A 72,089-nucleotide genomic window follows, 5' to 3' on the forward strand; every position below is an offset into this window, starting at 1 on the left:
CAACCTTCACTCTGTCCTATTGTGCAATGTTAAAAAATGAGATAGGCAGGGCAGTGCAGATGAAATATGACCTATAACAAAACTTCTGAACTGAATAGCTTTTAAACAACGCTCAGTCCAGTTTAAATCAACTTTCCAGGTCCAAATCCAGGATTTACATATTGTCTTATCACTGCCTAACTAAAAAAAGATGACAAATACAGCGAAAGTTTTTGCCTAAAAGTTCACTTCCAGCTGAAAGTACATGACCTACACCCCTTTTGAGCCAAAGGTCATAACGGAATAAAAAACAATGTTATGATACAGCTTCTTTGCCATTTTCACAATAGGATTGGTATTCTTATTCTGGTATATGTAATCAATCCCCTCAGTAAAATGTGATCCTGCAGCAAAAGTCAGTCCAGGCTTTACCATGATCTGATCACTGCAGGGTAGGACTTAAGAATAATTGTTTATTAGTTCCTGATTGCAGGCCTGATTACAGTTCTTAAATCCATACTTTTTAAAATTTACAGAAATCCATGACTGTTTAATACTCCAGACGGCAGCTCTTGCCGACAACCTCTCCAGACGGCAGCTCTTGCCGACAACCTCTCCAGACGGCAGCTCTTGCCGACAACCTCTCCAGACGGCAGCTCTTGCCGACAACCTCTCCAGACGGCAGCTCTTGCCGACAACCTCTCCAGACGGCAGCTCTTGCCGACAACCTCTCCAGACGGCAGCTCTTGCCGACAACCTCTCCAGACGGCAGCTCTTGCCGACAACCTCTCCAGACGGCAGCTCTTGCCGACAACCTCTCCAGACGGCAGCTCTTGCCGACAACCTCTCCAGACGGCAGCTCTTGCCGACAACCTCTCCAGACGGCAGCTCTTGCCGACAACCTCTCCAGACGGCAGCTCTTGCCGACAACCTCTCCAGACGGCAGCTCTTGCCGACAACCTCTCCAGACGGCAGCTCTTGCCGACAACCTCTCCAGACGGCAGCTCTTGCCGACAACCTCTCCAGACGGCAGCTCTTGCCGACAACCTCTCCAGACGGCAGCTCTTGCCGACAACCTCTCCAGACGGCAGCTCTTGCCGACAACCTCTCCAGACGGCAGCTCTTGCCGACAACCTCTCCAGACGGCAGCTCTTGCCGACAACCTCTCCAGACGGCAGCTCTTGCCGACAACCTCTCCAGACGGCAGCTCTTGCCGACAACCTCTCCAGACGGCAGCTCTTGCCGACAACCTCTCCAGACGGCAGCTCTTGCCGACAACCTCTCCAGACGGCAGCTCTTGCCGACAACCTCTCCAGACGGCAGCTCTTGCCGACAACCTCTCCAGACGGCAGCTCTTGCCGACAACCTCTCCAGACGGCAGCTCTTGCCGACAACCTCTCCAGACGGCAGCTCTTGCCGACAACCTCTCCAGACGGCAGCTCTTGCCGACAACCTCTCCAGACGGCAGCTCTTGCCGACAACCTCTCCAGACGGCAGCTCTTGCCGACAACCTCTCCAGACGGCAGCTCTTGCCGACAACCTCTCCAGACGGCAGCTCTTGCCGACAACCTCTCCAGACGGCAGCTCTTGCCGACAACCTCTCCAGACGGCAGCTCTTGCCGACAACCTCTCCAGACGGCAGCTCTTGCCGACAACCTCTCCAGACGGCAGCTCTTGCCGACAACCTCTCCAGACGGCAGCTCTTGCCGACAACCTGTGGCAGGAAGTGTTTACAAGGGAACCAGAATTTGAGGAAGCCCTTCACCAGAATATTAAAATATCCTCTTGCTCCATCTCTTTCTCTAGCCTCATCAAGTCAGATGGTTCAGACTCATAAGAAAAAGCTGTTAATTTAGGAAAGACTGATTTTACCAGCCTTACTAAAATTTTATGCTGGGATTATATAGTCAATGTCAACCCAAACACTAAGATACAATAGTACCACTACTGCTGAGTCACAGGATTGCAATAAGATTAAGTGGGGTGGATTTCTTTGCCATTGGCAGAGTAAAAAAAAAAGTCTCTTCTCTAACAGGCTGGGATGAGAAAATGTGCAGGACAGAAAATCCTTTCTACAGTCTTAGTGTTTAAGTCTACTTTGACACACACACACACCCTCCCCACCCCCAGTCTATACTCCTGAGTGCCTCATACCTGCCTGCTAAACTCATAGGTTTTGATATGTTCTCAGCACACACGAGCTGTCACGTGAATCTGTCCTCAAGCACTCTCCTCGGTGGCGCTGTGTACCTCTCACACACTGCAGCGAGGCCCCCGCCGGTCTGGACCGCGGTGCCGACGTGCATGTTAATAAAAGGGCATCGCTCAGCAGCAGTTCTCTTGGTCTGGCAGCCTGGATCCCACAGGGTTCACAGGGACGAGGGAAGTGCCAAGGGAATGACAAAATAACAATGTGGCGCCTATGCCTGATAGGCTTCTGTGTGTCAAACTTAACAGCTGACCTTGCAAACTGCTGGTTCATCAGGTTACTTATAGAACAGGAGCTCTGGAGAATCAAAGTTTCCAGTCTTGAATACTTCTCTTCAACAGTCGTGAGGAAGTCGGGCACTACTGTTTGGCCACATGGCTAGGTAATTTGCCCAGAGCACATTATGAGCATTAATCCTAACGCCTGTCACAGCATCGCACAGTTGAACAGCAATATGTGTAGCAGGAACCAAGAATAGAGACAGCATCTGTGGAAAATGAACATCCCAGAGAAAGGAGGACAGGGCCACCCAGGCAGACCTTCACTTGCACATTAGACACATTTTCTGGCTGGAAGTTTGCAGGCAGCAGCAAAGGCCACTCCGGAGGTTGAAACTCCACTGCCACGTGGCTCCAAGCCCACGCCAGTGACACAGCCGCTAACAGCACCACAGCACCCGCTGTCACCGAGCCGGCACAGGAACCTGGGCTTTGTCTTCCTCACCCCTACTTCATCCTCTTTTTTTGTGAGCTGTGGGGCTTTGTTTTACCTGCAGGATTTGCTGACACACCTGTACAGACTGACAGCCCCACAGGCTTCTCCTCTCAGTTGCAGGAACACAAAGCAGCTGTGAAAAGCCCCACAAGCAGCCTTGCACAGTCACCTTCTTGCCCACCACAGGCACCCAGCAGGTCCCACTGCCACCTACCTGCCATTGTGGCATGCTGCCTTTCTCCCCCCCTCAAATCACTCCAACTTTAAATCTTTTAACTGGCCTTCAATGCTTCAGCCCCCTCAGCTCTACAAACTGACTGCCCTCCTCCCCCTTTACAGCTGTTTTGTGGGAAAAAAGCAAAAACTACATGAAATTAAGTGTCAACACTTTCTTTCTAGAGCCAGAGCACATAAAGCATTCGTTAATGGTGCATCATAGAGGGAGAGTAAGATGGGAAGATAGCGGAGGACCTAACTCAGACATTAATTATGCCTACATTGCTGTAGGAATGCACCTCCTCTGTTGCTCGAGGAAAAAAATTCTACTCCTGCCCTCTTTTAGCAAGCTCATTTGATCATCAGGGTCCATACAGTTACAGTAAAAACACCTGGTACTTGTTCAGCATTTGGACATGGTGAATAATAATATGCACCAACCCCTCAGGCTGAACAGAGCACAAATTAAGAGATAGTGCTTAAGACAGTGCAAGGCTGGACACAATGATCAAAAGCACTTTGAAGTGGCAGGTTTATCTCCTCCCCATGAGCACAGTGCAGCCCTGCAGGAGGATCTTCAAGAGCCCTGCACAGGTTCAGAGCATTAATAACCAGGGATGCCTCATTCTGCAACTTAATTTGAAACATCTGTCAATGGTCCTAAATTCCAGAAAGATAAGGTTAAGGTGTTTGATGCCACCTGAAATAAAAGGAAGCTCACAGCAAGCAGGCCTACCCTGTTAAATGCACAAGATGTTAACAATGTAAGTGCATTTCTTGAATTCCTATCCCATCTCCCTAACGCCTCTATATACTAATTCATTAGTCATAGTGTTTTACAATAAAGCAGTGTAACCCTTCTGAAACACTCCGTGAACGACAAACACCCACACACTTTCTTGAAAAGGATGTGCTAGTTACAAAGCACACGTGTGGAGTTTTACCACTCTGGTAATCATTGCAGAATGATACTGTTATCAGCAATATTAAACAGTTTGAATTTGCAGTTATCACACACACAGTAGCATCTTTCCCTCACCTCAATTTTACCCGCACCAGTCAGCACAGAACATCTTACAGTTTGGAACATCACAAGACAGATTAATTTATTAAAAACAAACAAGTTCAGAGAGGAAAAATAATTCTTTTCCATTCCTGAATAGTTGCTGCTCTGTTGGACTCGTGGACTTGGCAAGATTTTATTATAATTGACTGATTTAAGAATGACAATGACTGTTGGCAATACTAACGCATCAAAAAATAGAATACGTGCCAAATGAGCTGATTTTTGTATCCAAGTTCAGAAGCAAATCAGGATATTATATGCAGGTCATTACTCTATTTAACTTTTAGGGGAAAAAAGCTGTGTGAAGTACCACAGACAGGAATAGATTTTTTTCCTCTACAAGTTAAAATTGCTGTTTATTTTAGTCTACAGTTTAGCAGAGTCCAAAACATTCTCCATCTTAAATACATCTTTGCCTGGAGATAGCTTTCAGTAATATTAACACTATGAGATGGACTAAGGAAAGCCTTAGTGGTACACTTAACTATTAAGTTTCTCTCATCCTCAGTAGCTATTTACCATCCTGAAACACCAGATTATACTGAAGATTAATCCGGCTGGGTTGTTTCCTCTTTCAATGATCTCATTTTGAAATTGGGGTACCCAATTCTCCATAATCCAGATGATTTATAATCCAAGTCATTAACAGTCCAGTTTATACTTCCTGCAACTTACTATAAACCTTGAACAAATCTCCCTCCCCATTTACTGCAATAGCAATTGTTATTTCGACTGGGGGGGAAAGCAGCATCATATCAGGTTGCAGATAGTCTGTCACCCAGCGAAAGAACGGGCATTAAAAAAATTGAATGAGTGTAATAGGATCCAAAAAATAGGCATTGAAGCTGAATTGGAAACAAAGGGGTACTGAGTTGGCTTGTGCTATTCTAGAGCTTGAGGAGAACAGCCTCTGAAGCTAGAAGAGGCAGTTCCACTGAAAATTACAATACATGGGCCTTTATTCTTTCCCTGTGGAAACACCTCTTACCTAAAGCTGTATGTAAAATTAATCAAGAACACTATTTGGGTACTGGCAGAGGAAGAGAAGATTTGAATTTAAGTTTGGGGTTTGTGCTAACAATTCAAGATAATTTCTACTCCTTTACAAACTCATTGGACACCAGCACCCCATCCTTACTGCAACAAGGCAGTCTCCATAGCAATAGCCCACCTTTTAAAAACACTGTCATTAGAAGTGAACTCTATCTGTACACTGGAAGGAGTTTTTTTAATAAAATGATTTTAGTGTACGTAGTATGCATGTTTTATAAAACCATGCGCAATATGTTTGACTACAATAATTACTCCTGCATAAAATTCCTAAAGCAAACATTTAGCTGATCTTCCTTTCTTTGTAGTTGTGTTACATAAAACTCACTCTATTGCTGAAACAATCACATATTCTAAGTCTCAATTTAGAAATGTTGTGCAGCACAAACAACTAGAATAATCTTATCTTCTGATTTTATGATATACTTTCCATAAATTTAGCTGTGCAAAAATTAAACTGAAAAAACAATATAGGATGCTTTAGAGTTGTTCTAAATTTTACCTGCAAAGCACTGCAGAAAGCTATATAAAAATGCCATTTCTGCACGAACAGTTAGTCATGATGGGTCAAACGGCCACTCTTATAGAAGCTGTTGTCCCACAACAGCTTGCAAAGTTAAATAAAAACTTCCAAAACTTAAAAGGCAGAAGGCACCAAGTCATGTTTACAGATGAGAAAAAAGCCTGGAAAACAGATGAGGGTAAGAAAGAGATAATAGGAAGTTATTCCATTAGAGAAAAGCCAGCTCAAGCATAAACATCAGCAAGGTTGTATGAAAGACGACCAGATAACGGTTTATAAAAGGCATGTTAAACCTGGGGACACTATCATAGTTTAAACATACAAGTGTGTTCCACCTCCAAGAATATGTATTCATTCAGAAAACAGTATGTAGCCCAGACTTTAACCAAGAGCCATGAAAAGATGCTGAAGGAAAAGTACAAGACCCGAGCAAGTACAAAATGATTCCTTGCTTAGCACACCACTGCAATTCCCACAAACCAGTGGGAACCAGTAAGGGTTCTGCAGCCAGGACTTGCACCTGCCTTGTCACATTGATTAGCTCTTGAGAAATCTATTCTTCATGAACTTGCTATGGCTTTTTCTAACACATTGCATATGCTTAGAATCACCAATAACCTCCTGTAAGGAATTTCAGAATTATGCACTACAGAAAATTGCATCTCCTTGTTCTTGGAAAAAGCTGACTGCACATTTCTACTTCTTTTACTACTTCCAGCTAACTATGAATCTGTCTCTCTCACATAGATTTTCTTAGCAGAAAGAAAATATACTAGCTGGCAAACATAGTAACATAGCTGTAGAAGTGCCCAAGACCAGAAGACTCAAAATTTCTGCCCAGAAAGGGTAAATGAAAAGTCTTGCACTCTGAAGAAGCATACTCTGGTGGTATGTTATCAAAAGGTACAAGTAGTTTTAGACTAATGGCAAGGGTAAAAATACACTGCAAACCTTGCTGGAAGGTTTGAAGAAACAATAGGATGCAATGACTCGTTTACTAAACCCCTACACAAGTAGGATAGATCTTTTAGGTCTATATAAGAAGTTTTCTTTTTGAGTAGAGATCAATGGAGGTAAAGCAGTTTGGTCTACAGTAGACCAAACCTGAGCACAGTCCAGCTTCATAGAAACTTATGTGACCTTAGCAAACTGATTTCATTTCTTTTTGTCACAGCTCTATCTGAAAATAGAATTAAAAGAACTTTGTTGACTGAGGACAGAGTAAAACTACAGGTTACGAGATGTTCACACACAAGGCAAGATCTATGGCTATGCACCACATCCTGTCCACAGTCTATCCTCACTGTACTCACAAGTGCTCTGAATCTATAGCATGCACTATAACAGCATCAATAAGAAGCCAGAATCTGACTACAGAAGTAACATGCATATTGCTGTATTAGTGCATAGGCACTTAGTGTAAGAAATGACCAAGGGTTCATTTCAGACTTATACCAGCCAGGCACATGTTCATCACCTTACCACAACAGGCAGTAATTATGGGTGCGGAATGATGTAAACGAGTAGTATGGAGGACAATAAGAAAGCAATCTTCAATATATACAGTAGTTAAATATTACAAATATGCCAGGATTGTCTGCAAAAGGCAACTGAGGTAGAAATTTCTCTATTACTAATGAGACAGTGCAATTCTTTATAGTGTTTTTGCTTTAAAGAACATCTCCCTAGTTTGATTTTAATTAGTCTCAAAAGGAGATTTTCACTGCATAGGAAACTCAAACGACACAGCAGAAAATAGGGAAGTCAGCATAAGTGAAGTGAACTAGAACCAGCAGAGGAAGACAAGCTGAGTATCTACTGGACAGGTTTGCCAATATCTCAGCAATTCAGTGTCACTTAAAACAGAAGTATGCAGCAACTGTCTCATTAGATTATGGCACCTGTCTCCTTTGAAAGAGTTGCTGAGACTTGGTTTGCATATGAAGCAATAACGTTTTAGCAATTGCTGAAGGTTTTCTTGTAGGACACAATTTAGGATTCACACCACAGCAGGTAAAGATAAAAATATCACAATCCATTAAAGGAGGGGAGCCTGGAGGAGCATCTTTCTTTTTGCATTTTAGGAGAGGCAGAAGGTAAAAGGTAACTGTGTGAGAAAAACTGATTTTCCTATTCATTAACTAATTTTAATCTAACTAGAGTAGTTTTGCCCCTTGCAGATAAAATTCCTGGTTCAGTATGTAAAATAAATATATAGTATCAACTAAGTAAAGGCTGTTATTGGGAGGAAAAAGTTAAAGTAAGGACCAGAACTTTTGAGGAGAAAAGGATCTACCAGGCCTTCCTACAGGGGAAGAGACATATTATGGGCCAGCTTCCATTTAGAGGCCCTTCTAGAGCAGTGTGGTTTCTGCAATAAAAATGTCCAGCTAATGTAGGGTAAGAATTTATGCTCATTTATACAGTCTTAATTGGAGGTGGACACAACAGCATAGCCCATTTTGTATCCGTTTCAGCAGATTAGCTATTGATTCTTAAGGACTTGATAACCCAAATATCAAGTAATCTAGACAAGCAGAGCTGTGAGATAAGAGCCAAGAGAACAGAAACTCTATTAGTTACTTTAATTCTCAGGTATGATGCCCATAGGCCCTAAATCAGTCAAAACATCCCACACAGCTTTTCAGTCTTTCTGCCTAGAACCATGATTAAAGGAAACTGTAAAGGTCACTTAAAGGAAACCATATGTTTTATTGCTTTTAATATCCTTTTTTCATGGGCACCAACTGATAATCTGGGGATTAATCCAAGAGAAGACATTGAAGACTAAGAAGCTGACTACATCCTGTTACCTGTTCAAATAATCAAAAGGTAATGCAGCTGTAGTCAATGAGTTCCTTATACACATGTGTATGCATATATACATATACACACATTTTTATACTAATTACCTTAAACCCCATTATTGACCTTAGTCAGATAAGATTCCCACTGATTTAATACAGATTTGTCAAATAGACACTTCATTGCTCCATGTATTTTTTGTTCTTACACATTTTATGCTCTGTTGCATACTACGCTAGCTAAAAAATGTCATGACTAGTCATAACTCTGACAGAGACACACTTGGGAAAAAACCTTTTCTGTGAGTTAACTGTGGGATATATTATTTTTAAGCAAACAGCACCTACCTCCAAAGTGATACAGAAATACAGACAAGGTGGCAACAAGATTTGCTAGCAATCCAGTCACGACAAACAGTTTCGTGTTGATTTTTAAAAAGACCCGAAACAGCTTGGACTCAAGCAGCACAAGTACTTAATTGCAGTCATTTATATCCTGATACATGAAGTTTGGAAAAAACATTTTTGCATTTACAACTGGATACCTCACATATAACAGTGACAGTGGGAGAGTGTTAGAAAGCTGGTAGGAGGGCACTCTGAAAGCCTTTCCATTTCAGGACTCAATTCCTCTCTTCTGTCCAGCCGGAGATTAATATTGGTTAGTTTTCCAATCATATTGCAAAAGTCAATTGTCTGTCTTTCCTGCTTTTCAAGAACAACTTGGAAATATAGCTAAGACAGGGGTTCATTTATGCATATGCATTTCTGGGATAACCATTGACCATGCCTTAGTTGGATAGTTTTAGATAGCATTTAGAAAGTTACAGGAATAAATGGATTAGCAAAATAAGATTTAAAGTGTTGAAGAGGATATCTTGGAAATTGCTCTTATCAAGATGACTTCTGTTCTAGAATTCAGAATCAATCTAACACATTCATTATTAACACTGACTGACATAACTAATAAAATAAGCCTGCTGGATTATTTTTTTCAGCTTGTGAATGAAGGTGTATACAATAGGTTAGAGACTAGGAAAAATAAAGTTCTAATAGAAGCTTGAATAAACTGGAGCAAGAAGTGATCAAGGACAGGAGAGAAGATAATTGCATATGGTTATAGATTTTTCAGAGCCTCTTGCCCTGCTAATAAGAACAGCTGAGATGCCAAATTTACCTCCACAGAGAAAAGAAATGAATGACTCAGAATCAAACAGCTAGCTATCACAGAAGTATTGTTTGACATTGTCTGCAGGGTTCTTTGTAACAATCAGTGAAGCTTATCTTTCCAATCTTCATTTTCAGAAGATTCAAACCTTTTCTGAAAAACTCAAGGTGTTAATGCCAGTAATGATAGCATAGTTATCTCATTTTGCTTTACAACAAGCATAATTTACCTGTCTTAAAATCTTTTATTCTCCTCCTCCTTTTGGAACGCCAGGAAGACGACTTTGTACAGTTAAAAGAATCTGCAAAAATATTTAAAGACACAATAGACTACACAAACATAGGATGGCAGGAATCACTGTCAAAGAGGCAAAGACGCATGTCAAAGACGCACCGCTGAATGCTCTGAGTCTCAACCACAGCTAAGAATGATTTTCAAGAGCAACAACTAACATCCTTCATATATATATTCCTTAGACAACATGCTATATCCTATATATAAACCTCTTGAACTGCTGAATTCTGTGTTTGGAAAACAAATATTTGGTTTCAGTCAGGAACAATTAGGAAGAGCATGCACCTGTTCTTTCTGCTTTTTGTTCCTTAATTAGATTGGAGCTATTTGAGTTATTTACAACCTGTTCAATGCAGTAGAAAAAATACTTTATAAAACACAGCCATGCTTTCAAAAAAGAACATCCAGAATAGAAAAAATAAGGTAAGAGATAGATTTGAGAGGAGATACCAACTGGTTTTAATATCCATTTTCTCCCAATAGCAGAGAAGGGGATACCTTATCTAACAGCAATCCTTGCAGAGAGATACCCATTACTAGCAAGTGGTGTATGCATTTCCTTCACCTACCTCCTTTCGTTTTCCAGAAGCGCAAAGCTTATTATGATCTATTCTGAAGTGATCCCAGACAGTTTGCTGTAATAACTTGATATCAGATACCATATTTCAAGTGCTTATTTGATACTGGTTAAAAGTTTTTGTAGATCTTTTCCTTGATTGGTCATGAAAATTACGTTGAAACAAGAGGAAATTAGGTATCTATTGAAAAAGTGCCTTTTTAGGGGAACATTTTAACAAGCAAAATATTACATTTACATTTGGATTGATGTGGATAGAAGGTATGATTTTATTTTCTTATTTGAGTCATCAGAAACTGTAAAACTGCACTCAATTTTCATTCAAAATTCTGTGTTTTGTCTACCAATTCTAGTGTTATATTGTTATTTTTACATATTAAGTTAATTCCAATTTCTTGTTTCAGTCAAGAAACTACTTATGACCTAGAACATTATTAAAGTTTAGACACTGCAAGGCACACGGTAGCAAGGATTTGTGACATATGTAATATTTCCTAACCAGCATAAATCTTAATATATGCAAAGTCATACTTGCTTTTGCCACTATTCAAACAGGTAAGCTTAGAATGCTATTATTCTAATAAGACTTAACCAAAGTTTCATAAATAACTCAGATATGGTCTAGTGGATACTGTCTATTTTCCCTTCAGAGTAACTTCTTATGAACAGGTGGACCAGTTCAAAACCAAATATATTCCTTTTTACCATCTACAGGTTATTAAAATAATTTTTTTAGAACTAGTTTTTATTTTGGCTTAAAAGATTTGTATTAGATTTATTTTCTACTCACTGTACAATTGGGTCATTAAATTTGTGTTTTGCTATGGTATGTAGGTCAGTTCCTTTTACTTTGAAGTACTTGATAAGCACAATAGCTAACTGAAACTTTTATACGTTCTCATTCATCTTTGTGGTATTATAGTCCTTTTGAGGGGCTTTAAAGTCAATGCTCTCATAACATGTAAATTAAAAAAGAATGAAGACTGATTTAAACTGAGTGATTTCATGTGTAGAAGCTTGTAAAATATTTGTGTTGGGTCATACCTTATATATCTCCAGAAGCTGATGACAGCATGGTTGCCAAAATAGAATAACAGCTGTATCCATCTATAAAATATGAGAAATAGAAGAGCAAAGTGACCATATTTGAAATTACTTTACCAAACTTGCTCATGTTTTTCCCTACTGGGGAAAAATTATACTCTATATAGAGCATATCTTAAAAGTAAATATTTAATTCACAAATGAAATAATGATCACTTGCCTAGTGATTCTATGATTGCCATTTAAAAAAAACATTGATTATCCTGACACTAGAAACAATAATAGCTATCTTCAATTAACTCACATGAAGCAGCTTGACTTTCAGAAAAAAGGAAGAAAGAATATTTTCCTCTCTTATGCCCTTAGTTTTTAAGGGTCCCCAGAAGGTTTTAAAAACAGTCAGACATACATTAATTAATTTTTCACTTCTAAAAGTAAAAAGTAGCAATACTCAGACAGCAGAAGTCATTAGATATTTTCCCCACAGGTTTCTTATGAAGAATAACCTACTAATCTTAACAACCAAGCATTACAGATCTTGTATGTTGTAAAAACAGACTTAACTGTAAAGGCATTCTCTATTCTTAAACAGGCTTCATAGTTCTGAACTGAACAAAGCTGAAAAAAAGCCTACTTTCCCCACAAGACAATAGAGAAGGGCCACTAGACTTGATAGCGTATCATGCTGAACCAAAGCAAATTTCACATCAGGAAGCTATACACAACAGAAACCATTGCTTCCATTCTGACTTGCCATCTTAAGGGTTAATAGTCTTCTACCAGGAGACTAATGTTAGTTTATTTTTGCTTCTCAGTTTTCAGACTTGGAACCTTGAAACCTATCCGTTTGGCAAAACACTTTGCTTTTCAGAGAGCAGACAATTTCTTACTTCTTTTCTTTGCTGGTACTAAGATGGCTTATAGCAAATTTGTAAGGTAAAAAACATTTCTATTGGATAAGAAATAAAACAAAGAAAAAAGCTGAAACACTACTGGCTAACTAGATCTTTCTTATTTTCCTTCTCATTCTTAGTGATAAAGAGCCTTTACCTTCTTTCCTTCCTGCAAACTCAGCCTTAATCTAACACTCAATAAAGTTCTCTCAAAAGGATCCTTTTGCCACTCTTTCCTTTTTATATAAATCAAAGCAATTACTGCCAAATTGCACCTTGAACATAATTAGTTTTCATTTATTATCTGTTACACTTTCAGCTGTGTCACTCACCAAACCCAAACCCTTCCACTTTGCTAAATTGCCATGTTCTCAGTAGCCCTGACTCTTACAGAGAGAGGAAACAATCTGTGCCCTAGAAACAGGGTTTTAAATGGGACTTATGCAAAATATGGGTAGTAAGTCTAATATTGCAATCCAAAAAAGGCCCACACAGCTGCTGCCCAGCACAGGCACCATCAAACTTCCCTTTATGGCAGTAAAGCTCCTTAAGAGCCTAGTATTGCACTTGGAACAGAGTAAGGTCACTATTATTTGACCTGTTTGGCATCTAGGTTGCATATCAGAGCCTTAAGCAGAAAATGAGAGACTTGCTTTCAGCAGTTCTCCTTCGCCTCAGATACTTAGGGTCAGACTCAGCACAATGTCCTAACCTAAATATCACAGCCTATTGTTGATGAGATGGCAGTGATGAAAGAGGAAATCTTCTATTGAAAGAGTGCATCATTTTGAAATAATTCAGGACAGACTGGGCTTGAGATAGAAACTGCACAAAGGAACAAAATTGTAGGTTATAAATGCCAAGGCATTTACCCAAAAAATGGGGAGTTTACAGTGCTACTGTCTTATCCTGTCTTCCTCCTCAAAACAGTTCCTATTTTTATCTAATGTCCTTTTAATCCTAAATAGAAAGAACTGTAGGAAGCAGCATCTTCTGTTTAGGACTCATCACTCCTGGATGAACGTTCTAACCAGGGATTTTTTTATTCTGCTGTGACCCAGTAAATTTTACAATCTCTTTTGCACAGATGAACTTGAGCAGAAGTAGAGAAACCACCTGTGGCCTAAAGGCCAGACTCAATAAGGTATTTCAGTTCCAAGCTCCCATTTAGGTATTCCAACGAGGAAGAACATTCCACAATATTTCATTGAGAAATCAGGTGTTCAAATAGGTAGTAGAACGTCATGCACACAGCCCTAAGTCCTTGTTTACCTATGAGACTTTTAGACCACTAAATACTTAAAACAGTCTTATCCCTGAGACTGTCATAGGGCTGGACAAGAACATCTCCTGCTCTTCCCTTTGTGGCGCACGCTCATAAATAGCTGTTTGAACAGCTAAAGCACTGGAATGGAGTACAGGACAAATGAGTTGTTTGCCAGTCGGTTTCCCAAACTGTTTTTTGATTTACTTGCTTCACCTTTCCATACTTCCAAGCTTTTCTCATCTTCTGTATTTAAGATGTAGTGATGAAAAGTGTGCTGTGAGAGCTAATGATCTGATAAAACACCTGGGTAGACAGACATTGTCTAAGGTAACTAGACTGATGGTTAACATAGATTTTTAATTGGAAAATGCCATGTGGAAATCTGCGAGTTTTATCCACAGCAAGTAGGGTTAGCAATTCTTGTTTTTTCCTTTATTGATTCAGTCTGAAAGTTAAACAGTCAAGCAATTTCCATTCTGAATAATGGCCCAAATCCAATCAAAATTTTTCCCATGATTTATGAATTTCACTGAAGTTCATATCTTCCATCTGTGAGGTCTACCTTCAAGTTGTGCCTGTTGAGATAATTTTTCCGGCCTTGCTTCTAACTTTCAGTAGTATTAGATTAAGAACATGGCAGAAAAAATTTTAGGAATTAACAGCTTCTGAAATGTCATGTTTCCATATGATAAGAAAAAGCACCTAATGGCTGAGGATGACTTTAATTGCAATATCATGTAATAGCGACAATGATAATCTTTCATATTCATGATTTAACGTTGTAGTGCTCATTTGAAACAGAGGTCCAAAGTAAAGTTCATTTAATATAAATGACTGAACATCTTAGGGTCAGGAAGACTAACAAGGAAAGAGATTTAAAAAAAAAAGTATCCCACCTGCATTAAATCTTTTTAGACAAGAGTGAAGGTTTTTCTTCACCCTTTATACACAACAACGTCTCTATGATGTTCATAAAAGGAGTTTAAATACTTTGAGCTTTTACAACATAGCACCTAAAACAGGGTATAAACTGGATTTCAAAACCACTCTTGCATTGTACTGTGTCACACAGTAATGAAAATCAGATGGACTTAATAAACAGCATAGGACAATAATGGGCTGCCTAAGGCTTTGATTCCACTCTCCTGCTGATACAGGCAATATTGTCATATAACCCCTCCTTAACAGAGTGCAAAATTCCTGTCAGTAAAAACAGCAGCTGTACTGAACTTGTCCTTTTTACCAGTAGTGGATTTTTTTTTTCAAATGAGGTTCCATTTTTGCTGCGTTCTGGCCATTTATAAAATGTTCTACTGGAGACGTGCAATGTCATATAACTATTTAGACCTGAACACTGAGAGGAAAAGGACCTAGTTCTAAGAAAATTCAATATTTGCATGCCTTTATTAAATACAGATAACACATTTGTCCAACATGTTTAATATATGCACTATCACCGCCAAGAAAATATTTTATTTAGTCACCAATGTACACAGTCATATTATAAACTGATGTGTATAGCAATGTAGATTTTACATAAATTTCAGTCGAAGGTTTGGCAAAGTTTTAACACTGTTCTTTGGCAAATTTTCCTGTATAGCAGCTGCATACAGAAGTAACATTGCAGAAGAAAACTGGTCATTTCCAGCACAGTGATTACACTAATATAGTACAGAGCAGGTAAGAATCAGGTTGCTTCTCCCGTTCCTCGTCTACTTACAAAAATAAATAAAAGTCTCAGTTAGATGTGCACAAATAAAAATGCTTCATTTCCTCTCCTCCTGTTCTGCATTGCTCTGCAAAACTGTACTGAGGCCTGCATTCAGGTGAAGACTGCATTCTGCCAAGCTTCTCACACGTAAAGATTTTGTGCACGGCCATACACTTACTGCTTGTGGAGTTAGTCGAGGGTGCAGAAGTTTTCCATGGGAAACAGTTTAGAGGATGGGGCCAAGAAAATCATTGCAGTTGCGTCATAAGCTATGAAATGTTCATAATTTTTCTGATCAAACACATCTTCAGTTCTTCTCTCAGCCCCATCATCTTGCTGGACTTTAGACAATGAAAAGACTTTGAGTGATGAAGAGCACTGCTACCAAGATATCGCTTCTACAGGTATGTTGCCTCTGCAAAACACAAAACAAAACAAAACAAAAATAACAACAACAACAACAGCCTGGTTTTGCCACTCAGATGTTATTTCTTTGGTAGCACGTTCTGGAGCTGTACATGATCTTTGTGGTTAACTTGCATAGTATCTTTCTGAAAATTCATACCTTGGCACTAACTAAAGTGGATTAAAAGCAAAAACACTCCCTCAGCACTCAGCTGTAAAGACATGACAATGAATACATTAGAATATTTGTCTTTTTTTTCCGTTACTTGGAAATGACAGTATTTACGTATGGTTGCTCGATAATGATTGTGTTGTATATTTAGTTACATTAAGGGCAATGATCTAGAAAAGCACTGTTTATAACTGGGTTTTCCCTACAAGAAGCCATTGCTGCAAAATAGGCAATTAATCTTCAAATAGACCATGTATAAAGCAGGTGTTCAGCCACATAGGGCTTGATGGCATCAGTATTACACAGTCTTGTTTCACAGCATGTTGGTACCGGTATGGAGAAAAGATAATGTGTTTGGAGTTTTCCATCAGAAGCATACTGATGTCCTTATAAATAACTTTTGCCTCTCAAGACAACTCTTCACGTATCATGAATATTCTAACATTAGAATCTGTTAATCTGAATGGAAATGCTGCCTAAAATTAGTTACAACCATCTGCATCTGTGAGCTCAGTCATACACAAGTTTGAAATCCGAATTCATACTTTTATGTCTGAAATAGAATAAAAGAACATCATCTTCATAAATGAAATTTGTGTTAAATTATTCAAGAAGTTAACTTGCTGCTCATGCTACATGCTGCTATTAAAGGCCTAACTTTATTTTCTCTGGGTAGTTTTGTTTTCCAAATAATCACTTATTTTCACTTATTTAGATAAAAAGCAAACATAACATGCAAATATGAATAGGTTCATGTTTCTGACTGAAAAATTAGATTATCGCATTGGTACATGTATAACTACTGCCGAGAAAGTTAGTATGTAAATCAATATAACTTCACTAGACTAATGGCTGAACAATTTAATATATTAAATTATTATAACCAATTCCTCTAGCGTTAGCTTTATCTCGGAATTTGTCTCAGTCCAGGTTGACTGTTTCCTAGATGCAGAGAGCCAAAGCCTATTACAATCCATAGAAAAAAATAACCCAGTTGCCTAAGAAGGAATAAAATCATCAAGTCCTGAATATGAACCCCAATATAAACTACTACTTAGTTGTGTGTCTTTCAATATGAAAGAAGTCATTGTATACTTAGGCATGTTAAGGAATCTCCCTATGCTCAGGGAGAGCCTTAAATTGATGATTCATTGTATTCCATTGCCAAGCTAGATTTGCAGCTGATAAAAAACTGGCATAGCCCCTTCCAGGTTGGGAAAGCTGTACCAGTATGCAGCAACAAGGAGTAGCTTTGTACATTTTAGTACAACAATTATCTTCTTCTTTCTTTACGATTACTATTAGTTATGCTAAAGGATATGCTGTTTCTTTTAGGCAGACAGGGCGGAATTTGGCTCTTTCAGAATAGGAAACTTGCCCCCTTAAATTATTTAATGCTCTACATTCTTTTCTATAACCTAAGTGCATTTTCCTCTGTTGGAAGGGGTCAACAGATGTCAAAGCAGCAGGTGGAGGGTCGGATGGCCTTTTGCAAATTTCAGAATGTTATTAAAATTTATTTTTAAAAGGTTAAGAATTTTCTTCCTCTTTCCCTTTCTAAATAACGGAATAGGCTGAAATGCCACTCTCTCCTGGAGATGTTGCCAAGTTCACAGCGTTAGAGCACAAACTGTCTGAGGTTTGAAGTCTAATCAACATCATTCATACACTTAAATGTAAAGAAGGAACAACAGATTTTAAGAATTCAACTCTCCTCTGGGCGTATGTGCAGATTATACTTTTGTCAATCTTAGAAGTTACCCTCGTGATAAAAAGGAGTAGCTCTAGCTCTTAAAACGCTTGACGCTGGCTGGAGGCTTTTGAAAATACATATTTATCAGCGGTCCTACTTTCTAAAATCATTCTGTGAACTGTTCGCTATTTAGAAAGAACAGCTTGATCGAAATTAAATTTATGCTGACCCTTTAAATGATGGATGTTGAAACAGATTTGCACATTGCGGTAACTGTGTTCACACAAACGCTCTGTCAGTTCAAGACTTCAGTCTGAGTGATTTCCAATGCAATCCGTTCCAGACCAAGGAGTTTAAGGCTAGAAGCAAATGTCTTTTAAATTTCAGCTGATTAATGTCATTTTCAAAAGCATTTGTCACCTGTACAGACATCCACATGCTCCTCTTGTAGGCAAACTTATTCTGCAGTGCCTTTGGAATGGAGTTATCCCAATAAAGCTTTTTTCAGTGCATGCTGTTAGATGTTAATAAGCTTCCTATTTACTAATCATGTTTCTCTGATTGAATTTCAATGTCAAACTTCAGACCTAGGTTTATGGTCCAAATTAAACTTCAAAGCAGCAGGGCTGTATTAAGCAAACTTTCCAGGCCAAAAATTCCAGTTTTCATTCTAATGAGGTATCAACAAGCTTTGCTCCCAAGAATATTTACTGTATTTTTTCAAAATCACTTTACAGAGCTCAGAGATGAATAAAAATTGTTCCCTTAATGTTTATGGGTTAACATTAGAAGATTGTATGTGGAAATTTTCACAACAAGCAAAAATAAAATCATCCATATACAATTTGATTTCCCCAAAACTTGTGATAACAACAAGAAAAAAAGTGTTTATGTCTCCAAAAGTGTATAATACGACAGAATGAAGAAGTAATAACCAATACCTCTCAATATCGTGAAAAACAAATCAACAAATATTGCCAAAAACTGATCATTCAGAAAGAACAACCAAAACAATGCCAAAAATCAAGAACGTAAGGTAAACTTACAAGAAATAATGGCAGAAAGAGAGAGGGAATATTTACTTAGGTACAAATACATATTATACATATCAGAATACATTGAAATACATAAAAAATCAGTATCAAAACTATGCACTATCTTCCCTTGTAATAAGCATTGCTCAGCTATGATCTTAGATTCAGGATACTAAAACCCATTACGTTTCCTTAAACAGGAAACTATTACGTTTCCTTAAACAGGCACCTCTCTGACATCGCCTCACATTCACCACCGCGCCACTCCTGCAGCGGCAGGCCCCTACTGAATATGTTCCGTTCCGGTGGGACGTTACGCTGGAAGCCCTTTTTATCCGAGGTGTCATGTACTCAGCCATCTCGTCGCCTGCACGGCCTTTGTTCGCCTCACGGCTCACCTCAGGCCTCCCCCCAGGAGAGGGTAACCTCACGGGGAAGCGGCGCCCGGTGCGGGCGCGAGCCTGGCGCTGCGGGAGGAGCTGCGAGCTGCCTTCCAGCAGCTCCGCGCTCGCCCCCGGCCCTCCCCACCAGCAGCGACCCGAAAACGGGACAATCGCGGTAACAGTCTGCGGAAAAAATCTGCCAATGAAATGCCTGTAGTCCCGAGGGGCTCAGAGTATAAAGACCAGGTGTTCTCCCCACTCTGGGGGGTCTTGGTGGTATCTTAGGGGCTGAAACCACCGAAGACCAGTGCTAGGGGAGAAGGAGCCCAGCAGGGAAGCACTGCTGATAAATCATCACCATGCCGCCCAGTCCGGGACGCTGGGCTAGACCTCGCAGATCTGCCTCGCTACTGCACCGCTTAGTGACTTCGACTCCATGGTGCATAAGCAACTGGACCCAAGGGGGGCAGCCCACCCGCCGGCACGGCTCGCTCAGGCCATAACTGCCGTGCCAGCCGATGCGGTCAGTTATCAGGGAGCGGCACACTGTCTAGTGTGACCTGCTCGATACGGGGGTCATTGAAACTGGGGATCAGCACCTTCTGGGGTGTCCCAGCCACTGAACCCTTCTGCCAGGCCTCTGCCAGGAACCGGGAATGCCCACTGGCACGGCCCAGCCGCCTCCTGCCTTCCTACCGCCTGGTTGCTCACACCGATGGTGACCTTGCGACCACCATGGGGTGAGCGCGTGCACATTCTTGTTTATATACTCTGATTTGTCCTGTAATCCTTTATGCTCTGGTTTATTCTGTAATCCTTCATTCCCTCCCCTCCCCCCTTTTGGAAGCTTCTGTGCATAACTGTAAATAGATCATTGTGTTGTTATTGCATTACATTGTTCGTGTTGTTACTGTTGCTATATAGTAGTGTTGTTACTATTACTTAACTTCATTACTGCATAAGCAAAGTTAACTATTTGTTCAGCTAGTGTTTGTGAATTCATAATCAAAAGGCAACTTCTCACCACCAACCCAAAAGAATCTGATGAAGTCCAGAGCCTCTGCTTGGTATACTAGAATTGGGACCCCAAAATGCCACTATTTGGCCGAGCGGCATCTGTTATGAGAGGGCCGAGAGACCTCTCATAACAACACTCCACAGAGGAAAAACCATTTTTTAAGTTCACTCATACTGCTGTGCTCTCAGAGAGGTCAGACATTGCCCTGGGAAGCATCCTGGGTAAAAAACAGTTCCAGATGGAACGATACCGAGTAGGAACAAGCTGCCCTCAGCACCCACAGCTTCCTGGCTAGGACCTAATATTTGCCTTTATAAGGCAAACTTCATGCCTCCTAACCCTGACCCTACTCCTTCAGGAACTCAACCCTGCTCTAAGGACCAAAACCTTGAAAGACTTCAGTGGAAGCAGGATCAGACTCTCTGCTTTAAAGTGATCAGGATTTCTGACTTCCACTGAAAGGTGTACAGGTGATTTATACAATGTGACTGTAGTGAGATAGAGTAGTTGGTATCGTCCCTCTGGAGGGAAGGTATGGCACGCTGTCCTCATCATCCAGAGCTCTGAGAGCTGCAGGGCATTCCAGGCACAACTTCAGAAAAGAAAAATCACTTTTCACTGCTCAGATAAATTGATCATATCTGCTTCGCCCTGGAATTGTTTTTTTTCCCCACTTCATTTTTTAATTCAAGATGTGTTGATGATTGTTGGAATTGGATGGGTTTTTTGTGCCTGCTACTCACTAAACTGCATCATTTGCAGAGTCTTGTGATAGAGACAGCATGACTGACCTTGTAGAAAATCAACAAAACTCAAGGGAGATACTCTTATTGCACAAATCCCCTTACCTTTGCTGGCGTCAAAAAAAAATCAGCGCATCTGCTATGTTTTTCCAATACATCAAGGTGTTTGGGGTTTGATCCCTGTAATATGCCACAGTACATGCTAAATCTAAATGCAATATTTTTAAGTGAAAGCCTGGATGTCAGGCCTAAAGGAAGTTCTAAGATAACTTTTGTGCCACTGTCTACTCCACCTCCTTCTTCAGTCTTCTCAAGAGCCAGAAAATGTTTAACCTAAATTCAGTACGTGGCCTAAAACCTGAATAGTTGTAGGTCATAAGAGTACTCTGGAGGCCTGTAGTCCAATCTCCTGCCTGAAGCAGGGCAAGTTAGTTCAGACTCCTCAGGGCCATGTACAGTGAAGTTATGAATATCTCCAAGGACGGATTCCACAACCTCTCTCAGCCCGTTCCAATAATTTACCATCCTTATGGTAAAAAGTTCATATATCTGATTGCAATTTGCCATTTTCCAACTTGTGTCCAATACCTCTTGTCCCGTTCCTGTGCCCCTTCAAGAAGAGTCTGGCTTCATCTACTCTCTGGCCTCCCGGAAGGTAGTTGTGTATCTCAGTTGTCAGAAACATCATGATCCAAGAAAAGGTTTTCACCATGAGCCTTTTGGATTTTCAGAGTTTCGATACAGTCATAACAATTTATTGCAATATCATTGAAAATTCATTTCTGAAGTTAGTGGGTGACTGCAAAGTTTGAAAAGAACTGTAAATAAAAAAGAACATGTTGGTCTCCTTTCCTATATCATTTGGGATTTAGAGTGGGTGTCCTGCTGCCACCTGCTTATCATTCTGCCAAAGTCCAATTTGCTACTTGTTTCAGAAACACACAGAATTCTGTCTTGAGTGCCAGCCCCATGCCTATTTCTGGAAAATGAAAATATAATCTCTCAGGCTGCCTTTGCAAGTGTCTCTTCCTAACTCACTAGAACTTTAAGAATTTAGAAACATTCAGCTATCTTTCCATTTGTTGAAAGATAAAATTAAGCATAAGAAAAAAGAATCCATCCTGGATATTAAACTATGAGAATATGAGATATGCAGCATTAGAATAATCATTTGACTTTTTTAGGAGCAGAAAATGTCTTATTCTATAAGGTTACCCAGATACTTAAAGTCAGTCAAAGGGCGTGCAATGGTGGCTTTGTTCTAGTACAAACAAAGTCACTCCATTAGTTCTACTGTTTTATGTAACCACTTGATCCTCTTCAGTGGTTGTAATGGTCTGATGGGACAAGGCTCTGTGAAGTAGCTTAGTGATCCCATTATTTTGTCAAGTCGCTCTGCAGCTAGCTGCCTGTATCACTTCAGTCCCGGGCAGGCTTCAGAGCACCGTCTGTTCTGCAGAACTAATCTAGCCCACTCACACAGATTCAGTCAAACATGGTGTAAAACATCTAGTAACAGAGTCAGGAGAATTCAAGACCTTTTAAAAGATGCCCTATTCTTGAAACTGAATGTCTTTCTACGGAGCAAATCATTTCCCCTCCAGCCTTACGGATACTGAATGTAATGACATCTATGTCCACATCCACACAACTGTGTGCTGACTCCAAGGCATACAATGCTCAAACCTTGTGACCTTTAGTTAGTACAGCAACCTGTTATAGCTTATATAATCAAAACATAGTTTCTAATTGAAGACATACATACACATTAGAGGGAGAAGCTAAAGATTGTAGAAATGATGAGGCTGTCTTTTCCCTTTCTTTTTTGCGGAAAGAGCTGAGATTTTCTGCTAGGGATTTATTAAGATCCCTGAAGTTACACATTAAAGGCTAGACTTTTAAAGGACTTTTAAAGCATTTGAAGATACAGATAAATGCTATATAAGCACATCTGAAAATCACACTGAAAGCCTACCTGCACATTCAGGTGTTTAAGTTCTTTTAATATACTAGCCCTTTTCATTATATTTAAGCAATAAATAAAAGTATTTGATTTTCAGATATGTTAATCAATTACAGTTCCTACTGATCACAGTTTAGTATTTAAAATAACATACCGATAATACAGATTTAGTACTGCAAGTGCTGCCCTTTATTGGTCCATATTGATCCCCTTTATAGCTCTATAGGCTTGAGTGGAATGACAGTTTTGACCTTGTACTAAACTGTATAATAGCCATACAAGAGTTTTACTATGTGAAAGTCCTAATCGTTTAGCATACTCATCTACTGATCCCTCTTTTATTTACTTGTAGAAACTAGACTGGAAGCAGGTAGAATGACTTGCAAAAATGTAATTTTGTTTTCTTCCTTTTGCTGAAAATTCTGTGCCTCCCCAGCTTTTCACTGTGACTTTCACACCTGAGACAGGAAGAACTGGAATTATTTGCTGCCTCATGTCTTCTGTTATGTTTTCCTACTTAAAGTAGAAGTAGAATTCTCAACAGGATTTTCAGTATCTTACCAGGCCCTTACTGTGGTAGGACATATACAAGGAGAGGACTATCATTTTTTTCTAGTGAAAAAACTATGCATTAACATGCCAAGATCTTGACAAGATGAGGTTTTCATGAACAGTGCTTGCCCTCTGAAAATTGTGCTTTTTTGAGAAAAAAAACCTAAAACACTCAGCCAGCAAATTCTAGTCTGAAATATCTAATAGTTTTGAACTGAAAGCCAACAATTTTCAGTTCAACATTGCCTTTATGGAATTCAGTTATACTATTCAATAAAGTTGTAGTGAGACTGCTGTACGTGCTTGTTCACTTCTGAAGATTGAGTTGTGAGTTTAGGTGCTCAGCTAGCAAGGAGATTCCATTACACAAATATTCTGATACACTGCACAATTGCAAAAGTATCTATAAGTTTGCAATAAAATGGATGATGATGAAACAAGAACTAGGTCTAAAGTTTCCTAAAATGACTTGGTAAAAGGACTAAAAGGTGAGAATTTATATTATTCCCAAGTTGTGCTTTTCTCAACAAAAGATAATTTTAGTGGTGTGAACGCTACCTTAGAGATGAGGGGAGGGAAGAAACAACAGGAAAAAAGCAATTTCAGGCAAAAACAAAAGGTGCATTATTTTAGTGCTGTGCCTCCTTATGTTTTAAACTATTATTTCGTATTTGCCAGCATATGCTACAGGAATGTGTATGAGTGTACATACAAGGTCCCTGTTGGTTATTGTATAGTCATTTGAAGGAAGAACAAACTCCACTGTTTGATACTGAGAGCACTCTCTCAGAAGAGAGACTCTCCCAGGCAAGCACTGCCCAAATTTCGCACACTGCCACATGGTGCTGTGAGAAGAAAGAGAACAATTTCAGTTGTTTTAATCTCGCAGTGTTCCAAGCCTTTTGATCTTCCCTTTGTTCCCTCTTTGGGAAGCATAACTTACACTAGCAGCAATTTATTTAGTTCACAGTTTGCTTATCTCTGCTGAGCAATAGCACAGCATAGTGTGAAGTTCCCCTGAAACTATCAGACTATGATTTGTCTTCTTTTTAAAGATGGCATCTGTGTTTCCATTGTAATGTCTGAATGTCAAATCACCTGTTTGTTGTTTTTTTACAGTCAACATCTGAACCTCTAATTGCAGAGTGTTTGTTTAGTGACTAGAACACACTTTGCAGCTAACCTCTGATTTATTTCCCCTCAGACTTCATCTAGAGGCTGTGAAAGACACGATTTCACAGCATATGCTGTGACTTTTGATGGGGATTTTCATACAGTTTACATACCAATTAATTAAGAAGTAGGCAGTTCTCACAGAAACTGCTCATTATCAAAACTCCCAGTGGGATTTATTTTTTTATAAAAGCAGGCATGTATTTTTGCATTAAGCAATTTTCTTGTCTTTTTAATCTAGTTTTATGTTAACCAGCTGCATATCTGACATGGAAAGAATATCACAGGACCTGGTGTCCAGCTATTGGAGAAGCAGGCTCTTGCCTGTAAAGATGCTTGTTCATTAGAGTGAATTTAACTTCTGCACACACTGGAGCAACAAAAGGGATTGTGATGATTTCAATACAAAGCAGATATTTTCCACGACTCTGAGAAATAAGACGTGAGATGGAGTAAGTACTGCCATCATCAGTTTGTACCCTCAGAAAAGCAAAAACAGACAGAGGCCCTGCTGGAAGCAATAAGCAAAGAACTGATAAGACCAGAAGAGTAATTGGCATCGAAGTGTCTCTCTTTGGAGGGCAGACAAGACAGTGGAGGTCATCAATGGCACCTGATGAATTGGACCTGATGAACTGAGCTGTTTTTCAGGGAAAGATAACAGAAGCTATTTAGCTACCAGCCTAAATCTCAGAAACCTGTTTCAGTATGGAGAAGGTCTGTAACTAAAAAGGTCTATTTGATCAGGTATGGAGTGGAGAAACAGGTGGATATAGCCAACATCCACTTATAACAAGGGGAGGCAGCTAACAGGTTTTTGCTTTTCTCTGTCTGTAGGCAGCCATCCAGGAAGTTTGTCTAAAAAGTCTCAAAAGCCTCATATGTAGTTCTCGAAGCCAGTCATTTTCTGAAGAAACTGAACCCCCCGGAGTAATCTATAGCCCACTGAGGGTTTTCAGGCAATCGTGTTTCAACTCCAGTGTCACTGTTTTTGTATGGCACAATATAGCAAAGGAAGGTGTAGTATGAGAAGGTAGAATTTGAACACAAGCTAATGAAGATAATGTAGCGAAGTATTCGGTCAAACATTAACGCAATACAGAAGCAGTTCCAGAGAATGCTGATGTTAACATATGTGGATTCTGACTAGATCCTTTGAAAATGTGAATTTTTGTGCTAAGAATCATTGCACACATGGGACACCAAAGAGACCAAACAGCTTGGTGTTTTCCTGCTTTTCAGAGTAAGGAGAGGGGAGACAATGAAAAAATGACCATCAATAAGATGAAGATATCACATGGGAAAACTCACAGGGCCTTAGGAAGAGATACACAGCAATCATCAACAGGAGATGTGTGATATGAGATTAACATGTTTGAACAGAAAAGGAAGTGATGGAAGTGATACACTCAATGACTTAAGAAAGGCTTAGTCCTGTTGTTTAAGAGTGACATTTTGTTTCAGCATAATGTTTTCTGCCTTATTTTTTAATTAACTAATTTAAAAAAAAATACAATCCATGGTTTATTCTTTCATATCATTTGTTGGCTACTTTGCACTAGCCAGAAGGCAGTCACATGTGGCTAGCTGAAAATTGCGTGGGTGATCAAAATGCTCAGCTGATAGAGAATTGACTATAACAGGCTTCCACCAGCCTTAGCTGAGTAAATAAGGTGTTAGGAAAAAGATGTTTCAGAGGTGTTGTTTCAGAACTGTAGGGAACGCCCTCCAAAATGTTCCAAGTGAGACTAGAAGTCGCTCTAACCTGTGCAATAGACAATACAGAGAAGATCAGAGCACTCATCTACCCTAAACTATCTCATCTCCTCATTTTTCGTACCGATAAAACCTCATCAGAAGCACAGTACTGAACTTAAACCTGCCTCATTTGAAATACATCTTTTGCTATTTTATAGATTTAATTAAACCTATTTGATCATAACTAAGTCTCTGAGATTCATAATAATTAAATCTTAAACTCCAAATCTTTACTGGAATAGTAACTGAAAATTCGGAATATAGCATGCAAATAAAAAGATTGTCATATGCATTCAAACACAGCCTTGCAGCTTGTAACTGCTAAGAATGTAGGAACGGGTTCTCAGAAACGCAGCCCCTTTATGCATTGCTTGCATGTATGAAGTTTCTGAAAGGCAATATAAAGGAGTCTCACAAAGATCAATACCCTAGGCTTATGGTATAAACCTTAAGACAACTTGATACATTTATCTTCATTTATGCATATACATGTTTCGAATTTTCACTTTGAATTTTCATGTTAAAATTCCAGTTGCACTTTTGAGCTGAGAACACCTTTACTATCTGACTAGATCCATTCTTGATCTTGTCACAAATTTGATGCTGTGAAAAGGCAGCATTATGCAGAGGACATATGGAGGTTAAGCAAACAGGGAATCAGAACAGCAAATTTAGCCTCTAAGAATTCAGAGACTTCTCCATCTGGATGCTGGTGAGTACCTAAAGCATTTAGAAATTCAACAGCAGTGAAGGGGAAGCACACCAGTGAAATCAAAATATGCTCCTGCTAGTTCATAAAGTCTTCTAGTCATGTATCAAGGGTGAAAAGACTAATCCATTATGTTAGTCATTCATTTAGAGGTAGGTAATAGGAAAAGATCCTTAGGGACCAGCAGACATTTTCTAATGGTGACTTGCTGCTGTTTAGTAAGCTCAGTCCCACAGGACACCTAGTTCTAAAGTCTCAAAACATTTCCCCAAGCGCCATGAAATGAAATAACAAAAAAAGCCTTATATAATTCCTGTCCCCACGGCTTAAAAAGAGCAATTCAAATCCATGCAGCCATGAAAGAACAAAACATGTAAAACAGAAGTGTTTGTAACCAATGTATAAAAAGCCAAATATAGGTTTAACTTACAGATATGTATTTTCTTAGCGGTCAGGTCATAAAAAATGAAGTTTCTATTAGGACAGAAGGCCAAAATTTGAGACCATATGCCCTTCTTCAAATCTGGCGTTCTGCCTCCTTGTGAAGTGGCACAGGGAGAACTAATATATGAATACTTTGCAACTATACAGCAGTTTTTACCCAAGAATTAAAATTATTTAGTTGTTTTTGATTTGCAGTGATTTACAGTTCTATGGGAATTTTTAAATTGAACACTTTGAACATCAGGTGAACAGGTATGAAAAGTTCCATTCAAGGTGATGACAGAAGAAAGTACAATAGAAGGACAAAGATTTCTGAGAAGTATTACTGCAAATCCCAATTCTAATATTAAATCCTAAATTTTAGGAACCTAAAGAAAACTACTGGAGACTAAAGATAAGATTCACAATAGCATTTTGACCATGAAATTAAAGTTTGAAAGTTAGGAAGATGCCCAACAGAACCCAAAGATGCAAAGTGAGAAGAGCACCTTCAGGAATGTAGGTGTCAATTTATGATCCACATAGTGTCAAATTAAGCCATATTAGGTATTTGGGATGTCAACGCTAGGCTCTTGGGAAACATCTAAAATGTCTTTGTGAATCATTTCTGTCAGAACAACTCAAACCACCTAACTTCTTGGAGCATTTGGCAAAAGACTCTTGTAAAAGACCGATATTATTTATCTCAGCTTGCCTGGTCATCAGGCCTTTCTCATTGGGATTTTTGCTGGGTGCTGAAATAATTGATGAAATGACTGACTGCCAGCACTGACTTTTTCAGCTTGATATTGAGATCAGAATAGCTTCAGTGACTGGAGGTTTAAGTGCATCCATAGCTGCCACTTCCCAAACACAGACCCGGGTTCTACAGAGCTCTTTCGGAGTTCTCTTTTTAGGAATCTATGGCATGTTGCTTAAATACACTCTTGCAAAACCTTTTTGCTTCTTAATAGCAGAAAGCCAGACCATTTCCATAATTTATAACAGTAACACCTTTTACACAAAACACAACTAGTATTACTCCAGCTTTCAGTAACAGGCCATTATCCTCATAATTATTCAAATTATTAAATATTAATCGTTAGAAGTCTAACTAACACAGAAATATTAGAGTGTATTCATGCACTTCATGGAATCAACTCTGATTTCAAGGCTTAGCCTTGACACAATATTCTCTTTCGAAAACATACTGGCAATTTCACAAAATAAATGCAGGCAAGATCTAAACATAATGCAAAAATCAGCACAAAAATGAAAAAAGAACCAGAGCAGAAGTACTTTTTGTATTTGTTTGTTCTCCTGTTAAAGTTCATAAAGATAACTTGACTTATGGGCCAAGTTGATTCAGTTGAAGTTCTAGCTTCACATGAATTCCTTACTATTTTCTTATTAATTTTTGTCCAAACCAGCTCGCTCTGAGAGCAATTTGTGTAACTTATTAAATTTTCTGTAAGCCAGTATTATTGCCAGGGCTAAGTTTTTTCTACTAGGCCTCTGTAAAGATTTTCTTTCATTTAAGTCAATGTAGCTGAGTCTTTTTTGCAAGTTTCAAATTACTGTATCTTAATTATATTTGTCAATGCTGGTTATTCAGGTGCTATCTACAGTTCTTTGTAAACTCAATACTTCAGAAAGGTTTGTTATTGAAATTCAATGATTTGGACATCAATAAAAGATAATGAACCTCAGAATCTTTTCAAATTATACCTTTTTAGCTACTTCATTAGGACAAATCCAGAATTAAACATTTCAGCCAGCACAGCTAGAAACAAAACTTATGGAAAAAGCTCAAAATAAAATGAATCTTCATGAGATTTTTTAGTTCTCCATTAAATTCTTAATGCTCTTGGATAATCAGCATAACCATCTATAATTCAGGGGATTTTTATCCAGTAAGTGCAGCTTTTCTCTCCTTATAGTTCATGTATTTACTATTCAACTTAACCATCTCTAGGTAACTTTACATACAACAACTTTACTACAACAGCAATCTCCTTCAGCTCCCCAGAACTACAGAGAATGCTTACTTCACACATGTATAAGGGTTGCATCTTTCTACTATTCCCAGCCCAGCAGTACCTCTGATTGCATCCAGCCTGATAGAGCAATGTTTCTTTTACAGAAATGAATTCTGGCAACACAAAAAGGAGTTTCGTTTAATCCCTCATGGTACAAAGATATTTCTTGGCTGGAAGAAGTGAGTATCCCACTGTGTTTTCATGTCAATGTTTTATGCATGGTCATCAGGAAGTGCTGATAAAGCATTCCTTTGCATTCAGAAGAAAAAAGCACTCAAACGTGTATTTCTATAGCTCTTTAAAAATGCATCATAGTGGAACTGCATGTGAGTTTCAACCATAACAAATAAGGGCAACGTTTGTTCAGTTTATTTTCCTTGCATCTAATTTATTCTTGAAATGTATGGAATTTTAATACTAATGAAACAGATAGATTTACTCTAGTTGTAAGGCCAGATAAAGACCAGGCAAATACCATACTATTCTTCATATTTCAGAGCTTTTCTGGTATGCTTTTAGCCTTCCTATTAATTTTCCATAGCCTTTTCCTGAATAAAAGCTGTCAGACAAGACAGCCTGTGTCATAGCTTTTTGAGGTATAGTCTTTTGGATCCAGCAACATTGTCCTAATCCTGAAGGAGCCACCCAGCTTTCCCTACCTGTCTCTTCAACAAGTTAGACCTCATAAAAAACTATGCACTAAATAATGTTTTCAGAATGCCTTTTATGTATAATGACTTTGATGTTCTAATAAAATCAGATACTTGCAAAGGACACAGCACTGTCAAATTCATATGTATCCAATAAATGCAAACATTCTATTGATTTATTTATTTATTTCTGAGTGAATGAGTATCCTGCATTAGCCTGCAACTGTTAGGAGCCTCAGTTTGAACTGATGGAATCAAAGAGAACTAAAGCAACATCCCAATACAGAGCAACACGGTACCGTGTCAGACAGCTCTCTCCAGCTCTAGGTGAGATCGCAGCTTGAGTTCTCAAAGCAGAACAGTTGTGTTGACCGATGTGATAAACAGCATCCATGCTGACTAAAAGTGAGAGATGCAAGCTAGATTTGAGCTATTGATCTGAACAGTTATCTGTCCACCTGGTTTGCACAGGCAAATTAAAAATAGGACTAAATTAGGTAGGGTGCAAGCTAATATCCGAGCCAAGTTACCCTAGACTCCCTCTACCATCAGTGAAGACGACTGGCTCCCCAAGAGGGGAAGCCCAGCCGAGACCTGAATATAGAAATGCCTCTCATTTTTCACTTATAACAGAGAAAACATGCAGGGTAGTTTCCTAAATTATAGGCCTTCTGAACATTAATTGTTAACAATCCTGAAATGAAGAGGCTGGAGTTCAGAACCTAAACTCCACTTTTATATCTTGAGTTGACTTTTAATAAAAAATAGAGGTTTTTGTCACACTTGCAAGCATCCCAAAAATTTTGTCTCCCAGACATGTTCTGGTCTCTGTTCTAGAAAAATGCAGAACAATGTTATGTGAGCTCCTTACGTTAATGAAATTTAGCACAGTGCATCTATTTGTCTTTATATATTTCAGATATGTGATACTTTCTATCCTGCGTGTGCATTCCTCTGTATCTGGCTAAACCTGCTGTAAGTATAGTATTGCACCGTCATCAACCAGGAGGACAAATACTGCGTGCAAAAAGGTCACGAGGCCATCATGGAAAAGATACGTGAGAACAAAACAAGACGGAAAAATTTTGAATAGAAATTTGAAGTTATTCTTGGAGTTTACTGTAGAGTAGACTGTTCTCTGGAGAAGCATTAGATCAAATAAATATTTCATGAAAGATGCTAAAAAGACAACACACCATACTATGAACCAAGGAGTGAAAGAATGCTATAACCATACCTGCTCTGCCTGAACATACCTGTTCACTGATCTGTTCAGCGTTATCTTCTGCAGTGACGCAGCTCTGCAGAAGTGCTTTTTCTTTCTATAGGCAAAGATTCAGAAACACTTCCATAAATAAAAGATTAGATTCAAAGTTTGCATTGACCAGTCAATATCTCTACACATATAAGCAGCTATAATTAGCATATGATTCATTACATCATTTAGGAATCGATCTCTTCATCACTTTACTATAATTCAGCTTACTTACCATCTTGAATTCTCTGTGCTGTTGTTCGGGTAGAAGACTTCAATTAATATTTCAAAGTTCATGAAAAAGCATGAAAAAGCATGATCCGTATGAAGCATATAGCAAGCATACAAAGACTGTGCCCGATAAAAATTGATATATCAGTTCAGAAGACTATTCACCTTCTGCTCTCATAATATAAGATTTAAAGAATTGTTTTTTACTGAAATACTGATTGATTAAATTTCTTTGGTAAAGTTTTTCACATAAATGATTGGGAAAATATGTGGGTTCTAATACTTACTTTTCAAAACTACTGGAATATTCCTTTTTTATTATACATTTTATATTATCTATAAAATCCATTTGAAATTGAAATAAAAATAATTCATCAAATATATGCTATTTTGTAGTGTCTGTGGATTGCCTGTTCAAGTTCATAAAAATTTATGGATTATTAACTGAGACCTATATTTATAATTTTGCTTTTTATTACCTATTCTCAGCCCTAGCATCTTTTAAATTGGTGTAATTTCATTGATTAAAGCTCAATTTAAGACAAATATTGGCCCATTCACACAACCGTACAAAACAACTCCTTCAGTGTTATTGACTTCCTCATACATTATCTGGGATTCACTTATAATTAGATATATATTTCATTTTCAAAGGATAGTATGAATACAACAGTTTTTTAACTACAAAAATACAGAAGACTTTAGTGGTGATGTAGATCCCATATCAACACAGATTTACAGAGGAAAATTAACTACAAGCTCCATGGTCTGATCCTCAAGGAATATTAATGCTCATACCAAGATGAGTGAAACTTTATGAAGTGTGTCACAAAAAATGACATAGAGTTTTGTCATAATGATAACAATACTTACAACTCTCCCCTGGTTATCAGATGTTTGTGAGAAAAGTATCAAAGATTTGGCCGTTACTAAGCAAGATTTTCAGAGAATGCAGGCTGTGAAGGAAAAAATGAGATTACTAAATATTATACAGGATTTGGAGGAAACACCTTGGGATTACCAAGATCATCATTAGACAAATAAGCTTAAAAGAAAACTAAATAGGACAATCATGATTAAGTAGAAAATAATTGGTGGTATAAAGATTAACAAGGAAAGATTTAGTTTGATTCAGGGCTAGAAATGTTGTAGAAGCTCTTTCTATAGATAAGTTATTTGTATTCTTGTTCTAGGCAGCTATTTCTTTTTAAAAATAGATAGTAATAACATCTGATACTGTCGTAGCCCCCTTTATTCATATATCTCAAAGCACTTTACAACAGATATCATTATCATTTCGTTCTTATGACAAATGGAGTCACAGAGGCAGAAGGGAAAGATTATCTGCAATCATAAGAATACTGTATTGATCCCAGCCAAGCAAGAATCTTGTTTCTGCTAGAAGAGATGAGTAAATAGAAAGAGTATAATAAGTGCATGTTTTCTTGGCTTTCAATAGTTTGCATGAAACCTGAAGGCTGGTTAAAGAGATGGGGATAGATATGAGGTTTCCTGACTTCAAGTCCAGCCTATTAAGAAAAAATATAGTTTATAAGAGAAGAAGACAAAAGAGATCTACCCTGAGACAGGTAAGAAACTATGTTTATAGAAGGCATGCACAGATTCTTTCTTGAGGTACGATACCCAGATTGTAAGCTTTTATATCCATGCTTCATTTTTGGTAACATATTGGTTAAAAAAAAATATGCAGAATTGCTCTTGTATTTACATTTTTTTCTAATATCCCTGTCATAGACTTGTATTTTAGCAATTACTTTTATTAAGAGTTAGTAATCATTTTAATCATTGTGTTAATTTGGAAAATGAATGAATTTTTTGTTCATTTCTCAACAAAATCCAAGAGAGTTACCTGCTGCAAGTAAATTCAGATTGAGTGATAAACACAAGAGGACATAGAAGAGCTCAGTCTTTTAAAGGATGACAAAATGTGGCATAAAGAATATAAAATCTCAATTTTTCACAGATTTTAAGCAAAGAATACATCATTTCTTGTTAGATATAGAAAACTTGGGAAATTAATTCACATTCTTACATTTTTTTTCTTATATCTAAGAGTTTTCTGCTGTTTCACCATTGTAAAGAAAATAATTTAAATATTAGTACTTTTCTGAGTTAAGCATATTGATTTCTGGAAGCAAAGCATCAGATTGTCAATTATTTTGTCAAAAAAGAAAAAAATATTGAATGAACTGGACTAACTTTTCCAAAAGAGATTCAGTAACTTCAAAAAACTCCTTTCCCTGGTCTTTCAAGCCAGGGATCCTTGCAACTCATGATACAGTTGAAAAGAACACCAGCACGCCTGATCAAATTTGGGACAAAAGAGAAAACAAAAGCAACACATCATACTTGTATCAGCCAAATTCAAACACCTCCCATGACCATGTAGGAGAAGTGGTCACTAAGTCTACATCTTGAAAATGAGTATAAATCCCATTGATTTAGAGGAGCCAGTCTGGTTCTTATTGCAGCAATGCTGCTGTGCGCTGCCCTTTCTGCAGGCTACAGGCCAGGACAGTGGCACCGAGAGGTCGACGCTGGCATCCCGTGCAATAGTTTACTGTGAAGAGACCTGGTGGAACAGATCTGCTTGACTGCTCTCAAATCACTGTTTACTGGGCATGTCTCCATGGGGCTTTAGCTGAAGCAAAAGTACCAGATTTAGGCTCAAAGGAGACTAGGTATTAGTGTCTTTCTCCACCTGAATTAATAAGTTTTGACTCTCATGGACTCTCCTCAGCACAAGTATGGCCCCCCACTAGTGCAGGTGGAAGCGGTGGTTTTTACAGAGTATGGATAAGTCCATACTCTCCATACTAGTCCCCGAACAAAACTGTTGGAAAAGCAAGGTATATATCTTACAGCAAACAGCCATGGAACTGAAACAATAAAACTGATAAAATGTGACTTTCATGACACCCATTACAACAGCTTGAAAATGAGGTCACTCATAATGAATACACTGCATTTGTGAGTTACCCACTGGCTTCATCTGACTCGCACATAATTTTTCATTGAAGAACTATAAACAGTTTGAGAGCTTTTAATGTAGAGGGTAAAGAAAGCTAGCCAAATTTTGCCTAATAAATCATTTATGTTGAATTATTTGGCTTCTCTAGCACTAAACAATTGTAAGCAAGAAAAGGACTCATTCATGGTTTGATAAAAGAAAAAATACACATTCTGCACCTGGTTGAAAAAATCAAACGAAAACAACAATAAAAACCCTGAGATAAGAACCCTCCAAACTTTGATTCATAAAGAATCATGAAAAGGTCACTAAGAAAAAGCTTGAATTAAAACAGAGTACAGTAAATTGAGTTTTATAGCCCTCAATAAGAAATTAGCAGCTATTGTAGCAACTGTCAAGTCCATGATGAGCTTTGTACCGCTGAGCACCGTCTTAAACCTGCAGAGTGGAAATACATATTTGGCCGATTTCTTCCTGCTCAGCCTTTAGCTCTAGAGTCTTTCTCACTTCTAGAAACTGGAAAATTAAAGCACTCCTCTGTCTCTGGGCTCCATACGCACACCCTTAAGGTGAAGCGTCTCTACTCAGTATAACAGTTTTAGACCTGACATTCGGGACTTACGTTTCTGCCCTATAAATTCTTAGCTCTTGGTCTCCCAAAGACTTTACACAAGAATTCTAGTCTTTTATTCTTTGGGACACACATTATATATAATATAATGTATATATATAATATAATATATATCATTCCAGACATAATATATATGTCTGGAACATATTTAGTGTTTCCAGAAAGCAAAGGAGCCAGCATGGGTAAAGAAAAATAATCTAAATAGGTACTTTAACAGTTCTTTAAAAGTACACACAGATATGATTATGTGCAAGAGTTGACCATTTTGATTATTATGCAGTTATTCTGAACTTCCTGAGTAGCTCCCATGGAGGACAAATCAGACTCATTACTCTAGAATAAATTTTAGGAAAATATTTAGAGATGAGATACAAACAAAGGAAGACACTTTTTCTGTGGATTAAATTTCTGTTGTAGGAAAGATTTAAAACCTGCTGATAGAAAAGTGGGTTAAAAAACCCACAATATTTATTTATAAATCTCTACAGGGAAGGAGAATGGAGGATTCACCTTTTATTTCTTTCTTACTCAAGGTGACTCACTAAGGCGTCAAAGGAAATTTCCCCAACTCTAGTTTGTTCTAAAAGAAGGGAAGACATCCACCTATCAAAACAGCTGAATAAATACAATCCAGATTCTCAGATTTATGTAGATTGCCTTATATTCCAAAAATAAAAAGGCTAGTCTAATTTCATGCAAATTATATTACTTATTTCTTTCTCATACATGCATTTTAGAATATTGAATTACAAAGTAATTGTTCCTAGCATAGAGATTACTTTGAGATTGTAAGAGCAGGCCAGTGATTTCCTTACTATTTTATAATTTGCTCTAGCAAAATCTTTACGGTACCGCTGAAACATTAATCTTAGAGCATCATATCTTCTGCCACAGGCAATTCTCAGAAAAAGAGATACAATCAGGAAATAAAAATAAAGGTGCTAGCTAAAGGGATGTTTATCCTATTGATTTTCTATTTAATCCCTTAAAGTGCCTCCCTTCCAACACTGGAAGCCTTTCAAAAGAAAGCTCAAAGTGATATTACCTAGTCTAAGGATACTTTGGAACATGGCAGCAATAACTTCAGAGGTTAAAATTTATGGAAATGTTACTAATATTGCTGTCCATCACAGCTGAAAGGTTTAAAAAGAAAAGATCAACAAAGTATGCATGAAATAAATGGGTTGGGAAAAGAAGAAATGTGCATTTTCAACTGAGCAGAATTGGTTGTAAAAGTTTAATTAAATGACAGAGAAAATGGGTCATGGGTATGTCTTGATTTCAAATACATTTTTTAATAGGAAGAGATTTTCTAACATTTTCTAGCCTGACACTTAGGGTACTAAAAATTCTCAAAATATCAAAGGTTTCCGCAGAACAGAACTAGCTAGTGATCTTGCCTACAGTACTTGCAAGCCAAGACATCTTCTAAGCTGTTCTCTTTCTACTCCATCCAGCTCATCAGTAATTTGTCCTTCAGGGGTAAAAAATGAAAATAAATCACAAAATACAGAGGGTAAAGGAATTAAAACAAAAAAAAAAAAAAGAAAAAAGAGTAATAACATTAAAAGGGAAATGTGGTCTTAAATCATTGCTTGGCTCTCCTAGTTCACTGCTGTTTGCAGAACCAATGCTACCATGATGAAACGGCTTTGAGGATGCAAGCTGTAATGCCCTGCCTGGTGGGCAGCCTTCTTGGCTAAGCTGGGGGAGAGGGAGCAACAAGGCACATTGCTAGGGCAGACAAGGCTCATAAAGCCAATGCTTGTTCCGTATGCTGAGACTTCTACAGGGGCACGGACACTCAAGTAATTAGGATTTGAGGAGACGAAGGCAAACATTTGCTGTTTCTTACAGCAGGTACGTATGAGCATTTGGATTTTGGAAGTGATGGTGAAATTAGCATATTACCATTGGTGTAAGCGTAAGGCAAAGGTGTATGTTTTCGTTAATGGATTAAGTAGTATGTTAGGTGTTAGAGCTTAGAAGCTAGTAAACCAGGTAAAAGGTTGTTTTAGCAACAACCATCCTTTTAAGATTTCAACAAAGTCAAGCAGTGTTTTCCAAGACCTTTCAAGGTCAGTGTTTGAAGAAATGCTGTGGTGGGTGACTACAACATGCCAGCAGTGCACTCAGGAGTAACCCATGGAGCAAAGGTATATCAAGTGGTTCTAAGGCACATAGACAAAGGACACAGGTTATAAATGCACATGTAAACTTCATGGCTTCAGGATAAAAAAATTATGCTTAGGAGCTTATTTGGAGAACTCATCTTTCCAAAAAGATCCCTCTGGTATTCACTGCATATGTGACTATAACAAATTGTTAGCTACAAGAATTCTTGCACAGTATTGGAATTAGGGTGTGTTAAATTGATAACTTAATTCGTACTACGCTAGTACTAACTTATAGAACTTTTATCTGAAAGTTTAGGAGAAAACACATTGAAGAACAAGTATTTAGCTGGCCTATCTTTACCTAGTTGTCAATGTTGCAATTGCATGGGAATACTCCCCAGTGAGTTATACCATCGGCTGCTGATATCACTTGCCCATATCCAAATACCAGGTGGAAGCACCTCAGGAAAATTAAACCCTGGCTTTTTACTTACAAGATGAGAAGGACCAGATTCAGTGGTAATCAATACATCCAGGGATTTGATTTTGGGGAAATTGCAAAGCTCTTGTTAGTGGAAATGTACTGACAGCAACTTTCCTACTCTGGGCAAATGAAATCTAAAATACATATCCTTTTGGTATCTAAGCTTTTGAAGGTCAGATCTGAAATTAATCTCAAAACAGCGAGAGAGAGAAGAGTGGAAAAAGTCACTTTCATTTTTCTTTTCTTCATGTGCAGTCAGACTGCTTTCACCAGCAGCTCTCTCAGGCGTGTCCGTGGGCACGGAGCACACCAGCTGGTAGAGCACAGTCTCAGAGCCCCTTCTCTAGTGAGGGTGGGGAAGTATGTTCACACTGCAGCAGCGGTACAGAAATATAATACGAGACAAGAGATGCATTTCATTCCAAGTTGTTTCTGCAAGTGGAATCAGAAAACAGCATGCTGGGCTGAAGAACTAAGACAGCCATTCAGTACCTGCTACAGTACTAGGCGTTCATGGTTGTTTTTCCCTTTAATTTAATGGCACAAAAGGCTCATTTTTTAACTGCAAAGCAAATAAAAAGATCAAATTTTAAGTAACATGTACTAAAAACCTGTAAGATAGTAGAACTGAGTATTACCTTTTTCTCAGCCTTTCTTATTATTTTTCTTAGCTTATATGGATTCCTGGCGATCCCTCTGTTATCACATGTAATACTGAATCCTCCAGCAAGGCTAAACATATTAAAGATGACCCATGACCAGTAATTCCTGTATGCGTTTCCCTCTGCAACGGTAGGTCTCCAGATTTATTCAGTCCAGAGGAAGTCAGAGAGTTTTCATCACAGTTGCTCGTTATCATGGAAAAAGGATCAATCTTCCTCGGCACTACGGAATAATTTTTTCCCGTTTTTGTTTTTTCTGCTTCTCTTTGGGTAAAATATCAACTGACCTGCTTTACTTGACTTACAGACACTGATACAGGAGCTGATAGGGATGAATCAACTGTGAAACTTAGCACCATTGAACTTTAAGATTGTTGCAAGATTTTCAAAAGATTTACTTTCTCAAAAATCAGGGAGCATTTATGCTTTGGACATAAGCCAAATTTGAATTTGGGGGAAGCAAAGGAGAAAGAACACCTCCATGGCATGTTAACATATAATTATCCAGTACAAGGGCTTTGAGTAGAGCGAATGACGGACAATGACATCAGACTGCAATGAATCTTGGTGAATTTTTCAAGGCTTTTCCTTTTTCAAAGTTCTAAATTAATATATGCCAAAATGTTTAACAGCCAGCAGTTGAGGCATGTGTTCTGAGATGAAAAAATAGGAAAGCATTGAGATCGCTGAAAAGTATATGAAATGAAGTAGAAAGATGAAGTATCCCAAACCAACAAGCATATGGGTTGAACTAATTGTACTTAAAGGCACCATCAGCCACATCCTGATAATTCTATTGATTGAAAATAGTAAATTAAATACTTCATGCAAATTTGTCTGGAAATGATTCTGATCTCTGCAAGTCTGTCAGATTCCTGCCAGCAATACAGATGGAAAATAACCTCTTCCAATACGGTTTTTAAAAGAAATGAAAAGACAGTTCTTTCAGAACAAGACAGGATCGAGTAAGCTACAATTAGTCCATGTTTTGGGTTTTTTTTCCACCTAAGGCAGTTCTTGATAAGTATGTATTTGACTGCATTCCCAATGAAAACAGGTTTTATTTATTTAGAGAACTGAATGCAAGTGAGTCTCTCAGGCTACAGAGAATGCTAAGAGTTGAACAGACAGCAAATTCTGATGAATTATTTTTCCAGAAAATTGATGACTTTTTTAGAACTGTACTATTTAAAGACTTTTATGGACTATATTTGCCAGAAATTTTCTGTAGCATAAAGATCTAAAGCCGTAACTTTAATTTAGCTTTCTGAAAATTGTATGTGATCTGGATAGGCAGGTTGTTTGCTTTGTGTTCCCAGAGCAGCTGTTTTCCCATGGCAGGTGTGGGAGGTACACTGCATGTTGCTTCAGATGTGAACAGCAGAGCACAGGCACATTTAATTTTTTAAAAAGCACCTATTTATGAACCTTGATAGCAAGCAATAGAGTCTTCAAGATTTTAATGATTTCAGTAGGAACTAACCATCAGCTCACAAAACAGATGGCAGTATTACTGCCCACCAGACTTAAAAATATCCCAGGAGAATTTAAAACCCACAGTAAGTCTTCTGTAATTAATCCAGAAACTAAAGACTGTACTCTGGGTGTCAATTAACAGCCTCACTTTGAATTAGTCGAGTTACAAAGAAAGAAAAGGAGAGAGAAAGCAGGAGAAGAAAATGTAAGTTTGTAATTTCTTTTTTTTTCCCCCGTTGTAATAAGGAACTTAGCATGAAGATTCTCCGAAGAAACCTGTGGATTTCTTTTTACCTTCTAATCCTGCTAACTATTTTTAATCATTAATGAGTTCAATGAATCCTCACCAACATTTTCTATTGTGATTTTTGTGGGCAGTAAGCAAAGATTTAGATCTCGTACAGACATAGTAAGCATATCAGAAACTGCTTTACAAATGTAAAAGTACATTCCAACAAATATTTCCCCTGAAATGCATAACGAACAATTTTTCCTGGATTATTATATAGATTTAACTGTATCCCCTCCTAATGTATATGGAGTAAATTAGATCAGTATTTAGCTGACTGGTTTTATCCGATTGCAAATTGATTATTAAATATAAATAGCATGTTATTTTTCTTTATACTAGTAAATGGCTTCTATAATAGAAAATATTTGCTTCAAAATATTTTCAAAGCACATGAAAAATTGCTCTTCTCTTCTGCTTAATTAATATCTAAGTGTGTGTTAGAAAAGATAATGCAGGCTCTGTGGTAGCCCATCAGTCTTTCAAAGAGTCTAGTAAAGCCAAGAGAAAAAGCCACCATTGCCATGAACAGCTGAGAGTTCCAGATCAGGCTCATGAAGTAGACTAGAAGGCTTAAACATTATCATTATTATTGTTTTTATTGTACTCTGTTAGTTTCACTAATTTTTTTTCAATCTAATGATAAATTATCCCAGGTAGACATAGCAAGTAAAACAGGATTTGTTCAGAACGCTGTGTTTATAATAATAGTTAAGTACAGCACCGCTCAACGAAAAGCTCTTCCACAACAAAATCTTCCACGCACGGCTGTGCAGAGCAGGGCTAGATGGTACGACGTGGAAAGGGGTACCAACAGAGAGCGTCTGCCTGTGAGTGCTCCTCATGCTACCACAGGGTCTAACAGGAATTGAAAGAAGCAATGAAAGGTGCAGAGGCTTACAGGCACAGTCAGGTCTGAAATGCTCCTTTTTGTAGTTCACCTTGGAATTCTGAATGTTTTTAATATGTTTAAAGAAATCTGTAGAAGATGGTTCTTCATCTGGTTTTGGGAATCCAAGTATCTAAAGGGTTCAGTTCAGCTCATTATGTCTATCATATGCAGGTCTTTAACAGCAGGATTACCTGAGCAGACTCTAGATGGACATTCTGAACTGTCGTTCTTAAATGGATCAAATATCGTTGCATTTAACACAAGATACGTTTATATTCACCTAAAAAGCCAGAAGAATCACAATTACAAAATTAAGGGTGTGAAGTAAAAGCATTTTTTAACATCACCAAACTGAACGGGTAAGAGAGCGGCATGGTATCATTCTTCTGTTTTTAAGTTTCCTTAGAATGAATGTCAAGAATATGAACGATCAAATGTAGGAGATGAATTTATATGATACTTTTAAGGTTTTTGCAATGAAAACTTAACTCCCAATGGCTGGAAGTCTCGAACTTTAAGAAATCTTGCTTTTTACCTTCTACAACCAGGCTACAAGAATTTTCCGTAATCTATACTGTCAGAGCACTTAAACATATGTTTATATGCAAGGAAAGACATACCTAAGAAAATGTATTAAATAGAGCTGAACTGATAAGAGCACAGCACCAAGAAGAAAAGCGGTAATAAAAGTCCATAACATACTGAGATTGTGTAAGGAGGAAATGATAGGGATTTCATCCTGTAGCATGCCTTGGAATTTAAGATATATTTGAAACTTAAATACATTCATATGTATGCTATTTATATTCCAGCGTAGGCCTAGTGTTTTGTCTGGAAACTAATGAAAAAATATGAATGATCATACTGATGTGAAGATTATATGATGAGAATATCTAAGTGGATATAAGCCTAATGTGGATACCGTAGTCAAAATAAGTGGTATCAAGTGATAAAACAAGTATGGGATGTTGTTCTTTGATGCAGTGAAGGATTCTATGAATTGATATTACAATAGCTGGTTTAGATACTACTTCATTATAAAAAGATACTAATAATATAAACTCCTATTTTATATTTACAAATCATGTGTTTGCCTTAAAAAAAAAAAAAAAACTCACAGCACTATGCAGCTCCTGACTCTAAATTTCTTGTTTTTATTCTATCTATACAGGCATTTGGGAAAACCAGCTACATTCCAAATTATGAAATGTGTGTATGGCATAAAGTAAATTTCTACCTGTTCTTACATTCTTCTAATTCTTCAAATTCAATAAATTTTCTGAAAGATTTGGGTAAATATATGAGCATGTGGGAGGCTACCAGAAAATTTTAATAGATCTGTCTAAAACTTATAAATCACAGTTTGGCTTAGTTTGAAGGCAATTATAAAAAAATTGAACTGGAAGGTACTTCAGGAGATCATCTTATCCATCCTCCCACTGCCAAATCTACTGACTCTGATTTTTGTATCCCTCCGAAGCTAATTAATTTCAACAGATCTATTTCTCTTAATATTTTCAGTACTTGGAAAAAGGAAACTAGGATTAGGGAAACAGTCTGAAAGAATGTTTTTTACTTCTTATGTAAAATGCTTTGAAAATCTGCCCAGGTTCAGGAAAGTTCTGACCTCTTCTTCCCCAGACACTAGAGAATCCAAAACAAAAAGGGAGCGACTCTGTACTAACAAGAGAACTTTTTTTAAAGATTGCAGAGCTCAATTTTTCATAGAGAACATCAACTTAAAAATGTTAGAATCTCAAGTAAGAAACTTCTACAAACCCCTATGCCTTTCAACAAATGATCTTGGAGTTTGATTTTTAACATGAGTTGGTGAAGGCGTATTTTGTTCAATGGCTTTTCTGTGATTGAGGCTGTTCATTATTTTAATGGACATAGCAGCAATCAGCAGTATTTTTTGGTAGGTCTATTTAAGATAACTTGTAAAAAGCTATTATCTTATTTTCTACTGGAGGTGAAGCGTCTGTCATTTTATTATCCTTAGTGCAGACTACAAAAAAATCTTAAGGCGTAGAACAAAAAAGAAGTCTTTAGATGAAGAAAGCTATTGAAATTTTCATTGATTTTATTATAGGTAGTGGAAAGATTGTGGAAAATAGGGAAAAGAAAGGGGCAAGTATTGAAAAGGTTTGATTAGATCAAATGAAAAGGGAAAAAGAGAAGTATTAAAATCTGTTATGTAAACATAGAAAGAGAGTATCAGATTGAGAACCGAAGTACCTAAACCTCAAGATTAAACAAAATATTTCTACAGCGTGGTCTATAGGGACAGTACAGTTCTTCAGTAACGCTGCCATTGGCTAACGGGGCAAACAAAACCCAGGCTGTTCTGAGTTTACATGGAAGACTCTCGCATTTTACCTAACTGCTAACTGAGCATGGATTGACTAAAATCATTCTGGTATGAAATGTGCATTATTTGGATAAGAGAGGAGGAAAGGTCTTCTGTAGGAGTTAATGAAAGCTTTGGGAAAGAAAGGTAGTACCAAACTATGGAAAAGACCCAGCTGGCTCCTGGCATTCCTTTCTGTTCCCACAGACTTAATGCAGCCTTTATTTCCACCCTGTTACAGTGGGCTTATACGCAGTGATCTATAATGAATCTCTACTGTAATCAAGTTTTCTCTCACCCTTCCTCCAAGTCCTCCTCCACCTCAGTTAGGTACAGCATTCCCAGTAAGATCATGCTGCAAGACTTGCAAAGAGCAATGCAGCTGAAGAGTTTAAAAATATTTAATCAGAATGAAACAGAGTTCAATTTTCTCAGTGAATTCTTTTTTATAATTTCAAAACAGCTTGAAGTAAAAGCATTATTTTGTGTCAATGACAAAAGGATTTATTGTTGACTTGCGACACGCAAATTTTTGACAAACAATTCTTTTTTTTCAGGAAGTGGTTTCTATTAAGAGAAAAAATATTAGATGTCATTTGTTCAACACTGTCTAACAGGGAAAATAAATTCCCTGGATTTTGCCAAAACATAGCCACAGCTTTCTTGTTTTCTTGTAGTTCTGGCCTTTCTTACTTTTGGACAAGGAGGGGATTTCTGTCTGAGCAGTGGCAAGATGAGACAGGTAATGACATACCACGCAGGAAGGGGAAATTTAGCAATTCAAGTTGGTTTACTTTTTCCAAGAATAAATCAGCATTGCAGCCCAGGTATTCAAACCTTCAGAGGTAAAGCACAAAATGTAATCTTAGCCTTTCTCCCAAGATCTATGTGGAAAAAAATTTTTAAGGAAGGTAGATTGACCGAACTTCACAGATTTTGCCGTGAAAAATGCATCCCTCTGTCTAATATCTTTTAAAACTCTTAGACTATAAAGTGCTTTTGTTCTTCACAACTAATTCCTAATCCTCTTCTGGAAAGCAAAGATAATCAATCTACTTTTCTCAGCCAGCAATAGGAGACAGTGCTCTTTAATCACAGCAAGTGTCTTCTCCTCCAGAGACTTTGAGCAGAGTGTCTAATTATTGGGGTCCCCTGAAGTCAATGAACTATGATAATTTACATCAGCTGAGAACTGTCCTATTATTTTACATTATAATAAGGTGGCACACCAGGAATCAGTTTAGCTGTGCTGGATGGATAAATATATAGAAGGAAATAGAAGATAAAAGATGAAAGTCTTAGCCTTGATGTACATGTTCTTGGCTAACGATGCGCTACTGCATATTTACCAAATAGACAGAGGTTAACGTGAAAGAGAACAATATGGCACAGGAACAATATGACAACATGAAGGGAGAGGATGAGCGCTTTCATATTATCTACCGCACAACAAAATTTCCAAAGCGTTAGCTAACATTGCCCACTCACATATTTAAATCCAGGACATTAACTCCATAAAATCCAGCACCACCATTACAGCAGTCTTTAGGCTAAGCGTGTGCTTCCAAGAATTGTACAGCTTCACTCTGTGGGCTGGAGAAACAGTCACCAAAACCAGCAAGGGCAGATAATTATCTACGACTGAGCAAGAACAGAGTTCCCTGCGATGCTTAGCTGGTAGGAATGATAACCTAGGGGCAATCACATGACAGAAAGCACTGATCAGATCATAGCAGGACTGCACAAAAGAAAAAAAAATCACTCCTGATTGAGCAGCAGCAGAAGCAGACAATAGGGATGATTAAACTAATGGTGGCAGACATGGGGCTGCAGGAATAGCAGCTCACATCAAACGTCTGACTAGCAGACGCTGTGAAAGTAAAAATAGATGCTAAAGAGCAGCTGATAAGAAATCAGAAAGGAAAGAAGAATCTGTTGGATAAATGAAGTGTGACCAGGGCACACTGACATCAAACAGAAGAAAGCCAAGAAAGGAGAGAGATAAAGATATTCAGATCTTTGGAACAATCTGAACATAAAGTGTTAACCAGATGACATATGAAACATCTAATTACACAACCAGAAGATCTGGGCAAAGAGAACTGATCCTACAGTGACTGAGCCAGACAATAGGATTAGACCATGGAAAGGATATCACGGAAGAAATAGCTGATCACCCAGCAGCACAGCTGGCACTTAGAAACAGCAGGTCATACAGCTGTTTGCTTAGACAGTAAGACAGTAAGGACTCAGCAAGTGTAACTGTGGGACAGCTGCAGCATTAGACAACATTGAAATTAGGCAGCAAAAAATTATATGAAAGCCCCAGGACCAGGCAATAAGAACAGAAAATGCCATATCCTAAACAGAATGGAAAAGAAAACAAATTGATTATAGAAGCAACAGGATCTGACAGCAGCAGGGCTGGACAGTGTGGGCTCAGACAGCAGGAGTAGCTGACTGGACAGGGCTGGGATCAGACAGCATATGCAGCTTATCAGGCACGAAAAGGATCCAAAACCAGGAACAATTCTTTGGCAAGAAGCACAATAACCCAACAGAAGCAATTAATCAGATTTGACAAGATGAGTGGAGTCTCCTGCACTAAAAATGCTCTGGAAATGCATTCCACTGTGGAGCAGAGCAAGCATCCCCATTTAGTGCTAAGTAGCACTAATATGGACCCCTACCTGGTACCTGCTGCAGCTTTGTCTGCCATGGTACGTGGTCCCTACCCGCCAAGGGCAGCAGGGATGCAAAGGGAAGGGGCTGGATCCAGGGGTTCATCCACTAGACTGTGATGACTATAATCCTTCACCAAGGCAAGGTCTCTGCCATTTTCTCTCACAGCTGTGTTCGAGCTCCACTGGTTTGAGAGGATTATGAGTAACGATTAAATCCAGCAGCCTCTTTTTCTTTGTACAAAGCAGCAGAAAGGGTCTTTTGTATCTTTTTCCTGCAGTCGGCAAAGTTTTGCTTTAAGCTGCAGCATAGCCAAGCCTCCAATAAAATATTCGCAAAGCACTGAGGAAACAGAGTAGATTATAGGTCAGTATCTGTAGATATCATCTGGCCTACTGCACTAGCACAACGTATGACATTGAAAAAGAAATAGCACCGCTGCATCATTGATCTCTTCAGCATATATGAGTGCTATTAATTTCATCTTTCATCAGCTTATTCTCCCTGTACTGTTGCCAATTCCTGATGATTGTTGCTGTTTCAATAAATCACTGGCATGTCAGGAAGCATTACAAAACTATGTAACGAGATGAAATAACATTTCACACTGTCTCCTCCACTCTTCCCTCTTCCTTCTCCCCACCCCCAAAAGAAAAATTGTAGAGAGTTATGCTTGCATGGAGGATTTCTCAGTCCTTTTTATTTAATTTTTGCAGCACTATGACAACAGAACCAGCTAAATCCTGCAGGACAGCATTTAGCAAATTTCATAGGCCACTTGTAGTTCTTTTACCAAAAGCTAGTGTAGCTATTGCCACTGATGCAGCTCAGCACCCTTTCCTAGGGCAGAAAGGCGTTAAAATAAGCACTGATCTTACAATAGCCACATTTACCTATGTCAGTGCTGGAGCTCCTAGAGACAGTTTTCTTTGTAGTGATTTTGATGACTTTCTTGATGGTCCTCAAAGATTTCAAATCAAGTCAATCAATCAAATCTGCTAACAAAACTTTATCACTGTTTCTGGCTGGTCTTGCTGTCTGTCTCCCTTCTTTCTTTTATTTGAAAAACTTTTTTTCTCCTCAAGAAACAGTTCTATACGCCTGACTAACAGATGAATCACAATAGCACCAACTGTACTAAAATTTTCACGAGGTTTCTCAGTCCTCTCCCTCTTAACATTTAAAGCATTAATTTGCACAGCCAAAAGTCTTCCCTGGCTGCTCCTCCTGCCCAATCAAAGAACAGGAAGAGCAGCTGTGAGATATTAAGGTTCCTACATTTAAATACACATCCTAAGTGAGAGATACCCTAGGATCTCATTCAGGTGCTGACCTTCTCTCACCTGGTGCCTTCTAAGCTGAACATACTTTTGTTGTCAGCCTGGGTTAGTGGAGGCTGCCTGAGGATATAGGCAAAAGCCTAAGAGCAGCTTGTAGTCATAGTGATAACTTGCCCACTTGCCATGTGACCAGATAAGAAATAACAGGTACTGTCAGTTCTCAGATGACTTCCCATATATGTCTCTGTGACATATATACATAATTGCTCTCTGCCTGATCCCTGTTCTGCACTGAAATCATCCAATTTATATGTGCTGGTCAGTACTTACTTACATTTTTATTACATCCCCCTCCACCCAAAATATTACACAGCACATGACCATATATACTGACCATTTAACCTGTCACAGGTGTGAGTGGGGCATCTGAGCCGACTGCTCCGGAAGAAGTAGCACTGTTTGGCCAAGAATTCACTTGGCACTGGGGAAAGACTTGTAATTACAGTCTGAGGTAGAGGATTGCTTTTTGTCTTAATTGCATGATGCTGACTATGCACCATCTGGATCCTAGGGTACACTCTGCAGACCTCTGATGTTACTTCTCTTTCTCTGAAAGACACTTCATACCTTGCATCGGATGCCTGCGAGGAATTTAGCAATTTTTCTTTATAAGAATCACGTCTAAGAGCCCATCAGCTGAGGTGTGCGTACAGGATCTTTCCATCTTTCTACAGCATAGTTTGGCTATATAAACACATCTTTAAAAAGAAAAAGAAAGAAAAAATAGGGCTGGAGAGAACGTTCTAACTGCTGATACTGCAAAAAGTCCCCTATAAAATACTAAGCAGCATTCGGGAGTTCAGCAACTATCTATTTCCATGACTTATGATAACGCAAAATCTTATATCCTCTTTAATTTTATTGTCACTAATGCAGCCTTCACATCGTGTTTTACAAATAAAATAATGTGTGTGTATAAAGAAGAAAACTATTTTCTGTAAATAAGTAGATTTGGGATTTCCAAAGTTAAAAGGGAATTGTAAACAGCAGCTGGCTAGATATTGGCCTTTAAACGTGAATTGAACCTTCAGCATAGTGAAACTAAGGAAATAAAGTATTTGTTTCATCTGTACACTGCATTGTCACTCTTTGCAGAAAATAAACCTTTTGCAGTATGTATCCACAAAACAGCTATTTAACAAAATAAGGTATCATTTTCTAGGGCTGAAGGAAAAAAGGAGGAAAAATAACAGCTAAAGATAATAAGATGTGACATAGTATAAATTCTAAGCAGAGTCAATCTCTCAAAAAAGGAGCAAACAATTGTGTTATAAAAGGTCTCAGTTCCATAATAAAAATAAAAGATGCCTTTGGAAATATCTAGACTATTATATTTTCTTAAAAATAAACTTTTCTGAGTTGTATTTGGTTTGGGGGAATACTTTTATGGTTCACAACATTCTAATCTTCAAGAAGAACATGCATTTTATCGATTGAGACCACAGGTCTTGCCTTTCACTGGGAATTTGTCAGAGCCAGGTATTGATATAGCTACATTAGTGAAAACCCCAAGAAAGAGCCATCATTTATATTTGTGGAGCTTACGCTTACCCAAAGCTGACACCAGGTTTAGAGATACAAACTGAAATCATCCCTTTCTTCACATGAATTTGTCCTGTTATAGCTGCCTTTTGGTAGGTCATTGTTTCTTAAGCTGGCACAAACGCACAGTGCACACGTTCTAGGTCACTGTAGGAAAACCATAGGAGAAGAATAAATGGCTTTTAATAGCTGTAGTACACAATGGCTATTAAATGTTGCTAATTTTATTTTTGTCGGTAGCTCTTTCCATTTTCCAACAAAGATACGCAAGTAAAATCACTTCAGAAGGAGCTATCCTTTCCAAACAACAAAAAATTCCTGCACTGTTCTGTAGAAAATTGAAAAATACCACGAGATCGATTTTGAACTTATATAAATTTAAGTACAACCTCAGTAACAATAGTACGGCTATTCCTGATTCACACTCGTGTAAATCAGAGTTCTAAGTTTTTGCCAGTTTAAGCTGTTGATTTTGTCCATGTTGCTAGTATAACTATTGGGAAGAATAAATAATTTGAAAAGCTGGCAGTACCACACAATACAGAAATGGAAAAGACTCTGCTCTCCATAATAGACCTTTTTACAGTAGGGCTTTTCAGTACAATTTCAAAGGATTTACTTTCTATAAACATGCTAGGTGGGATTCTCAGAGCACTAATATCTTGGGCAAATGAAAGAGTAGGTGCCTTACTACAGAAAACAACATTTTTCTCATCTTGACAGGATCCCTTGCATCTCTGCAGACATACCCAGCACCAGTGTTAAACAGTCTCCAGAACCCTTTCTTCTCCGAGATAATACCTGACAGCTGTAACAGCCACAGCCGAAGAGTCTGAGTCTCAACCTGACCTAGTCTGGGGCATTTCAGTAATTCATCCAAGTGAGGATTCAAGCAAACCACAGGTGAAAATCTTGGCAGGTGCCAGAAGACCCTGAAATCCTTGTGACTTCACGCTCCCCAGAGCTCACGTCCCAGATGTGCCTGTGCTCACAGGCAGGGAGGCTTGGGGGCAGCAGTCTGGGAAGACGAGCTCGGCCCCTCGGCGAGGTGCAGCTGCTCCAGCAGGAGCTTGGGCAGCTCAGCAGAGACGCACAGCTCCCTCTCTGGGCGTCTGACTCTCCTCAGCAACTTCGCTGAGCAAAGCGAAGCTTGAAAGCAAATCTCAGAAAATTTAGTTCAGATGAAAGCCAAATATATATATATAAAAAAACCTCATCTTGAATTCCTGTCATCCTCAGGATCATTAATTATCTATGTTATTTGCATTAGTATATTGTTAATTTATAGGTCCGTAGTGGACCCGTGATAAATGGATGTGCCTCCCATTAAGTCACCTCGTGTGAATTTAGAGTTTCTATGTCAGTGGTTGAAACTATTTTATAAAATTCAGTTTGACCTCTATGGAATTATAAACTCATAAGTTGAGACCTTTATTTCACTTTGTTGCTGAAAACTGTATATGTCATTTATAAATGTCTCATCTGGTACACTTATCTCAATACTTATCTCAAATTTTTTTCATTAAGCTTAATAACCAAAAACATGAATTGAGGCAATAAATTATACTTGTCTCTAGTACAGACATTACTGAATTAGCTATGCATGACATATCTGATCAGGATATGTAAATTCATTGGGTAGGTAAAAAACTCACACCTCAGCTGATGGGAAATTTGAAGCGTTACAATATAAAAGAAGCTTGTCTGCAACACTCAAAGAGCAGTAAAAGGATAATGAAACTCATCTTCAACCTACTGTGTGTCCTCATTATACTTGTTAAAATAATAACATTTATTGTATGAACATTTTTCCTTCTAAAAGGGAAAAATCATAATTAACTTACATAAAGTAAAATCTCTATAAATTAATTAAATGAAAAGGGAAATTAATTTCAAGGGAAAAATCAATCAGGAACAAACTTTATAAAATACAATAGAAACATTAATATTCATTTCACAGAAATGCATACAATTAGAAATGGCTAGCAGGGAAGATGGCAGAAATCTATTCTCATTGCACAATGGAGATGTCCTTCCATGGTACTCTTTGCAAAACAAGGCTTCATGCATTTCACTGCAAATAGCTTTCTGATATGGACTGTAATACAGATTTCAGTTAAAAAATTAAACACTACCAGTTCTTCAGATAATATATTCAAATTCCCGCCAAAACTTTATCTCCAAAAAGATGGTTCCATATGAAAATTTCAATAAATTATGTATAGCTACTGTTAAGGGCCCTTCACAGAGTGTTCTACTTTATAGACTGCTCTACAACAGCCCATGCCCTGGAGTGAATGTTTTCTTATTTAGGTGAAGTAGGAGAAAGCAAGGACTGAGTTCCATGGAAATATTCAATCTTGAATCTCAAAAGTAAAATCTGTGGAATGAATCTGTACAAAATGACTTTACATTGCTCTGTTACCAAAAAAGAGTGATCAGCAACTTAGTCATGATGGAAAAGAAAAGTAAGCTTACAAGATAGAGCCCACAGGTCTACATCCTTGTGACAAAAAGACACTCCTCTAGAATACACACACAAAAATCAATTGCTTTCTTCATTTCTGTCATAAAATAGATATTAACCTATATATGCATACAAATCTTCCTATTTTTACCTTGTGAGTAACATTTCTGAAACTGGCAGCGAAATTCTGGTTCCACCAAAGAATTGAAGTTAACTGTATTAAGTAGGAGTTGGCCCTAGGCCACCTCCAGAGGTCCCTTCCAGACTTGGTTTTTCTATGAGACCAACGCTGGCTGGTGCAGATTGGAAGGCGGAGGCCATTAGTAGAATGATCCAAAGTCCCTGTTAAAGAGCCTTTACAGGAATGGTCAAAGTATTTGCATATACAACTCCCACTGCCTTTAAGAGTCTGTGCACTAAACTGCTCTTCTGTGGAAATAGCACAGAGGGAAGAGGCAATTGCTCTGTCAATGTGGCTGTGCAGAACCAGCTGTCTTGCCAGTCCAAGGCCACTCTCCATATTATGCTCCTGCTGGAATACCTTGAGAGCTGGCTTTCGGGGAGAGAAGCCCCCCGGGGCAGCCTGTGCTGTAACACACCCACAGGGAGGTGTGAACTGGCAGGCAGGTGCTCCTCGCAGCACCGTGCTCGTGTACCTGCCTCCACCTATCCCACTCCCCGATGACAATGTTGACTGAAAGGGACTCCTCAAGACTTTCTTGAGCACGCGCCACCTCCCAGTTCTGACGCCAACATGACAGACAGGCAGCTGGAGCATTCAGGCTCCTGCAAGGAGCAGGTAGGCAGAGCCCAGCCACAGGGGCTGTGTGCTGGCACGGCTGCATAGTGTGCAGATGCCGGGCAGAGCCAGCTGCCCTGCAGCACTAGGCATATGTCCACGCACCCAGGTCTGCAGCACGGAGCCAAGCCCTCAGTTTAAACTGCAGCATGCACGCTGCAATGTGAGTATACCCATTGTGATTCATTTTTTGGTATGCATTAGTTTGTATTTGCTTTCCTTCTTGGTCTACCAATAGTATCTTCTGTAGACAGTGCTCTTCAAAAACACTGATAAACCAGTAAGGATAGAAGTATGAAACATATTTCTTTACAACATGCCTTATATAACATTCAGACCATCATTTATCTATATCTCCATCTCAGAAGATTTCACAGCTGTCAAGCCTGGCTCAATGAATAACATTGCCTGACTAAGATGAACCGAGTCCCTTCTGCCTCCCCTTCTCCTCTGCTCGCAGAGGCTCAGAAGGCAGAGGCACATCAAGCCAACAGTGAAAATAACATACATGTAGCCTATACATGTAGCCTGTATAGGGCCTAGATGATCTCCAGAGGCCCCTTCCAACATCAACTATTCTGTGATTCTGTGATATACTGAAGGCCACCAACGTTAAGAAGCTCCCACAAGTCCTCAAAGTCTTACACTGGTCCCATAGCAAGGGACTGTATTAATTTCTGTCACCTTCAGAAAAAACATAGAAATCCAACTAGTTATGCCCAGGCTTGCCACTTATAAAATAAGGTCCAAACTCTCTTTCAAAACACAGTGGCAATAGATTTTGTCTAATTACAGCAAATTATATACACTTAAATGAACTATTTGGTAAATCTACACTTTCCCAAAACCTAAAACATGCATGTAGGAAATTGTACAGTAGTATTTACATTCTTACTACTACTACTAAGATCAATAAATTATGAGGTTTAACAGACTTTTTGCGTATTTTTTCCTGAATAAAGGAATTTTAAAGCAAATGATTACAGTTATGGCTTTCTAACTTTTAGTTAAAGGTATCTGTATTACTGTGAGGTGTATAAATAATAATAATAATAGTAGTAGTAGTAGTAACATTTTTAATTACAGGTAATATCTCTTAATTGGCTGCCTTAAAGTGCCTGGGGGTTTCTTCAGTCATCGCTCAGGTACTCAGATGAAGAAGGGTTACCAATTCCAAAGGTTCTCAGTTTTCTTCACATAACTCCACTAATCTAAAAAATATTACTTTTCCCAGCAGATACTGCCATTACGGTTACAACTATCATGCCCTAATTTTATAGTCTATTTTTATTCATGGGGTAAAAAAGTTTGCTTCAGCTGTAAAATCCACCATAACACAATCCCCGTAAGGCAATTTTAAGTTATTTGTATTTTGTTCTCTCCATTAAAGAATGAACTTGACCAAAGACTACAATAATGAAAAGCTGTGCTAAGACCTTTTTTAGATTTCTTGGTTCAAGTTGCTGGATGTTGGTAGATGCTAACATTAGACGCCATTTAATTTTGTATAGCATGACCTGCATAATATATTTCACATTACAGACAGTGTTACAACTAGCAAGAAAAGCCAGAATAGACAAGAATATGCTGCGAAATTGTCAGACTACCATGGCTATTGAAGCCTTGACTTGTTCACTTCTTGACTGGATTCAAAACATATCAAGCTGGTTATAATGAGGTTTTCTGGCACTCGCATTCCTATGCTTTCAGAAAAGAACAGAAAGCAGAAGTGTGAGCTAACAATAATTTTCTGAAATGTGGAGCAAGTATTAAAGCAGTTTTAAATAGAAGAAGTCATGAACTTTCAAACCACCGCAGATATTCATGGTGAAAAAGTACTTACTGATAAGCCACCTAAAATCCTTCACAGCAAAAAGCTTCAAAGCAGTGTAAATTCTTCAGGCAAAATAAGCATATATCAAATTTTTTGGGTGGCCTAGGGCCAAATCTTCAGCTGGTCCACCTCACTGTAGCTCCATTATCTTCAATGAAATGCTGCTGATCCACCCTTACAGTACTGACCCATAATCTTTTAATACACTTTAGCTGATTAGTGCTGATTCTGTTTCTATAATTACTTTTACAGTATTTTTCCATTTACTTTTCTGGAACTCATCTGCTCACATGTGAGAGAGATCTGAATCTGGGCCTTAATACAGCCTAAGCACTTAAGCCACCTTTCACTAGATACCATGTAGTAGCTGTAAGATAGACACTTTCAAGAGTACCTGATTGCAAGGAAAGGGGAGAAAAAAAAACAAACCAAAACACTAAAGCTGCTCAGAAGAATAAATCCTGGAACTGTGCCTAGTAAAGGGCATCAGGACCATGCAGTTATCCCAGCAGACCTAAGTCTACTTGTAAATTCACAGTCACTGCCATATTCTCAGCCACAGTTGCCTGTGCTGCTGTGGAAAGAAGTCTGGTTTGTGGGTCCACGCTGGTGTCCCACGTCCCACCGTGATACAGTCCTTGCATAGCTCAGACCTCATCTATCAAAGAAAGCGTAGAACTTTACCTGGCCCTTGGTGCTTTACATTTCTCATCCAAGGTTTCCCTCCATCACCTGCTTGGCCTAATAGCCCTAGTGGAAATTCCCTGCACTTAAAACTGACTCTTAATTACAGTATCTGTACTGAAAGGTGCATGCTTAATATGTGTCTAGAAAAAAAGGAGTAGAACAAACTCACATTTCAGAGGCCCTAGATGTTCTCAGAGGCAAACTATCATTTTGGCAACATCATCCCCAGTAGGTGTATAGCCAACTGCAAGTGTTCTCAACTTTATCCAGGCAATGTTTAGACCAGCTGTTCCATGGAAATTGTACCATTCAGGAGGCATCTATGCAAAAGAAAAAAGAAATAGGAAAGGATTTTATAAAGAAAAAAAATATGTTTTGACCCTCCTGGAACTCAAAAATAGCTAAAGAAGCTTGTTCAAAGTCTTCCAAGAGAGTCAACATCAAACAAAATAATACAAAGAAACAGAATACATCTGTGGCTCACTAAAAACATATGAAAACAGGAATTAAATAAAAATGTTTTGAAATCTGAATTCTAACACTTTATGCAAAAATACCTTAAAATATCAGACCAGTAAATAGTTACAAAAAATCTGCATCTTCAACGTATGGGTTCTAAATTAGGATTCCAGGTGAACAAAACAAAACAGTAATGATGAATGTTGTTTTGAACTCTGTTATGCTGCTTATGGTTTTGATGACGTGCTCAGCTTATTTGTGAAAAGGAAGGCTCTTTTTTTTTCTCTTTTGGGCATTGTTGAGACATTACAACTTAAAAAAATTAATCTGTCTTCCTGAATGCTTCATACATCAACTCCAAAATACACTGCATAACAGAAAACAAATTTGTATAAAGAATATCTCTCTCTTAAATGCCTGTTATGATATGGAGTCAATGTTCAGTGTTTTTACATCTTGGAAATTGCATAAACTGTGAGAAAATGTATGTAAAATGTTCTGAGAAATCTCGAGATGTAGCTACTTTAAATAGCACACAAATGCCTTCTAATGAATAATATAGCAGGCAAGTCACATGTGAGCCACGCACAAACCATCCCAGAGAGCAAGGAAAGCAGCAGAATACACGTATGAATGTCAATGCCAAGACAAAACATTTGCTTTTCACTAAATGATTGACCATTTCAAATTTACCAAATGTTTAAATAAACTAAAATTTTAAATACTAAGAATCAGGTGAACCCCAGAGCCTAGGTTAGACAGATTGTCTCAACTATATAACACAAACTCTTTAGTAATAGTAAAATGTTTTAACCTCTTAAGCTCTATCTATCCATGCAGTATGGAGTACAATGTGCACCTAAGTGGTGCTCACTGATCTCAGAGATCTGAAAATGTTAACAGTGTTATTTCTAATGATGCAAGAAACTTCGCTGATTTTTATTGCCTGGGCTCTACTGAGTTCTTCCTCTGCAAATGCCTCCTCCTGATCTCCCCTGCTGCAGGCTCTACAGCTGCCATTACAAAAATGCCTCATCAAAGATACAGTTCTCAAAACATTATCCTTATTGCCTATTGACAATAGCATGATTACTGTTCAAAATAATGACAAGCTATGTTTCTGCAAACCTTTTCTCAGAAGAGCAGCGCTTGATCTTATCTGAAATGGTTCTTTATTATTTGTTCATTATTCTTTCTAATAGTACATCATTACAAATTATTGCATAGGAAAAACATACAATCAAGATAGATGAAACTCTACTATTGCTCTGAATGCCACCAGACCTCACAGACCTTGTCAAGCAATAGCTACAACTGACATCTTTAATGGCCCCGCTGGGGGGAGGAGGGCGAGTAATGACACAGCTAACATTTGGGAGCATCTCCCCCCGCTAGCCCCCCGCCAGCAGCGGCAGAGGGTGTCTCAGTGTGACTTACGCTGTGTACTGATTCAGAGAAGCTGTTATCACTGCTGTCTCAAGGTTGGGATGTATATCAATTTATTTTATTTATAAGTTTTATAAGTTTATTACTTAATAAACTATTTAGTATGTAATTTTATTGCTATTATGTAAGATTTATTTTGTAGTGGTAACTACAGGTTTACTAGGAGAGATGTGATTTGCTATACGCCCACAGAACTTACAGTGTAAGATGTACTAGATATGAGACAAAAAATGAGTTGTCATGCAGGAAAAGGTAACGCTGGGTGCCTCCCATCATACGCTAATAGATCTAGAATAGCCTGTGCAGGGAGCCTGAGTGCTTTGCAGTTGGAACTTTTCTGTGAGTTTACTTCTTGATGGTTCTGGAGGATTGTTTAAAGCTCCAAATCAAACTTACTTTGGCCAACCTCATCATTTAATGTAGCTAGGTAAAAAAACAATGATCAGCTCATCAGTAGAGCCCACAATTTCGTTATTCTGCGGACAAATACTTACACAAATGCTTCACTTTACGTACTGATAAAAGAGCAGATGTTCAGGTGACTTTGCCCCATAGGTGAAGAGGTGTGTACAGAGAGGTGAGCTCTGGGCTGCAGGTCCAGCCTGGATGGTTGTGATACAAACTCCTACCGCCACACCCTCTCACTGGTTTCAGGAAGCCCATTAAAACCAGCTGCACTACTCGCATGAGACTTCTGGGACAGGAGCGGCAGGATCAGCTCCTTTGCCAAAGCAAACTACTGTGCCTCTGGGCAAGCTTGTGTGAAGCAAAGTACAGACCAAAGCTACTTTGCTTCCCCCAAGCATGGTACAGATACTTCACAGACACTAAATGCCATTGATGACCAGCAAGTTCATCAAAACCATCGTGGTGGCACTCCTGTGGATCCAGCCCTGTCTTGCTCCGCTCACAGCAAAGGATGAAGCTATCCTGCGTTCGAGATGCTGCTGACGGAGTGCCAGAAGGCACTAACATACAGGGAGGCATTAAGGGAAGAAAAACAGTCAGATAATGCAGGGCACCTCATAACTCACTTTAATCAGCACAAAGTTGCATGTAAGCCTGTTACTAATAAAATAAATAAAATTAATCTACCCTGTTAATGGGTTCAGGCCAATTTTCTTAACAATGGTCATCAGCATTTTGGAATGGTCCAAATTAAACCCATCAACTGTAAATAAACCAGGTTTAGCAACAGCTGCTCCTGCTGTAAAGAACTTCAAGTAACGAATAATAGATGCTGTTATAGAGAAAGAGCAGGCTTCCAAGTGAAAGCCTGTTCTCTGCCATTCTTTTAATACAGTTTTTGGCAAATCAGTTAGGCCTGAAAATTTGTCGAGCAGTAGGGTCTTATACTCCTTTAACTCTTCAGCGCACAGAGCTGAAGACACACATGCCAATGTGTGCTAATCCATTCTGTAACACAGTGTATTTTTATCACGTTATGCATGGATATAAAGCATTTGATATCTTGGGTGCATTTCCAAAAAGTCAGAGCAATGTGTGTTTGTTTTTTACCAGGCCGCTAATTCAGAATATAAAAGATGCTTCACTTGTTTGTGCACACTGATAATGCTGAAGAAATGAAGGTAGGTAACCCGACTACTAAGAGAGAAAAAAGTTTTACAGTAAAATGTAGTATGGAAGCACTGCTTTTTCTTTTACTATTCTGAGTACCTCAGAGACAAGCACTTATCAGAAATGGAAAAGAAAAAAATGTCACATTTTTTATGGCTTTTCTTCTGCCTGTTTGTTGGTGGATGTCGACAAGATAGGGCAGAGAAAAGAACCTGAACATAAAGACCTCTACCAGTGGCCTGGTTTTGACTTGCTAGAAACTGTCAGCATGAAGAAGCCAATGACCAGACCAATGACTTATGAAGTCCTTCCAAAAAAAATAACTGAAACATAAGAATGTAATAGGGTAACCACAAGGTATTTCTAAGCAAAAAAACACCTGTGCTGAAGAGAATGAGGCTAACAGACTTCCAAAATCAGACTTGGAAACAAGAAGAAAGGACTATTTCAGGAAGATAGTCTTTGATGCACAGAGGCCAAGGGCAGTTGGTCCTGCCAGTCTGTGCTGCCACTGCGCCAGGAGAAGCCCACTGATGAAGTGCTACACTAGGCCACTACAGCAGCACTGGGGGGTCTCCTGACGACTTGGAAACCCCAAAGAAGGGTACAAAAACAGAAAGCAAATTCATAATTAAAGACAAATGTAAGAAACTAGCACCCACATGCAGGGCAACATCAGTAACTTCAAGATGCAAAATAAGTACCAATTAGCTAGGGATAGAAAGTAAAAAAATTGAGCCCTACAACACATTGTAAGAAAAGGTCAGCAGAAAATATAGATAACAAACAGAGAAGGAGAGGAAACCAGGGATCACACAGGAAAAGCTGATGCCTTATTTACTACAGTTGTCACAAAAAAGTAATTAGCTGTCAGTAATACAACCTCATTTAACAAGATGTAAGGGTGAAGCAGAGAAAGAACTAGTTTAAGAATATTTATGAAACGTAGACATTTTCAACTCAACAACGTGGCAGGAATTTCATTTTAGACTACTTGAGGGACTAGCAAAACAATCTCTGAACCATTCAAGGGACATATACAGACTAAGACATGGCCCAGAAGGCTAGAGAACGTCACACATCATGTTTATCCTGAAAAAGGAGAATAGAAGCCCCAGGAAATTAGTGACCAGTCAGTCCAGCTGCAGTATTTGAAAGACGCTAACAAATATAATAAACATTTCTGAGGCAAAGAGAAATAATGAGGGAATAAAAAAAGCAGCTGACATGAATTTGACAAGGACAGACTGTATCAAATAGATTTAATTTCCTTTGGGGTAACTGGCCTACCGGATAAGGGAAAAATGCTAGATGTGTTACATCTTGATATGATAGTCTAATGAGCATATTAATAAAAAGGGGGCCAGAGAAACTCATCGCAATATGGGTACTCAACTGCATGCAAAATAGCATTCAAAGAACAGTAATCAGAGATTTGCTATCAAACTGGGCTGGCATTTCAAGTAGCGTCCCACAGTGTCTGTCCCAAGATCAGTTCTTTTTAACATTTCCATTTAGACCTGGATGAAGATATATTTATAAAAGAGCACACTTTAAAAATCTGTAGGTTATATATACCAGCATGAGAGGGGTTGAAAGCACTTTGGAAGACAGGATCAGGTTTCAAATTGATACTGATAAATGGTTCTAAATCAGCAAGATGTCATTCAATAGAGGACGGTATGAAATACATTTGGAAGAAGTATGTACTCAGAGCATACTCATTAAGGGTCATTATGAAAGGTTCATTACATCCTTCAGCCTAGACTATGAAGATTTCTCAACCAGACTGTAAGTTATGACCTGGGCACTTTTGCTCACAGCAGGGCTCAGGAGTAGGTGTTCTTTCTGAGAGTGCTATTAGACCTATATTTCTATTGTCTTGTGGATGGTGGTTATAATTTTTTATGAACAATAGCATCACTTTAAATTATATGTTAATGAAATAGATATCACCAAATGTATGCTATGCTACTATGCCCTGAGCTAGCGACAAAAGGATTAAGTGCATGTGTAATGCACATTTTCAAAACGCAGACCAAGGTAAAACCTCTTTCCTCAGAAAATGTTTCCACCAAAATTAAATTACACTTACACCATCATTGCACATTGGGAGTTTTGTGATTCAGGCTCCGAGCTCCCTCTGCAGGGAGCGGTGCAGTCTCTGTCTCTCCAAGAACATTGTGCCATTTGGGGCAGCAATAAAAGGGCAAAGAACAAAAGGAAAGGCCTTAAGGCTATTACTATCCCTTTTCTACCTGCTGGGAAAGGAAATACAGTATTTTGAAAACTGAGAACATTTACTAAACACCTCTCGCATCTGATTCCTGTTCTCATACAGTCTTTTAAATGGGCAGAACTCTATAAAATAAAGTCCGAACTTCCCTAGGGCTGGCAGGCAAGGGTCAGGCAGCGCGTGGCAGCAAGCTCCTAGAAGAAGTCACTGATCTCCAGTGAAACTAAGATGCAGGATCCAAATATATGGCAAATGAGGAAGAGTGAGTCATTTTATGAGTCTTTTTTAAAAGGGACGTTTTCCAGTAATCAATTTGCAAACACCACTATACATAGGAATAGAAAGAGATTTTATTTAAACAAAAAAAAAAAAGAGGGTTTGTTCACCAGCACAGACTTCATGTTCAGCAAACATTACAGGGTCTCCAAAGCAGCAGGTTAAAGTATATTTCTAAAATAGCTCATGAGGTTTCCATATCCAGGAAAAAAAAAAAGAATAATACAAGTTACTGAAAAATTACTTTGGAGAATGAAGGTCATCCAGAATCTGAGCACTGACGTACTGTGAGCTCATTTCCCAATGTCAAGCTCTAAGTTATCTCCCATAAATTAAATGTCATGAGAAAGAAGAGCCGTGCATACTTAGTTTTCAAAAGATTTCCTTGAACTAAATAAAACTTTGCCTATACCAGAGCAGGTGTATGTTATCACTGTATTAATATGCGTGTATAATGCCAGTGATATGCTCCCCTCTAGAAAATGTTAGTGACGCAGCAGCATGGTGAGAAAAGGCTTGATACTCTTAATTGACAAGTTTGTCCCCAGAATGCCTGCTCTCAGTGCTCCTATAGCTCCTCTGCAGCAGAAGCCCTTTTGCTAATTTAACTTAGTCGCCTTGAGGAGTTACCGTCACGTTTTCCTTTCGAAGAACTTTTTGCCAATGTAAAACTGTATTTCTGCTAAGACAGTTTTCAAATATCATGGATTTAGTGGTAAACTCACGTAAGTAGCAGTAACACTTCGATAGCAAGTGCAAAATTTTACTAAAGACCATTTAATAATCTCCTAGGACAGACCATCTATTATAGTGGAAGGTGCAAACAGCAGATATTTAATAGCGTCTTTGATGAAAGGCAACTGTAAGTGTTGTTGAAGTCCAGTGCGTGTCCTGCTCTCAAATTCAGTAGAAGGATCTACTGAACTTCTCCACGCGGACGTGAGAGCACTGAGCAAGCGAGTGACCGCTCAGGGCCAACAGGAGAGTGGGGCGGGCCCAGGACTTTCCACACTACAAAAGTGCACTAGAAGCAGGAAGCAAGCGAAAAACCAGAAATATTCGTGTCAGCATGATATATTACTGCAAAATGTCCGCCTACTGCTTTCAGCTGTCTGCTGAACAGAGTTTCCTCCCCAAGGTTTCCAGCGCGGAGACGTTTTGCGGTGCCCTGGGGCGGCCGCAGGAGCTGTGCAGGGCAGCCGTGCTCCGCGGCACCCCAACGCACCATCATCTCACAGAGCAAGCGCAGGCTGCAGGCAGACTGCTTTTTTTTTCCTCAGAGATTTTTAAAGAATTCAGGTTTGATTTTGTTAGGCTAAAACCACATTAAACGTATGAACCACCAGTGAATCATAAGCCCTGATTTTTTTTCAAGCACTAGTTGCTTGTCAGCTGCACAGCCCTTTTCATTTTGCAGGATTGTACAGAGGATTAAAAATTGATAGTAAAAGAAAAAATACGTAATACATATAGCCTACATTATTCTGCTGTTGTCAAGTAGCAGACATTCATAATGGTAACAACGTGAGCTTATCACGACTTTAACAGTGACAGTAGTAAGGTCTTTATCAATCAGAGCAGCCCAAAGACCTGCTGGCCTATAAAATGCAATAGCGTGTCCTGTAACAGCTGAGAGGCAGCTCATGTATGAAATAATAGGAAACTGTCATCTCCTATCCTTAATTATTAGGAGAGTAATAAATGTCTCTCCTCCTGGAGCCTGCCTCACCTCCTGAATGATTGCTACTGACAAAACTCCCATATTTTCAGAGCTGACAAAGGAATCGTAAAAGATTTTCTTTCATTTCATGTCTGTCATGTCAAATTCTTGGAAACCGTTCCCCCAGAAGGTCAAACTTCCAGTGCAATGAGAATTAAATGCTGGTTTCCAGTGTTTTCCTCCCTAAATGTCACATTCAACTATACATTTACTTTATCTTTAAGAAAGGCTTATAGTCTCCTCAAAACTATTTGAGTACTAAATGTACTCTCAATATAGCACTTTCAGTACAGCTTTTCTTCTAAAACCCCTCCCAAAACTAAGTAAACCTTTTTTTATTAAATTTCTCTCCTTTTTGAAAAAAATGCAATATTTGTATAAAAAATTCTTAGTTTAGATAGTTTCACACTGGGAGGAAAGCTATCTTCCAGTTACATCTGACTAATGTTACTTATTCCGATCTCCCTGCAGCTAGGAGGTAACAGCCCCATAGCTTCAGACATGGATGAGCAAGGTATGTATGAAAGAGTAAAGTTCGGAGAAAGTCCAAAAAGAAATCATAATCACTACCCAATTTGGGGGGGGGGGGGGAACCAATGTCTATAGAAGGTGGCAACGTGTTTTGTAGAAATTAAATTCCCTTTCAAGGATGAGGCCTTCTTTTTCAAAACCACTCTTCCCTCCTCCCCCCCAACCTGACCTCTGTTTCTCACTCTCTTCTCTTTATAATTCAAGGCTGCTTTCAAAAACATGCCTTAATGTTCTAGGTGACTTTTGCTGCCACCTCTTTATCTAGCCGTGCGAATTCACTTTTATGTGTGAGCTCCAAGATGTCCAAAAAAATCCAACGCGTGAATTCTTAAAGGCATGCCCAGCCCTGAGAAGTGCTGCTTTAGCCACATAACAGGACGAGTGTAAGCGTTGGTTTCCTTAGCGTCTTGCTTTCCTAAACTTAAAGGCAAAGAAGCCATACACGTCCCTGAGCACGCCAGCGTGCACACTTACACTTAAGTCCAAGATTCTTCAGAAACATCAGCTGGACATTCAAAGAGTTGTAAAATATGAATCGAGTGTTTTAATGGCTTATGGACTAATGTTACAATACCTGGAGAACACCCTTAAAAGTGATCACTATTACATTTTCAAAACTTGTCAGAAGTCTCCAGATCTTTATTCAGGAGAATTACATTAATCTCTTTCAAAAATAAATGCTAAGCATTGATTTCCAATATTAAAAATAGCTGACCTAAATTCATTGTACGGTTAAAACCACATAACGTGTATACTTTAACCTTCTTTCCTAGCCTACCTCCGTACATGCTGTTCTCAAGTAAGTACTGCACAGTACTGAAATCATTGGCAAGGCTTGCTAATGTACAAAAAGCTTCTAAATTTCCAAAATATATACCAGAAGAAAATCATGCCAGCCTGGTCAGACCCAGAACGATACAGCCAAATGAATATAAATAGCCTCAACAGACATATTAAAATATGACGGACTGGCATTTTGATGAAAAACAACATTGGTAAGTGCAAGCACACACAAAAAACATTGTTACTCAAAACTGAACTGAAGTCTGATAAGATTAGTTAAGATGTGTGAAGTGAAGATACAGGAATAACTATGAATTAGTTTCTCAGTTTACAGCACAATGGGTTGTATTTTACATAGGATGTTGCACAGACTCTGTATTCCAAAACACTCAGTTACATTATGTATTAAAAATTTATGTATTAAAATTTAACATAGAGCCTCACCACTACAGCATGGGAAATATATCCGAGTTTTATATGTTTGAGCAGAATGACAGATGGATCTGCCCTGGGTGGTATAAATTAGAGAAAAATGAGCTGGGAAAGGAAAAAGAAGAAAGTGACTGGTGCTAGGGAAATTCAAAAAATCAGAAATAAATTAAGAGCTTATAGGAGCTGACATGACTTCATCAGTACCATTATATCATTTTTTCACTCCAGATATGAACACATAATTATTTAATCCATGCACACATCAGTGTGGAGTGAGAACATAGTCCCAGGTCTAAAGTAATACCACCAAAGGGTTTACAATGCAGAAGAGAAAATCTTAACTGGTTACCATGAGCCATCTGATTATGCATGCAGTACAGTTGTATTTCCTTTCAACTCTCAGCTATTTCTGTTAATTTACCAGTTCCTTCCAGCTATTCTCCTCTGCATTCTTTGTCTCTCTTATCCCCTTGTTTTTTGTTTTGAATGATTGATTTATATCAAACAGTTTAATCCTGTTTAGTGAAAAACAGGATTAAATTCTTCTTTTGCGTCTGTTGATGTGAAACAAAAATAGAAAGCAGATAATTAAATAAATTTGTATTTACATTCCCTACTACCTAAACTATATCAAAACACATGTATCAATGAATGAGAATCCACTCTGAAAATGAAAACACATTTTTGAGGTGAATGGATTTTATGTTCAAATTTTGGTTTTTAACTTCTTCTATAATAGGAAAATATACATCTGTTCTGGCTAATAAATTTTTCCAGGATAAACAACATATCAATGTTAACATACAATTACAAAAATATATTTAAAAAATATTTCACTTATTTTCAACTCTTTATTTATTCCATCACTTTTGCCTGATTTTTTAAAAAGTATTAGTGAATCTGATGAAACTGTGTGCAGTTTATCAGAAAGCCAGCAGCCATAACGAGAACTCATGTAATATGAAATTGTTCAGAGCGGTCGAGCTTCTGTTGTCCTCTCTAGCAGAGAAATAAAACCACGTGCTGCTAAATGGTGTCCTCATATCTAGTACAGCAGGTATGTGCCACCAGTGAGCTTTATGAGCCCACTCCTCCATCTCCTGGCACGACCGAAAATATTGCAAGACAGTTCCCTCACTGATTCTTAAAGAGCCGCAGCCGCTCAGCCCTGTATTTTCCTTCTGATACAGTGCTTTGGCACACTAGCTCTGTATCCACCTCCATCCAGCAAACACCACTGTTAATCCCCACAGTCTCTGGTTAATCTAGTATTGGAGTCCAGCCAAACCTATTCTCTCTTATTGCCTTGCTAGTCAGTTCTCTGAGGAAACAAGTATATCAGATTAGCCTAGGACGATCTGTCCAGGTAGGCCTCCAAGCAGGGCGCGGGCAGAACGGGCTGTGAGTGAAACGGCACTGATTGCAGATAACAAGCGCAATTGTTACAGGGTGCTTCACTGGGAATGTTTCTTCAGTTTTCCAGTATCATCTTCTTGCTGTTTCAGTGCTAGCCTTGGTCCTGCCTGTCGCAAGTTACCATTCCCATAACCTGGGAGGGAGCTTTATAATCTAGTTTGATGTGCTTTGGAAATATGCCCGGGAGTTAAGGTTAGACAACACCACCCTGCACGGCAATGACTACACAAGAAGGCACTACGCAAGAAGGCGAGGCGCTCTGTGACTGCAGGACTCAAAGTTATTAGCAAACTCCCAAATTTTCTACAGAAGATTTGAGAACAGAGATACGTTTTGTCCAGTGAAATAGCATAAAATAGTTTCAAAGATAAGACACAGTCACAAATCTAGAAATCAATTGCAGAAAGAAAAGGGTTGGGTTTTTTTCTATTTGGCAAGGATCTACTTCCACATAGCGTATAGATCTAAAGATAGGATATTGTCTTATCGCTATGTAAATCACATAGGTATGCCGCAGTAATGCAGGATCCTTATCAAGGGATTATCTTTAAACTATTAACAATAGATACGCTACACCGACCCATTGGCTGTAACTAATTCCCACAGCCATATAGGAGTGAAATCCCATGGAGCACTGAGCATTTCCGTTTGTGGACAGAGAAAGGAAAGGGTGATAACGTGCGAGATGGGCACCTGAAGCCACACGGACGTGGAGGTTTCCCTCCAAGCACAGAGAGCTATCAGGCTGTTTTCCTAACATGCTTGTAAACCAAAGATTGTTCAGAAGTACATGACTTCATTGCAAACTAACATAGGATATCTGACCCAAAATAAGAGCTGATGTCATGCTACTCTTGAATGGCTTTTCAGGGTTTTTTATTACCTTAGATATGAAAATAGAAATTTCTAAGGTGAGTGGGTGAGGTTATTTGACAAACAGAAACTACGATGGCATATATTCTATTTTTCACGTTATTGTAAAGACAGAGCCTCTTAGGATATTCACTCTTGGTTTTGAGACATTTCTTTCCTTTCCCCTACTGTTTATATTGCTCATTTTTCAAATTACATCTAATTGTAGGGCAAGATCCCTCAGCAAGGCCGTCCTGTTTCCCCAGGTAACGTACGACTTCTTAGCAGAAGCTCCTTCTTTTATTTTCCTACTAAATTTTATAGTTATTTCTGCTGCCACAGAAATAGATTAATAATAATTAACAATATGAAAGCCATGAGAAGAAGAAACAGCAAAAATGACCAAGGCTTTCCAGTGAACGGAAATGCCCTCAGAGCAGGACCTCAAGGAACAACAGCAACTGGCCAGCCACATAAAGCATTGAGAATGGCACAGCACGTAACACAGCGCGTGCAGTAATTTAGAAGTATATAGCGAAACCAAGAGAAAGTACTATCAGGATTCGTTCATCCAGAACCAAAGCATCTAGTCCAATTTTAAAAAGTCCAATATGCAAAAATACAAACAGAAAAAAAAATCATATATTTACTTCATATGCTGCATTTTTCTTAGAGTGAAACCAGGAAGATTCCAGTAGTTAACTTTTTTTATTACATCCTGCCTCACACAAACAAAACTTTCTTCTTAAGGCATTTCTATATCAAGCACTTTCAGCAACAATTAATGATAATTGGTGAATCATCTTCCCAGTACCTTTATTCTTAGCTGCTAATAACTCTATATTCAGATATTTGATTTCACCTTGTGACTGAAGCAGCTCAGTTCTGCAAGTTTGGTTCAGAGGTACTATGTGCAGCAGAGAGCTTTCAGGCAGAAAAGATATATATGTCTACTAGGAGGTTGGAGTCTCACAGGGGTCAGGAGCACTTTTCAGTGCTAGCAGCATCTGCCACAAACGCCACATCAAGTGCACTCCGTCTGGGACGGTGACACTTGATTTTGTGTCATTATAGGGCCTTGTGATGGTTTTGAGGTTGCTTTTCCACTGAGGATTTTTTGATGGGCTGAAAATAAAAGCCAGGTTGCTCTCTATGGGAACTTCCTCAAGTTTTAAAGGAAATGCATCTTGTCAAAAGGTTAAAAAAAAAATTAAAAAGGAAACCCCCCAAAAAATAAAGCAAAACATGGAGAGAAATAATGAAAACTGATCTATTTTACAATTTTAAAATGTTTATAATTTTATGCAAAAGGCAACAACAAATTGAAGCCTTGTAAAAGGTCAGACTACTACATGCCACAAGAAATAGGAGATTTGCTGGAAAAGAAACTGCTGCCATCTTTTAGCGAGTAAACACAACCATGGCATTTTTTTTTTCCAAAAAATTCTTCCTGCATCCAGATAGTGAGATTATAGATGCAAATGGTCACCCTGTAGTGTTTAGCAATATGATTATATATAATTTCGCAAACCCTGTAACATAAGACAATAGGTACACTTAAACAATTTGAAAGGGTGGCTGATGGCTGTGACCATTTCCACTCCACGGAGGGAATGAGCCAAGCTGCCAAGTGCCATAGGTTTCTCTGCAGAAAGGATTGCTAGAAACTGAGCACATGCTTAACGGTAAATGTGAGAGATTTAGGTCTGTTTTTTCTCATGCTGTCCTCTGCAATATGTCACCAGACTGTAAGACAACAGACTACTAAAGATGCAACTAAAATACTCCTACTGGCCAAATGGGAAGAGTTATTTCCCTTGGCTTCAGTGGTACCTAAGAGACATTGCAAGAGTTCTTAGCTAGAATTATTGGAGGAAAAGCCCATCAACAACAGAGGTGCTGGCTAGAAAAGGCTGCAGCTCTGCCAGAGATCCTGGTTAGGAATTTTGTGAAAAATACAGTCATTGAGCTACATTCGAAAGGAAAGGAGGAAAACCAAATACAGTCATTTGTGCATATTCAGCTGTGCACCATATATATCTCATAGGGCTAATTCTTTACTGAGGGCATGAAAGACAGCTATCAAAGCAGGGAGAGGTGAGCCTTTCTTCCTGGGGCCACAGGGGGGTTTTGTGAGGGGTAACCAGGATGTTAAAGCAGGCTCATGCTGCTTTACTGTACGCTGTGATTCCTATTAGCTGTAAGAGACAGAATAGCTCACCACAGTAATACTCATCTCCCATCTCTGGTTCACATCATGTTACTTGGTCTTTCACACTCTGCTCCCAAAACAGCCTCTATTTGGCCCTGCAGCAGTGGACTTTCCCAGAGCACGATACTGATGTCTTTAAACAATGTAAAGGAGTACTAACACAACAAGATTGACTCCTCACTTTTAACATCATTGTTTTTAGAAAGATGGTACCTCACCCTTGTTGGGAAGTATTATTTTCACTGACCATGTCAGCAGTTCAAAGTTAATGTCCTTAAAACTTCTCAGTCCACACACTATTTTCCATTTTACTGACTGATGCAATTCAGTAAATTCTGCCCACGTGCCTGTAAAGCTTGGCGACAGATGACTAAAAGAGTACGAGTTTACCTTAACTCGAGTGAGCTCTGGAGGAACATAGTTTACAGATAAAACTTCATCTTTGCTGGGGGATCGCTACAGATTCACTCTGGGTTAGCAGGATGTAATGCTGTGACAGGCTGCAAGAGCATGTTTGGATTCAGCGGACTCTCCGTCCCACATGAAGAGCTCTGACCATCTCTAGCAGGCAACAGTTCATTCAGTTAACAAAGTTTTGTAAATCAGAGTTGTAAATAGCCAGCGTGTTCCCTAAAGTTATTAAAAGATAACAGTGTACTGACTCTGTGCTGTCTGCGTTTGCAGTTGATTTTCTAAATGTTAACACAATTCATTGTATTGTATCTGTTTTGCTTGAACGCTATCTTTGGTTTTCTCCAAAACAATCTGAGGTAGAATAGTCGTCACTGAATTTGACAATAACAGTGTAATCACAGAAATAGATTTTTCATATAGGTCAGGAATGCCTACAGAATAAGATTCAGAAAAACATGTGGTGAGAGTTACTACAACAGCAACTTCATTAACCCTTTTTTAAAATACAATACTCCCAGGATTGAGTTGTTCACTAAATTTTGAATGGTTCCTCTGCTTAAAACTGGATCAATTAACAACATTTTACAACTACTCATGAATTATTTAAGCAATGAAAAGCCTCTCATGAATGCTTAGCTAAATGAAATGTGAAATACTTAAAAACAAAGTAAACTTGGAATTGTTCTAGAGCTAAAAATACATTAGCAGAGGATTACTTAGGCTTTTTATTATTAAAAAAAAAACACACACAGAGATAATTAGCTGATGTACTCACAGGCTTTTTAGACTGAATGACCAGAAGTAAAAATGTTCTTTCATAGCAACTCTTTAGTTTACAGAGCTGACACCATGGCCAAACATGATCTTCTGGTTTTGTGCTGATACCACAACTATTTTGATCTTGCTCCCTCGGAAAGTCTCTAACATTCCAGTAATCTGTCTTCTTGTTCCTGTTCTAATAATTTGTCTTTTCCGTGTTCCTTAAGACATTATTACTAATTAGTTCCTTGAGTACTTTTATTGCTTTTAAGGCCACTACTGGAACTAGGTAGCAGCAGTGCAACAAAATTTTAAATACAATTTTAGTAGCATATATTGGAGACAGTAATCGTGACAATGGGCAAATAGACTAAGGAGCAAAAAAGGTATATAACCAATGTTTGCTGTAAAACATCTGCAGTGACTGTTGAATCAAGAGATCTTCGTTCTTGGGAAAGGAGTAATACATACAGAAGTTGCATCTTTGCAAAGTATGCTGGGACATCTCCGGTTCTTAGACTAGAAAGGGAATTTGATGCATATGAACGTAGCAACTCTAGAAAAATATGGTAGTATTTTCACATAGAATATTTCAAATCTAGAAAAACAAAACCTGCCTTTGAGTTCTATTACTGTCAAAGAACCCGTACTTGATTTCAGACTAATCTTTTCTCAAAGTTTTGAAGTTACTGACAAATTCTACTAGCAATTTACAACCTATGCCTGTTTTTAACATTAATTTTCTTAGTGTGAGGTAGTCCGATAGTATGTAGATAGTGATAGTTAATGATTAGGATATTACACTAGAAATCAGATATTTGTTCTGTTCCTGGATCTGCTGCTTTCTCTGTAATCTACTTTTTCTGCCTTTAAAATGGGAATAACAAAATTCATACCATCTTTGAAAACTATCTGAAAGAAAAACACACAGAACTCTAATTTTTTAGACCCAAACTTCTCCCTTGAAATGTGCAGCATTACTTTGCTTATTTTCTTCTTTCTCCTTCTCCTGTTGACCACAAAATGGAAAGGAAAGGCTACTGCTCTGACATCTGCCAGAGGTTCGTAAAATTTTAAATCAGTGTCCTGATCTTCCAGAACTGAAACTACGTCCCAGAACACTCAAGATGTACCTATTTCTCTTCCTATATACATATTTATATATAGCTCATATGCTTGTCTCTCTTTAAAGCAATTCCTTTTTCCTATATAGCACTTTCAGAAGTACTCAGCTGTAAAAATTGCTGTAATATAAAAATCCTAAAATCTTGATCTCCTAGGATTTCTGCTAGCAGACTTCTCTAGAGACTGAGCCAACCCACACAACAGATATAGCTCCCAAGAACCTCAATATGTAAAATCATAGCTTTAAAGATGTGCCTCCACTTCTCAATTTTATAAGACGAATTATTCCCTGTCCCATTTTTTAACACAACTCTCCTCTTCTCCCCTGTGGCTAGTATTAACAGTACTGTGTGGACAAGTTCTCTGTTGATGGCTGAGACACCAGGGAGTACCAAATCTTACTCCCTCCGAAAAGCATTTGTTTACCTACTTTTCTAAGCCAACAAGGCTTATGTCATCATATAGTCTGTGTTCACATCTCTACTAGCATGCTCTCCTACGATCCTTGGCTGTTTTCAGTCAAATTTAATCGCAATAACAGCAATTGATATCAATAGTAAGAAGCTAGTAACTTCCTAAGATTTATTAAAATGGGTAACCAGAAAAGAAGCGCTAAAATTCTCTATCCAAAGGCTGAAACCCCAAAATACTCCTTTTCATGCATCAAAGGATCTACACTGAAAATAAACATTAAGAGTGTCTGACTGTGAGAAGCCAGAATAGGAGCTTTAATTTTATCAGACATTAGAGAATGCCACTGTAAGACACAAAGCCAGGTCACAGAGGCATTGAAAACCATGTTTCAGTAATTCCACTGCTCACAGAACAACTTGTGTTTGAAAAAGAATCTGAAAAATAAAAGACTTTCCTTAAATAAGCTGAAACATAGT

General features: G+C 38.4%; 1 long non-coding RNA gene across 1 annotated transcript; it reads right to left on the reverse strand.

The window, feature by feature from the left end:
* Positions 1 to 15,266: 15,266 nt before the first annotated feature.
* LOC138069132 (uncharacterized) lies at positions 15,267 to 32,668 on the reverse strand. Its single transcript, XR_011143937.1, has 3 exons — positions 32,590 to 32,668; positions 31,487 to 31,552; positions 15,267 to 15,930 (listed from the first exon to the last, which is right to left on the reverse strand). It is a non-coding gene; the product is annotated as an uncharacterized lncRNA (long non-coding RNA).
* Between the last annotated feature and the right edge of the window lie 39,421 nt (positions 32,669 to 72,089).

Source organism: Struthio camelus, chromosome 13 (genome assembly GCF_040807025.1).
Source record: "Struthio camelus isolate bStrCam1 chromosome 13, bStrCam1.hap1, whole genome shotgun sequence".
Lineage (NCBI taxonomy): Eukaryota > Metazoa > Chordata > Aves > Struthioniformes > Struthionidae > Struthio > Struthio camelus.